The 70,391-nt window shown below is 43.7% G+C and overlaps 4 protein-coding genes and 1 pseudogene across 5 annotated transcripts in view; 4 read left to right on the forward strand and 1 right to left on the reverse strand.

Moving 5' to 3' along the window:
* Positions 1–4,729: 4,729 nt before the first annotated feature.
* Positions 4,730–9,014, reverse strand: LOC148000862 (ribosome biogenesis regulatory protein homolog; annotated as a pseudogene).
* LOC148000863 (disks large homolog 5-like) lies at positions 8,977–16,287 on the forward strand. Its single transcript, XM_087586793.1, has 5 exons — positions 8,977–9,181; positions 9,922–10,084; positions 11,242–11,373; positions 12,019–12,195; positions 15,781–16,287. The coding sequence occupies exons 1-5, from the start codon at positions 9,031–9,033 to the stop codon at positions 15,863–15,865; spliced, it is 708 nt and encodes a 235-aa protein (XP_087442919.1). The 5' UTR covers positions 8,977–9,030; the 3' UTR covers positions 15,866–16,287.
* A 5,640-nt stretch (positions 16,288–21,927) lies between these two features.
* LOC148000864 (uncharacterized) lies at positions 21,928–29,438 on the forward strand. Of its 2 annotated transcripts, XM_087586796.1 has the most exons (5): positions 21,928–22,138; positions 22,881–23,043; positions 24,202–24,333; positions 24,979–25,155; positions 28,836–29,438. In XM_087586796.1, exons 1-5 carry the CDS (start codon positions 21,988–21,990, stop codon positions 28,918–28,920), a joined length of 708 nt encoding a protein of 235 aa, XP_087442922.1. In that variant the 5' UTR covers positions 21,928–21,987; the 3' UTR covers positions 28,921–29,438. The 2 variants fall into 2 exon arrangements, with proteins under 2 accessions (XP_087442922.1, XP_087442923.1); XM_087586797.1 differs by lacking the exon at positions 24,979–25,155 and having other exon boundaries at positions 21,967–22,138; positions 28,836–29,426.
* Positions 29,439–41,308: 11,870 nt separating this feature from the next.
* Positions 41,309–48,801, forward strand: LOC148000865 (uncharacterized). Its single transcript, XM_087586798.1, has 5 exons — positions 41,309–41,536; positions 42,274–42,436; positions 43,595–43,726; positions 44,372–44,548; positions 48,209–48,801. Exons 1-5 carry the CDS (start codon positions 41,386–41,388, stop codon positions 48,291–48,293), a joined length of 708 nt encoding a protein of 235 aa, XP_087442924.1. The 5' UTR covers positions 41,309–41,385; the 3' UTR covers positions 48,294–48,801.
* Positions 48,802–63,088: 14,287 nt separating this feature from the next.
* LOC148000866 (disks large homolog 5-like) overlaps positions 63,089–70,391 on the forward strand; it is an 8,278-nt gene continuing 975 nt past the window's right edge. Inside the window, exons 1-5 of the mRNA XM_087587170.1 lie at positions 63,089–63,413; positions 63,820–64,248; positions 64,991–65,153; positions 66,309–66,440; positions 66,899–67,075. Coding sequence (XP_087443296.1) covers positions 64,098–64,248; positions 64,991–65,153; positions 66,309–66,440; positions 66,899–67,075 — 623 coding nt within the window. The 5' untranslated portion in view covers positions 63,089–63,413; positions 63,820–64,097. The remainder of the gene's footprint in view (positions 63,414–63,819; positions 64,249–64,990; positions 65,154–66,308; positions 66,441–66,898; positions 67,076–70,391) is intronic.

The raw sequence follows: 70,391 nt of genomic DNA on the forward strand, positions 1-70,391 counted from the left end.
AGTCAGATATAGGTCTGGCCCAGAAGACCTGCCTCATAATGGGTTATTTCAATGTCATGCATCCACTTACTGCAGTTCCCCTCAGGAGGTCCATTACAATGATGGAGATGTAAGTTAAAAACAGTTCCTGTCACAAAGTCAATGTATTTATTAGTGTGGTTGTAGCCCCAACTGCTCACAAAAAAGCAGGCCTAACACGATCAAGACTTTTGGGTAGATAGGCCACTAGCCTCCTCCAGGGTCACAGTGCCGGAGACATCCATCATAGCCATCCTACTGCACAAACCTCCTTCTGGGCCTGTGTCCATCACCCACAATACTACTCAGGAGTCCTTACAGCCTGCATCACCATAGCAACAGTAGCACCGACCTGCAGCCACAGTTGATGCCAGAAGAGGGGTACAGCATGAATGGGCCAGCATGATCAGTGAGCCTATGGGAAGTTGTGTATCATCCCAGAGGCAGCAGTAGCTGTTGTCCCAGGAGGGCTCACTTCCCTTCTTTTTTAGATCTTTGACTCGAATCAGTAGAAGTGACAGAAATATACAGAGAGATAAATGCATAGAGAAGATTATCAGGGTCCCAACATACATTCATGCACCTGAAGAGACCATAAGGACCTCAGTCATACATCCTCACCTCCTGCATCACATTGGTCCCCTAAACAGAAGGTGCCTGCACCAGACTTAACTCCAGAGTGACAAACCAGGCAACTTTCAATTTTGTTCCTTTTGTGGAGTGGAGGTGTCAGATTCTTCAGAAGTGTTGGGCAGCAAACCATCAAAGGGAATTCATGAGGCTCTGGAACGTCTCAGGTTGTACAACAATCGGAGTTCTTGACCTTTACATCCTTTCCAGCTCCAGGGGACTCCCAGACCACCAGAGCTTTAAGGTCTGGAGGCAAGATGGAGGTGTGTTAGTGGGAGTGGATTTTGAGGCGTCAAAGGCGCCCACCATTCCCAGGTAGCATTTGTTTCTTCTACTTCTTCATCAACACTGGAACTCTCAGCTGTTCATCCCACATCTTCTTGCTCTAAAACTCTGAAATTGAAAGTCCCCATTTAAATATGTTGTTCTATATGTCACCTGGGTCACCTGTTTAGTCCTTCTCCGTTTTAGCATTCTGGTAATAGAAATAACAACAAAAACCAAGCTTTCTGAATTTTGTAGATTCTTTGCAGGGCATGGTAAGACATGCTACCTGCATAGTACTGATTTTCAAGACTAAAGTGATTTCTAAATCTTGCTTTTCTCAAGACTGGATTGGTCACCTTGTCAATAACAGATGGGGCCCGCTGATTCTTTTTCCTAAGTCAGGTAATTGTGAAGGGCGGAAAAGGACGCCCCAAACACCCAACTGCAATTAGCTGTGAACTTAGCTTTGCTGCACCTGGAGGCCATTCTGGGAAGAGAAAGCATCCATTCCAGGCCGTCCAATGAGAGGAGGTGATTGGTTTCATCCTGAGAATAGGTTGAGTAGAGTTAAAATTTGCATTTCTGATAATTTCCAGGTAATGAAGCTACTAGTACTTGTCCAGGTCACAGTTTCAGAAGTGTTGGTCTAGCATGCCTGACTGGTAAGTGAGGAGGTTATTCAGATTTTGATATTTGTGGAATTTCTACTTTCCTGAACTTCTAGGAATACATGGCAAGAAGGCTTGAGTCTAAATGAAGAACTTGTCTTCATAGTTTGCATGGTGGTTAGTGTTTGTTGATCGTCAACTTGACAGCACCTGGAATCTCCCTGGAGACTCAGCTCTAGGCACCCAAGTGGAAGATCATTTGATTATTAGCTCTATTATATAAGGCATTACTAGATGTAGGTTAGCCTCGGGACATGCCTGTGCAGAACTCTTCTGATTAGACTGATTGAAGTGGGAAGACCCACCCTCTGTGGTTGACTGGGACAGTGGACTGGATAAGAGGGATGAAGTGATCTGAAGACCAGCGTCTTCCTCTGCTCTCTGCCTGCAGTCAGTACAACAGCTCTCAGGCTCCTGCTGTCCTGACTTTCCACTGTGGTGCATCTTGCAACTATAAAACAAAATAAACTTCTCTCCCTTAACTGTTGCTTTTGTACAAATATTTAATCCCAGCAACAGAGAAGTGACAAAGCCAATCAACTGTCACTTAAGCTCCTGAACATCCACAGGAATCTCAGCCAGGAGTCATAACCTATTGTCCAGGAAAACTGGAAATTTAGGGGAAGAGACACTCTTTCACCATGCTTCTCCATTCATAAGCATTTTATGGGAACACAGACACTCAGAGACAGAAAGTGGTCAAATGCAATGGAACTTAAAGTACACAGCCCCCAATGACATGGTGGATCCCATGAGTCACGTGGTAGATGCCATGAGTCACATGGTAGATCCCATGAGTCACATGGTGGTTCCCATGAGTCACATGGTGGTTCCCATGAGTCAGATGGTAGATCCCATGAGTCACGTGGTAGATGCCATGAGTCACATGGTAGATCCCATGAGTCACATGGTGGTTCCCATGAGTCAGATGGTAGATCCCATTAGCTCTGCTTCCTAAGCTATTTTGTACTTACCTCTTTTCCCCTGCTACCTGAATCCAGCTCCATCTTGCCTGAATCTTTCTGCCATGTGTCATGGTATTACCACTTTGATTTCCCATGATTCTGTGCCTTTCCCTTTGTATTCTGATGGCCATGGTGCTTGTTCAAAAACCACCATGCTGTGATGGATTTACTCCTGGTGCTATCCTATAGCCACATAGTTGAATTCAATCATTAACCTTAGTGGTTTCAATTCTGCTGAGTCTAACACTAGTTTTTGTTCACATTTAGAGGACAGAGCCTTTGACTCCTTTTTATCTTTGAGGGGAGTCTTTCAACTAAGCTTCTCTGCCCCTGCACATAGAGTCTCTATGTCCCCTTGCAAGTACATAAATCATTAAATACCCCTCCGTCCGATTCGGTTGGTTTCAAGGCATGAAAAACCAGGGCCAGGCTCTTTACAGATTCATTACTTCCTTACCTTGTCCAGTACAAAGACTGCAGCACTGTATCAGGTGTGACACATGCTCTCATGCTCCCTGTTGCCCCTGCCCTCCCTGGTCAGAGTCCACATCCTAGGGTGAGCCCCCAACTCCATCTATCAAACTGCCCTCATTTCAAAGCCCCCAGTTATAAAAAGGCAGGGCCTGCCAGTACTCTAGCTCCTACTGCTGACCCACCCATTACTCCCCAGTGTGAAAACTGCCACTCTTGCAGCGCCTTCTCTGTGAGGTTTGGGTCATGAATCCACACTTGGGACAAGATGAAGCTCCTAAGCCTGCTGCCCTCCTTCATGCCTGCCTGCCTCTGCACATTCTGATGCCTCAGACCCAACGCTCACCCTGGTTGCCTTTTTCTCCTATTTTCTCAGTTTAGTTCTAGACACTTTTTCAAATGAACTTTCATGTAAAAAGAATACTTATTCTCTCAAATCTTGGAAAACATAAAGAATTATGGACAAGAGCAACTGTGATTCATACTTTTGATTTATTTTTGCAAGGCATTATCTTTGTAGACATATTTATTATTCCCATCTGTAAGTAGTTTGTATATAAATCTGTGTTTGATTTTGTTTGTTTAGTCCTTATCCTGGTAGTATCTTTCATTTCTTTCTTTTCTTCTACTTATCGTAAGGCTACAATTTTTTAAACTGTAATTTTGACAATATCTCTAGTTCTTCTTTTCGGATGGAATTTCAGGTTGGAAATGCTGGCACCCTAGGAATTTTTAGGCTCTTAGTGTATCTGTAGCATGGCTGTTATCAAGGAAGGATGTAGAAATTGACAAACTTCCCAGAGGATCGTGAATATTTACATCTCAATAACCTCCCTGTAGGTCACAGAGTTTTGCTTGGCCGTCCATCATTTAATTCAGCGTCTGTATGTCTGTGATTAGGCTGCATGGTTTTCTACATTTCTCAAGGATATGTGTTCCTTCTTCTGTGCACTGTCTTTGAACGTGCTGTCAGTTTTCAGTTGTCCTGTGTAGCCATTCTCAGTGCTTTAAGGAAACACCTGCTCCCTGAGAAGTTCTTCAGACAGGTTTGCTCTGCTGGGGACATGTTAGCACTGCAGGAGCACATTGCTACTGAGAATCTCCATTTACATTAAACCGTTCAGTCTTGTCTCCCTCTAGTGGACAAGGAGCAAAGTGCACCCAGCCAAGTGCTGTGCATGAGGTCTGTGCCAGGGGTTTAATACTTTACTGATCAACCAGTGAGGATCCCTGCCCAGTGGACTGTAACTGGACATGGCTGTCATCAGAGCAGTTTGTCAGCATTTCATGTAAAACAAACAGGAACATTAAGCTCTTGGATAAGCCTAGGGAATTTTGTTTAGGTAATATTAAGACCTACTTTGGATAATCCACACTTGCATAGCTAGAGATTGAAATATTGATGCCAATTATTTGCTCATAGAAACAATATCAGATGCTTTTCTTTTACATAAAAAACATCATTCTTTGAAAACCTTATAAAATTACATTTATGGATTCATCTGGCGCTTTATTAAATTCTCTAACAAATACCATAGCACACCTTCTAACTGTAGAACACAAAAAATTACACCTACTTGGAAGTCTTCTTCAGCTCTGTCCACAAGTTTAAAGGTTTCATAGTGAGCACGGTACTGTTGGGGAGAAAAATCATCCCACAGATAAAGATAAAGGCTTTGAGAAGGAAGGATTTCCATTATTTTGTTTGTCTTATCCTGAAATTTTCAGCCTGTGGCTGATGGATATGGACAAGGAGCCTGTAAAGAGAAGCCTGAGGAGCATCAGGGAGACGCAGCTTATTGACTCCCTCAAGGCCTGCATTCTCAGATCAAAGATCCCAGGCTTCCCCACACACGTCTTTTGATTTTATATTTTTACTTTTGTATTAGTTACTTTATTTACATTTCTAATGTAATCTCTTATCCTGGTTTCCCCTCCAAAAGCCCCCATCCCACCCTTTAGCCCCATGCCCCTGCTCCCCCACCCACCCACCCTCTTCTACCTCACTCTCTAGCATTCTCCTAGCTTGGCCCCTCAAACCCACACAAAATCTTTAGCTAGTGTCCTCATATGCATACTTTATTCAGTTCTGTTTAGCTTCTATCCACTATTATTTGTTTGCTTAAAAGTAACTAGCAGATACATGGACACACCAGTGAATTGGGATTTTGAGTAGAAGTAAAAAGATAGGAAGCATGATTATTAAAATTTAGGAGGTGATCAGATGAGAGACCTGGCCATCTCATGTGAATTAGTCTTTTGCTTAAGGTAGATTCTATATAAGGTGGGAGTAGGAGGTACCCTAAAGATAGACCCCTACTTTCCTGTGTCAGCCTCCATCTATGCCCTCATGTCACTTGGGTTCCTGTAGTTTCCTCAGAGTTCTGTGAGGTGCCTCAAATCATGACTCTCTCTGCTGCCTTTCAGGTCACATTGCTACCGAGATCAGAACAACCCCAGACCACCATTCTGAGACTAGATACTTTTTCTTACAGCATTAGCCCTCCCATGCCTACTAGATTCTAAATCCACAATGAAACAAATTGACCCTAATGGGACACAAACTTCAGAAATCATTATCAGTAGGAGTAACTGTGGTTAAGAGCACTGAAGGCCACCCAGGAACATCTCTCAGGAAAGACGCACATTCCTAGAAGGAATCTCCTTAGCCTCTGCCTCCAATCTCTACAGCAGTCAGTGTCTTGGTTATTTCAGTCCAGAGCATGAGGAACTTGACTTCCATTAGACTCACCTCTCACCTGTCACTGCTGTGTGGTCACCGTCTCTCTCATTTCTGCTTCACGATGCCAGCAGTAATAGTGGTGACCGTGACCACTTAGACCCTTCACTTCCCTGGCACAGTCCTGTGGCTTTTAACGTTTTCATGTTCTTCTTACAAAAGACTCAGTCATTGTCTTCATTTGACAAACCTAGGAATGGGTTAAACAGCCAAACAGCACTGTCCTTCAAGTCAGCTTAAATATCACCCTTTCTAGGAGTCTCTTTGAGATGGTGTCTAAAGGTCTCAGCATCCAGGTTAGAATCCTCTCTTCAGAGTCGTGGCTTTCAGGGAAGATGGAGACATCTACATCCAGTTTTCCTAGTTTTATGGGAAAGTCACTGCTCCTGCTTTCCATGATTCTCAAGCCGGAATGCGATGGAGTGAAGATGGCTTCAAGAACAGGTTCTGGGATATTATAAACACTTGATAATTAACTCGTGTATCATTTGCTCAGCAGGAGGTGCCCCTTTAATCTGCCAAGCTCTCCATTAGCCTTAATCATTCTTCTCCCTTACAGTCTGTGCAGATGCATAGGATGTTTTTCTCATTGTGTATCTCACTCAGCTACAGTGTGCTGGATGAGGTAGGTAGGATGAGGTCTGATGTCTACTGAATGGATAGGACTCAGACCACAACCTTAAATTGATTTAGAACCAAACATTTCACAGATGTGGGATATATTTCTTGGTTATGTCCTCAGAGAGAGGTGTGGTGAAATGTAATTCCAACCAAAATTCCAACCATGTAAGAATGATTGATAAAGGAATGGTTCTTGTATAACTAAAAGAAACAGTATACTTATAAATTAAAAATATATTTATTTATTTTATATGTTTAGGGTTAGAGGCATCACTGTACACATGTGGAAATCAGAAGTTAACTCATGGGAGTTTGTTCTCTCCTTTCTACATGTGCATTTTCAAATCATTTGTACATGTCTGTGTGTGTGTGTGTGTGTGTGTGTGTGCCCGTAAATTCATGCACACTCATATATATGCATGTAATTAATAATATTCTGAATATAAAAAGAGCATTTGTTTGAGAGAGTGCCCTATGGTGGGTTCAACACTTATTGAGTAAAAGTTTTTGTTGTCAACTTGATGATGCTTTACAAGGATGATGGGGATTCAAACTCTGGTCCTCACATTTGCATGGCAAGCGATTCACTAACTGCGCCTTCTCTCCAGTACCCTACAACTACATTTCATAAGCTTCCTATGTTTACTATATGATTAGTAGATAGAGATTCAGATTCTATCCATTTAGATTAAGTTGTATGTGTCTTAGTGATTTTTGAGAACATGAAGAGGTCCTTAGATGCCTGCAGTTGTGACTCATCTCTTTAATCGCAGCACTTGGGAGGCAGAGGCAAGTGGATCTCTGACTTTCAGGCAGCCTCGACTATGACCTTGTCTTCAAAAACAAAAGCAAAGCAAAGAAAGAAAAAAAGAAAGAGGAAAGAAAAAAGGGGTCCTCAGAAACAAGTCTGCGGACTGCTGCCTTAGGCAAGCATGAAGTCTCCTGAGGAGGTCAGACTCCTGATAATTTGCTATAATCACGAGGTGCTAATAATAAACGAGAGCCACTGTTATTAACCATGCTGATATTAATTAGTGAGGCCAACACTGCGTTCTGTGGTGTACATATACACAAGCACACAGGCATGCACAAACACTCACACGCTCATAGGTGAACAAATACATATTTACTCCAAATTGTTTGGAACTAGAAAACCTTTTATTTTTCCCCAGAATGTGGAATATGTGTATACCCAGGAGACCTGGTAGAACAGAACCCTCCTGGAAGTGTCCCAAGGAAGCTTTGGAGACCTTGGACACTTGCATGGTGCAGCCCAGCTCCCCCTTACTCTGGTGTCAGGAAGGTGCAGGCCAGCCAAGCTGGGCATCTGCATCTTGTGCATGCAGACTAGTTGCACAGATGGTTCAGCTAGTTCTTGGCCATGCATTCTTCTTGGCCTAAATCCTTTTTGGAGAACTGGTCTTCCATGGAGTTTGCACACCCAGGCACCTCAATCAGTCACTCCTCAGTGTCATCCAGGGAGGGCTTGTAGCTACAAGGGCATCACTACTGGCCATTCACCTCGTCCCACATGAGGTTGGTCCTCTTCTTGGAATGGATGCTCTTAAAGCTCACCAACTTCTACCAGCAAGGGAGAGCCCTTGGCCAGGCAGTGGCTTCCTGCGGGGAAGGCCTGTGTCAGGCTCCTGCAAGCACACTACCACTGCCTCCTCCATGCCCTTGGTCAGCAGCTTCCACAGCTGGTTGTTGAGATGTTCTGGGTTTTCCCACTCCGGGGCACACAGCTCGGCCTCCAGCAAGGCCCTGGCCTGGCACAGCACCATTGAGGGGTTGCTGTCAGAAGCCAGCAGGTTGCCCAGGTCGATCTCCAGTTCTAGCTCCCTGTGCACCATGATGTGCTACAGCTTCTCTGCTTCCTCCTGCTCTTCCTTGGCCAGCAGCACCTCTGCATTCTGCCCCTCCTTGGCTCTTGCTTGGGTCTCAGTTCCCTCACTTTTGGGGATTTTAACTTTTAAGAATAGACAGAACGTTTACAACTTGATGTTTGCCCTATACCTGAGCACTTTGTTGCCTGGAAACAGGAGTTTCCATTGTACAAAATGGGATTGTAAAACAGAGATTTCAGGAAAAAACATGGGTGAATATATTGAAACCATGCCCCCTCCCAAGGCACAGTCCATGAAACAATATGCTCCAACTTGCATACATTTAAAGGTGTAGGAAAAAAAACTATTGTCCTCCTGGGAACAGTAAACACTGTGGGAATTGGACTATATGTCACATGCATGGACCCTGGGTTTATACATTTCAGGGAGAAGAATCTCCCTCACCAAGCATATTTAGATTTTTGGCTGTTAACAAAGATGTTCTGTCCATATCAAGGCTTTAACCAACTCTCCCTGTCCTCAGCAACTGAGTTGTAATGAAGCAGTGAGAACTCTGAAGCTCTGGAAGGAGAGTGTGCGAATGGGTGTTCCTCGCTCAAAAGTGAGTCTCTGGGAAAGTCACTGCAGAACCTGGTCAGTCTGGGTGGAGGTAGTTAGCAAGTAAGCTATGGCATTTCCCAGTAACATCACCGGTAGTGTCTTCCCTGGAAATTCTCTTGTATCCAGGAGACACTGGAATGTTCTGTGATGTCAGCAGTGTTGTGGTGACACCAACTGCCTGAGCCATTTCCCTTCATTTCCTAATGGGTTCCCGAGGAGGCATGTTCTCCAGGATCCGCAGTCTCTTTCGGAGGGACAATCATATCCATGCAGAGACCAGACCAAGGCAGAGGGAGGCCAGCCTTCTATCACGTTGGAGAACAAGACGAATGGAAAGGTCCTTGAGGAGGTCAAGTGAGTACTGGGCAGGGCAAGGGGAGCTTCCTGGAGGAGGTTGGCTTGAGCTGGTCCTTCCAGGAGTAGGACGTATGATTTAGAGCCTCAGTCTTCCTAAATGGCTGACCCAGACACAACAATTTCTGATCATTAGTTTGACAGAGAACCAAGACCTGTTATATGTCAAGGGGCTTTCCTTGGATCTCTTTAATGTCATGGGCAGTGTCAAAGAATACCAGGATGTGCCTGTGTAAGAATAACAAAGTGTCTCTCTCAGGATAGGCTGTGGAAGCACTTCCTCTCAGCTGTGTCCTGTAGACTACGTGGGTAATTGATGCCAAGAGGGATACTCTCCTGGTCATATCATGGTCTCAGTTACTTTGTACTTGAACACATGTGACTGGGGATTCAAGATGTTAAACAGTTTGGACTCAAGGACTTACCTGCCTCACATCAGACATTAGCTGAGAAGGTCCTCCAATTCTTCTTGTTTAGGCCAGCTTTAGAATTTCAGTGACAGAAGAATGGCTGTAGGAGGTGTGGTCTATATCTATGATGGCATATATCACCATATGTCTATGATGGTGGGAAACAGGAACTGAGCTGAGTTCAGCTTAAAGATAGCTTTCTTGCTCTGTCAGGGAGTCACTGTATCTGTAGAACTGTTCATCCTCAGACTTCTGTTTTAGAGTAAGCATAGTTTTTCTTGACACTATGTCCACATATATGCCTGTTTACTGGTGTTTATCTACCTACAGAGTCTGATCAGAAGGCATCATCCCAACCCTCCACGACACCTGTTGAGGAGGAGAGAATGAAGCGTTTGGAGAACCTCAAAATTGCCCTCCACAAGATGCAAAAGGAGAGAGATGAACTCAGGAGAATCCTGGCGGATTACCCAGGAAAGAATTTAAATGACAGGTAGTCACAATGCAAGTTCTGTTAAATCCACATTTCCTCACATCACAGTAGGCTACAACTCCAGGGTGGGCTCATGGTCAAAATCACTTTCCTGATTGCATCAGAATGTGAAGATCAGATGGGAATGAGATGGTGGCACAGGCTATTTTGATTCCTACAAACGTAAATCATAGCCTGTGGCCTGAATGACAGTCTGGGAATAAGGGTAGTAGTGTGTGAGCTCTCATTGTGTGGTTTAAGTAGCCTGGACAGTTGTTGGGTTGTGGGAATTTCTAGGTGCTCTGATTATGAGCAATCATTGTTGCAATTGACCTGGAGGTGCTTTGGGTTCAATAGGTCCTGTGAAGAGCTGGAGGGGCCTAATCCCTCTTGCTGCCTCACAGTGTGTGACTGCACTGTCAACAGGGTATCATTGGTGTTCTCTGATTTTATTCATTGTATTTTGAGATAATGCCACATTCTTGTATTTATTTGGCATTCTAATTGTTTGAGAGAGAGAGAGAGAAAGAGAGAGAGAGAGAGAGAGAGAGAGAGAGAGTTTTGTGTGAGTTTGTGTGTGTGTATGCATGTGTGAGTGCGTTTGTGTGTATAACTTAAGATCTGGGTATTCTGTGTTCTGATTTGGCCTGAGAATTATCCTATGTCAATTTCCATGGCATGATAATGATGTGGCTGAGAGCCTCACTTTGAACAGTACAACATTTCACATCTAGTCAGGTGGACACACCTGGGAATCTCCTGGTGTGTGCTATAAATTCTTTTCCCTGTAAATACTGTCCATGTTCCTTTGGGTTTTCATGTAGCAATAGATTCTATGATTGAGAATTGTTACCTAAGAACAGGAGAATAGGCTTCATGGGTTTAAGTTGGAGCCTGGATGGTGGCACAGGACCCTCGAATGTTCTTGGCAAGCTAGTTTATTCCTTCAAACCCTGTCAGGGAGCTCAATCAAATCAGCTCCCTGCTTTTGTTTCCTGGCACTGCTGTCCCCGCGGCCATAATAATAAATTTAATAAATACCAAATGGACCCAGTACCAAGGAGCAAGGGTGTGGCATGTCCTAGCCTGGGGTAGTTCAGGATTCAGTCTAAATTCATATAATTCTTGTATCCTTCATTCATAATGTTATTTGATCCTTGGACCACGCCCTGCCACAGGAACAAGTTTGAGTCCGAGATGCTCATGATGCAGCACGAGGAAGTGATGACCGACATGAAGAAAATGAGCGAGCAGATCAATACCGCTTTGGTCAAATGTAAAAACCTTACACTGGAAAATGACTGGTACTGGTGAGTAACTTACAAGGTTGTGACCCCAGCACTAGGCAAGTATATGTCAGCCCATTCTTATCTTTGAAATAAAGTGAGGATCAGGCTTTATAGTGTTTGAAGCAGACCAGGAAGCCTGTCTCTAAGGAAGGCTCTAGGATATTTACGTCTTGTAGATAGTTTGAACAAATGGAAAGAGACTGTGAGATTCATCAGTCATTGTCCTTCCCAAATAGGGATCCTGTACATAGAAAATGTGTGCACAATGATGGAGTCATCAATCAATCCTGATGCTCTGGGGCTCTGACAGGACACACACACACACACACACACACACACACACACACACACAGGACACATAGAAAGATTGGCCTCCAAGGGACATTCTAATAAAATGGACATATAAGCACACATAGGGATTAAGTCCTCTTCTGGGAAAAACTTGAATCAATGGTGTCAGGATTTTGAGAAATGCCCTGAGTCTTCTGGAATGTTGCTCTTTTCTCCATTTGACCTCTCTCTAGGTTATGCTCCATGGCTACAGTGAACTTGGACTATAATCTGGGGCTCTCTTCAGATCAGGATCCTAGAAGGAGGAATGGACTTGGAGAAGTGGGAGGAAGTTGGAGACTGGCTGGGATTCACCATTTTTTCTTTGTGTCTCAGCCGCAGCTTCTGCCCCCTCCTAACTGAGTGTTTTGAGCTGAAGAACAATGCCCAGAGAGCATGGAATGAGTACAAAGGGCTTCTAAGGGATCAGATTGCACTGGAAGAATCCATTAAGGAAACAACAAGGTTCTGTGGGGAAGCCAGTATGAAAATCCGTGTAACAAGCAGCCTCAGGTAGGATGAATGAAGCATCAAGGGCAGGTTTTCCTGATATCTAAGCATAAACCAAGTCAAACCAATTTAACCTTTCTCCAAATTATCCAGAAACTCTCCTAGGACTCATCCTGTTGTTCATTTCGTTGCCCATTTACAAAACTTTCTGTGATTCTAGCTTCATGCAAGAAACTGGAGGATTGACAACCAAATCCTCCTGCTCAACTAGAAAACGCATTTCCTTAAGGGGGATCTGTTGATCACACATTGCACACTTACATGCCATTATGCTAGAGGGATGCCATGTGGTAGCCGTCTTTGTAGTGCACAGAACTGATTAGAGTTCAGTTCAATTGCCAAAAGAATGGCTCTCACTGTCAATTATGATGGGGCTTGTGGACTTTCTCTCCTTTCCCCGTACATTGAAAATGGTCCCTTCTGCCTTTCCAAATGGTGGTTCATAGTGACGGAGCTTGAGAAGCAGTGTGTCAGTCCTGTTCTATGTCAGTGTTTTAGTGTTCTTTCCTGTGGCTTCTGTCCTGGAGCTGACCGGATGAACAGGGATGTAAGAAAGGCTTCTCTCAGGGTGAGGGTTTGTGTGAGATATGTGAGGGTTAGAGGGAAATTTTTCTCCAACTCTCTCAACCTCCTGTGCCCAGGAAGTGCATTCCCTACACAGGTTTACTCTATAAGGGATGGAGAGCAGTGTCTACGCTCTCACTTGACACATTTCCTTTGCCTAATCTGTATTCAACAACTGTGCTTCCAGAAGGATGGCCTCCTCATTCTTTTCTGCTTCTCACTTATGATTTCTGTCCTCTCTCTCTCTCTCTCTCTCTCTCTCTCTCTCTCTCTCTCTCTCTCTGTCTGTCTCTCCCTCCCTCTCTCCCTCCTTCCCTCCCTCCCCCTCTCCATTTCTCTCTGACTCTGTGTGTGTGTATGTGTGTGTGTGTGTGTGTGTTTGTGTCGTTGGGCACAGATGTGTGAACATGGTTATGGCTATGGTACATATGTTACATTGGGAGTTTCTTGTTTTAAGTGTTTGCGGTATGGGTGCTTACATATAGAAGTGTGTGTATATGTGTGTTTGTGCATATGTGTGTGTGTGTTTGAACTCATCAAGTTTATGAACACAGACACATATATTTATATATATTGTATTAGTCTATATGTACACATATATAAATGTAAAAGAGAGAAGAAGAGGAAACACAATGTTTCCAATTAGTTTCAAACTGTTCTTAATGGGGTTTTGATTACTATTGAAATTATTACAGTGGGAAAACTATTCATCAACATTGACATTACTTGGAGAAATCTCAGGAATAGGGTACAGGGATGTGAGGAGAGGCTGCTGTGTGAAATCCATGTACCTGAGTGTGGAAACTGATGACTCAGGGCTCTTCTGCCTCCTTTGCTCTCGGTGTGCAGTAACACTGGAAGGTCACGTGCTTGTTGTGTCTTCTCAACATCCTGGTTATGTTAATCGTTACCTGCCACCACTTTCTCTCCAGAATCGCCTAAACTTTGTTGAATATACCTTGGCTTTGGAGTTTGCTCTGGAATTTGTTAATTGAAAGATTAATTTGCTTAGAGTTGAATCTGCAAGCAGAAGATGTCCAGGAGTTATGCTGAGGTGGAATCACATTTTTGCCTCAGACAGAAACTTAGGCTCAACATAGTCCACAGCACTCACCCTGTGTTGGGTTGTGGCACTCTTAACTATTGTTATTCAAAATCATTTGATCTGAGTGAAAATCTTCTGTAAGGAGGGTTTAGAAAGTGATGACCCTCAGACATTGCTGGAGGTGTCAAATGGGTAGCCCTGTGAGAAGCCATGTACAACTCTTGTGAAAGTTCAACCTTTGACACAGCGATTCCAGAAGAAGAAGTAGGTGTCAGCAGAGAAACTGTGGCACATTAGTGTTGTAGTGGTTCACCTCAGAGCAGCCATGAAGCAAAATTATCCAGAAGTCCACCAGTCAGAAAGTGGAAAGGTACAATGTTGTCCAGCGTTTCCATGGACTGTGGCTGAGTTTGATTATACCTGCCAGCATTTGACTTTGAATCAGTCAGTCTTATCTCACTTGAATTATATCTGATAGCATCCCAGTCCAAGTTTTACCTTGGATTGTGGTTATGGAGATTTCCTAGCTGTTTGTGCTGGTAGTTTGGCTGCCCTGTCAGGTACTGTATCCTAAAGGGACCTCATATTGAAAAAATGCAGCTCACTTTGCATGCACTGGGAAACAGTGAGCAGAGGATAGAAGAGGCTCACCTGCCCCCACCCAGTGCTCTGTTGCCTGAAATCAGCCTCCTGTGCACAGCCTTGTGAACTTGCTAAACAGGCTTGGCTAACAGGCCTAGATGTCACATTTCTAATTTCTGATTTTCAGGGGAATACACTTTATTGGCTGAGCTGTCTTTAGCCTATGCTCACTGTGTACTTACCCCATTCCGGTTTTTTTTTCTTATGCCACAATAGTAGACTGGGTGATCTCTTCTATTATCATTAACTGGGAAACTAACCACATTCTGCAAAATACTCTGCTTGTATGTGTGAACAAATATATTTGGGTGAGTTCAAAGGTGTGTATGTCTGAGTGTCTGTCTTTCTGTCTCTGTGTACATGCATGTCTCCATGGGCAATATAATCTTCTAATGACCAGGATGAGGAGAGAATGGAGGAAAGTCTGCAGGATGCCCTGAATCAGAAAAAACTGGTCACTGAGCAAAAGGCCTTGGCTGGGAAGATGCGGCATCATTTCGGTGTCACTGAGATGATTTGAAAGTACAGGATGAGAGGACCCAAGTAGATTCCCTGTGCTTATGAACTGTCTTATTGGGTGTGTGACTTTCTCCATAGTTCTCAGCATCTGTCAGCTAGGAGCAGCTCAGAATACTATTCCTGTCCATTTTAAAAGAAATTTCATCCATGAAGTGTATATGATCCATAGAGTTTCTGGCTAGTGTGTACTGATCCCTCCAGTCTGAGCTCTCTTGTATTATCTGAGCCCAGTGCCTTTAAGTCTCCCCACAAATAGTTTACGATATCCATAAACAAAGGAGTGGTATAGTTTATTTTCTGCATGAGTATCTCCTTTAGAGTTCAATGCCTACCCTTGGCAAGATTTCCATGCAGCATATTCTTGCCAAATATAATATCACTTCAGTGTGCATGTAGTTCTTGAGATATTGTTTCTCTGGGTCTTTGCAGATATTGAGGTTGTCAAGTGGACCCCAGGCATATTCCTGCACTGGAGGAATAATGATAGTCTTCATTTCAGTGATGGCCAGGCTTCCAAGGCCTTCCTATTGTTTTCTAGGTTGTTCACATCTGTTATCCTCTGACATTGAGACATTGCTACATGATTTTAAAATATAATATGTATGGACGATTGGAATTATCTGCTGTTCACTGTTCAATTTTTAGTAGTTTTAAAAACTGGGAAAATATGCAGGCCTGTGGGATCTCTTACCCTTCTGTCTTGGGCATGAGAAAATGACCTCAGATGAAAGATCATCCTGGATTGTCCTGCTGAATTGTGCTGCTGTGTATGGGAGAAGTGACATGGCAGGTCCTCACCAGGCCTTTTCCACCCCTAGGTCTGAACACTCCAGCAGACGCTTGCCCATGGCCCAGACCAGGACTACAGCTCTCAGAGACAGACCTGTCCACCAGGAGCACTGAGGGAGCAAAGATTGACAACACCTCCCGCATCTCAGTCCTCGTAACCATACAACAACCAACCAACCCGAATGAGGCGTCTACATTCCTCTTGAAGAGATTTTTACCATCTTACCTGCCGTTCTGCTGTGTTTGCAAGGCCAGCAAGAGGCTGGGGTTATATGTTGAAAAATCAGCAGCAATTGAATGCTGAGTAATTTACTTGTTATATTTGGTTTTTACTTTGAAGTTTGGTTGTTTTATGCATTTGGTTTTATTTGTTTAAGTTTGAAGTTTTGTTATTCATTTGTTAACTTTAGTTTTTCTTAATTAATATGCCATATTCCTAAGGTTATATATATTGAACTCATTGACTCCCCAATTTAAAATGTTCTTGAATAAATTAATGTTAGCCTATAAATAAAAACATGACCTTTAACCCTTCACTCACAAGACCGTCCTGAGTCGTGTGTGGTTCTTCCTCCTGTAACAGCACAAGTGTAAGGCAACAGTGGTTTTCTGCAAGTCTCATGCAGTGTAGGCTTCACCATCAGTTCACAGCAGCCAGAGCTGCACAGGAAACTGTGCTCTTGATGTAAAGAGTGTGTCATGCTCTGTGGATCCCCCTTCATGATGAAAAATGTTCTCGCTTCATCCCTGTGGTCACAAATTTAGCTTCCTTTATAATGACAAACACAGAAGTATTTCTCTAATACATTAGAGGACATACAAACATTGATTATGGGAATATAAAATGTTCAGGACACACAGAGTTTGATGCCTGTGGATTCCTTGAAATACAGCATCAGCTATGACTGCACATTTAATGAATTCCACCAATTTTAGAGGAATGAACATTTTTACTATTTTTGTTGTTGGTTTGTTTCTTGTTATTGATAATGATGTTTTGCTGAGTTCATTTTGATATATATCATAGCTTCTTTTGGGCGGAGGTCTTACACAGTTTTGAAATATTTCCTTTTTGTAATTTGTAGTGATATTTTTATCTATATTTCAAACATTATGCCACTTTCCAGTTTCATCCCAGAAAACCCCTATTCTCTCCCCAGAACGCCCACCTCCATGTGGGTACTACCCCACCTGCCTGTCCTCTCCCTCCCACCTCCCCATATTCGTTTTCATGCAATTCTGCCAGCGGCCAGCAGAGGGCAGTGGATTTCACTCAGACCTGAGGTGACAGAGAATTGTTAATTGCCCCTTAGGTCCTCTGAGATTCAAATTCTCAAACTGATGGGCCATGTCTCCAGTCCCTGTCCTGGACTTTTGCAATGAATTCTATTATTTACAACTTGTCTGCCAATTCTGTGAGTTCATTGAGAGAGCATTATCTAATTTGTCATTAATAATTTTTTAAATGACCATTTACAGAAATGGGAAACATTATTTCCTTGTGCACATTCACTAATGGGCTTATATAAAACATATTTTAAAAACTAAAACACTATATTTAAAAAAACGTAATTCAAATGGGCTATATATATATAAGCATAATACTCAAAGATGAAGAAACTTAAATGACTTAGAAACTCATATTAAATATTTATCATCCTTGGACACTACAGAAATGCCAATCAAAATTATTCTGAGATATTTTTTCATACCTTTCATAACTTAGTTTAGTAACACATAAGAGAATTCACTCCTACTGGCTTATGGAGCAAGGGGAACATTGAGATTCTCCTGTAGATTTGCAATGCAAATTTCTGTAGCAACTTTGGAAATCAGTATGCTGTTTCTTCAGGAAGGTGGTAATGGGTAAACCTCAAGATACAACACCAAGGCCTATATCCTAATGTTGACTCATCCTAGTATAGACACCCTTTCTCCACCATGTTCAGTGAAGCTCTCTTATAATATTCAGAATTTGAAAATATTCAAGTGGTCCCTTACGAGATGAGTGCATAAAGAAAGCATGGTGCATTTCCAGACAGGATTGCTGATCAATAACTACAAAAGGAAAAAGGAAAGCATGTAATTTTCAGGACAATGAATGGGTCTTGTAAAATCATCCTGGATGAGGTGATCCAGATCAATGAGGACAAATGGGATACATATTCACTGTAATCTGAATGTTAATTGTTGGACCTGTGTAACTGTATGATCAGTTTAGTGTAAGGGTCAAGGGACGTGGGCCAGACTGTCCCCATTTCGGTGTTGTTTGCCTTGATCATACATTTGTATGCCTTTCTGAAAGAGAAATGTATTCATTTTTATTTATATTGGTTAATTGTTCTTTGGCTGACTTTTGTCTGTGGTCCCTCTGCATGCAGTTCTCTCAGTGGCCAGAGGAGGGCACGAGATATCCTGTTATAGATGATTGTTAAGAGCCCTATAGGTCCTCTGAGTGAGCAGCAGACTTTGCATTGGGTTCTGTTGTTTATGGTCCTGAGTTTGCCTCTCCCCAACTGGTTATCTCTGGTGTTAATTGTCATGAGTGTCTCTGACTGGATCCAGCCTCATTGCAGGAATGTAGAGCTGTGTGAGCTGGGTGATAGCTGGTCTCCTGGGAGTCAGGTAGTACTGTCTCTGTTTAGGGTGGGCCTCCTGGGTCTCTCATTAGATCAGGTCTCCTGGGTCCCTGGAAGTACAAACCCACAGGCCTCAGAGAATTTTGAGAGAGTCTGTACTGTTATTTTCTAGCTTCCCTTCCCATTTCCTACATCTTCAATAGAGCACAGAGTTGACAACTATGAATTATATTTCCTAGGTGTCTCTCAAATCAAGTTTTGTCCAGAAACATATGAACGGAGTCCATAGGCAAAATGTCTGCCGTTTTCTTCGTGATGTTTACCCTCCGTAGTACTGAGGATCAAATTCCCATATTCTTAAAGATAGTTGATTTATTCAATATCAAGGATGTATGTGTAAAGTATCAATATCCGGTGTTCATAATGGTCTTATTTTGGCTCCCAAAAAGCTGCACTTCCAGACCTGAGGGTCCCTGAGGGCTTCGAGTTGCCATTGCCAATGTTTGGACAGAAAGACAGAAGGACAGGGCAAGGGATTGGGAGGGAGTGGAGGATGAAGGGAACCACCATAATCCAGACTTAGAAGGATCAGAGTAAGAGCTACAGGAGAGAAAGCAGCCTACAATGTAGGTGGAAGGGATTAGGACCCTATTGGGGGTTGGGGTGTTTCCCAGAAGGTAACAGGCAGCAAAGATAAAACATAGATTTAAAAGTTGTTAATCCTGGGATGCTGGGTGGAAGGGAGGTGTATGGTAGCTGTCAGGAGGATTAGAAATGTCCAGACATTGACCGTGTGTGTGCCTGTGTGTGTGTGTGTTTCATTCTCAAAATTAGAGAACTCTTTGGCAGGTGCCTTGACTGCACTAAGGAGCCATGGCTGTTTAATTAATTCACTGCTACAGTCTGGTATATTAAGGTACCAGGTGAAGGACATATTAACCTGGACACGGGGTACACAGCCCAGTCAGCCAATGCACAGTTTATTCAGTTTCAACTTCTTTTAAAGACAAAGCAGGATATAAGTTTCCCACTGTTTCTAGTTCTCTCCAGAAGCTGTTTCCCTAGTCATAGCATATCTTGAATCTTAGTGACCCAAACCTCCTTGCAGACTGAGAAACATGTCAGCCGTCCAACTCTTAGACGTGTTAGAGGTGCTGCTGTCTAATTAAGCTATAAAGAAACTTACTTTCTCATGAGAAAATGACCATGAAGTTCATGTCCTCAGGTTTGCAGCTTCCTTGGCAGACAGAGCACCAGGATCCTCTGCTTGAGGACGTTTTCCTCCTCTGTGAGCGAACCATCCTAGGGTGCCCTGCTGCTGGCAAGCTAGGAGCAGTCGCCTCATGACATTTCTCTACAGTACAGTAAAATAGTGTCATCCCTAATCCCTAGAGGATGGCTCAGCAGACAGAGGGACCTGTGGCCCTGAATAGCCGGAGAAACGCTGCCCTCTGTGGATTGGCTGCCTACCTCTGGGCTATCACAGGCAAGGGAAAAGTCTCAATATTTGCACCAGATCCAGCCTTTTCCAATAGTTTGGCCCTAATTAACTTAAGAACACAATCATTTTAGTATTAGTAATTTATTCATCATTTCATCTACCTAATCCAGACTGTACCTAACATGGGGAAAATGAAAGGAAGTAAATTCTTAGTAATCTCAGATGTCAGAGTCAGGGACTTTAGAGAATTCTACAACCTTTGTTGTGTGACTAAACCTTCAAGAAGTTCCTCTTAAACCTCGAGTGTGACCCAGCAAGACTAAGACAGAAAGCAACATTCTGGGTCACTTTTATACTAGACTCAAGGACAATCATATACAACACACAGTCAGTCAGACATTTTATGTCCTCTCCTGCTCACATGGGAAGCCATGGAGCCAGAAACTGAGACGATAAACTTCAGTGCAAACAAAAGAAGCCAATTAAAACAACAACAACGATAAATAAACCCGGTTTGGTGGCACACACCTTTGCTGGGGAGACAGAGACTCCATGTCCTCCCTAGCCAGCCAGCCCAGCTGAGCTGTCCTATTCCAAGTCAATGAAAACTCCCGTTTTATAAAAATGGTGGACAGCACCTGTAGAGTAAACCCCAAGGTTGTCCTCTGGCCTGCACACATGCAAGCTCACACATGCAGAGCCACGGGACCACACTAGCCTGTAAAAGGCTTTTCATGAGCCAGGAAGATAGCTCCAGAGCATGAGCAACTTGACTTCCATTAGACTCACCTCTCACCTGTCACTGCTGTGTGGACACCGTCTCTCATTCCTGCTTCACGATGCCAACAGTAACAGTGGTGACCGTGACCACTTAGACCCTTCACTTCCCTGGCACAGTCCTGTGGCTTTTAAGGTTTTCATGTTCTTCTTCCAAAAGACTTGTGGGGAAACAGTCATTGTCTTCATTTTACAAACCTAGAAATGCGTTAAACAGCCAAACAGCACTGTCCTTCAAGTCAGCTTAAATAGAACCCTTTCTAGGAGTCTCTTTGAGATGGTGCCTAAAGGTCTAAGCATCCAGGTTAGAATCCTCTCTTCAGAGTCGTGGCTTTCAGGGAAGATGGAGACATCTACATCTAGTTTTCCTAGTTTTATGGAAAGTCACTGCACCTGCTTTCCATGATTCTCAAGCCAGAATGAGATGGAGTGAAGATGGCTTCAAGAACAGGTTCTGGGATATTATAAACACTTGATAATTAACTCGTGTATCATTTGCTCAGCACGAGGTGCCCCTTTAATCTGCCAAGCTCTCCATTAGCCTTAATCATTCTTCTCCCTTACAGTCTGTGCAGATGCATAGGATGTTTTTCTCATTGTGTATCTCACTCAGCTACAGGGTGCTGGATGAGGTAGGTAGGATGAGGTCCCATATCTACAAAATGGCCATGACTCAGACCACAACCTTAAATTGATTTAGAATCAAACCCCTCCATGGCTCTCACTTGGGTCTCAGTTCCCTCACTTTTGGGGATTTTAACTTTTAAGAATGGACAGAAAGTTTACAATCTGATGTATGCCCTATACCTGAACACCTATGTGCCAGCAAACAGCAGTTTTCATTGTACAAAATGGGATTGTAAGACAGAGATTTCAGGAACAAACATGGGTGAATACATTGAAACCATGCCCCCTCTCAAGGCACAGTCCGTGAAACAATGTACTCCAACTTGCATACATTTAAAGGTGTAGGAAAAAATATTGGCCTCTGGGGAACAGTAAAAACTGTGGGAATTGGAGTATATGTCACATGCATGGACCCTGGGTTCATACATTTCAGGGAGAAGAATCTCCCTCACTGAGGGTCTCTAGATATTTGGCTGTTAACAAAGATGTTCTATCCATATCAAGGCTTTAACCAACTCTCCCTGTCCTCAGCAACTGAGTTGTAATGAAGCAGTGAGAACTCTGAAGCTCTGGAAGGAGAGTGTGCGAATGGGTGTTCCCTCGCTCAAAAGTGAGTCTCTGGAAAAGCCACTGCAGAACCTGGTCAGTCTGGGTGGAGGTAGTTAGCAAGTAAGCTATGGCATTTCCAAGTGACATCACCGATGGTGTCTTCCCTAGAAATTCTCTTGTATCCAGGAGATACTAGAATCTTCTGTGATGTCAGCAGTGTTGAGCTGACACCAACTGCCTGAGCGATTTCCGTTCATTTCCTAATGGGTTCCCAAGGAGGCATGTTCTCCAGGATCCTCAGTCTCTTTCGGAGGGACAATCATATCCATGCAGAGACCAGACCAAGGCAGAGGGAGGCGAGCCTTCTATCACGTTGGAGAACAAGACGAATGGAAAGGTCCTGGAGGAGGTCAAGTGAGTACTGGGCAGGGCAAGGGGAGCTTCCTGGAGGAGGTTGGCTTGAGCTGGTCCTTCCAGGAGTAGGACGTATGATTTAGAGCCTCAGTCTTCCTAAATGGCTGACCCAGACTCAACAATTTCTGATCATTAGTTTGACAGAGAACCAAGACCTGTTATATGTCAAGGGGCTTTCCTTGGATCTCTTTAATGTCATGGGCAGTGTCAAAGAATACCAGGATGAGCCTCTGTAAGAATAACAAAGTGTCTCTCTCAGGATAGGCTGTGGAAGCACTTCCTCTCAGCAGTGTCCTGTAGATTACGTGGGTAATTGATGCCAAGAGGGATACTCTCCTGGTCATATATCAAGGTCTCAGTTACTTTGTCCTTGAACACACGTGACTAGGGATTCAAGATGTTAAGCAGTTTGGACTCAAGGACTTACCTGCCTCACATCAGACATTAGCTGAGAAGGTCCTCCAATTCTTCTTGTTTAGGCCAGCTTTAGAATTTCAGTGACAGAAGAATGGCTGTAGGAGGTGTGGTCTATATCTTTGATGGCATATGTCATCATATGGCTATGATGGTGGGGAACAGGGACCTAGCTGAGTTCAGCTTAAAGATAGCTTTCTTGCTCTGTCAGGGATTCACTGTATCTGTAGAACTGTTCATCCTCAGACTTGCGTTTTAGACTAAGCATAGTTTTCCTTGACACTGTGTCCACATATATGCCTGTTCACTGGGGTTTATCTACCTACAGAGTCTGATCAGAAGGCATCATCCCAACCCTCCAAAACAGCTGTTGAAGAGGAGAGAATGAGGCGTTTGGAGAACCTCAAAATTGCTCTCCACAAGATGCAAAAGGAGAGAGATGAACTCAGGAGTATCCTGGCGGATTACCCGGGAAAGAATTTAAATGACAGGTAGTCACAATGCAAGTTCTGTTAAATCCACATTTCCTCACATCACAGTAGGCTACAACTCCAGGGTGGGCTCATGGTCAAAATCACTTTCCTGATTGCATCAGAATGTGAAGATCAGATGGGAATGAGATGGTGGTGGCACAGGCTATTTTGATTCCTACAAACGTAAATCATAGCCTGTGGCCTGAATTACAGTCTGGGAATGAGGGTAGTAGTGTGTGAGCTCTCATTGTGTGGTTTAAGTAGCCTGGACAGGTGTTGGGTTGTGGGAATTTCTAGGTGCTCTGATTATGAGCAATCATTGTTGCAATTGACGTGGAGGTGCTTTGGGTTCAATAGGTCCTGTGAAGAGCTGGAGGGGCCTAATCCCTCTTGCTGCCTCACAGTGTGTGACTGGACTGTCAACAGGGTATCATTGTTGTTCTCTGATTTTATTCATTGTATTTTGAGATAATGCCACATTCTTGTATTTATTTGGCATTCTAATTGTATGAAAGAGAGAGAGAGAGAGAGAGAGAGAGAGAGAGAGAGAGAGAGTGTTTTGTGTGAGTTTGTGTGTGTGTATGCATGTGTGAGTGCGTTTGTGTGTATAACTTAAGATCTGGGTATTCTGTGTTCTGATTTGGCCTGAGAATTATCCTGTGTCAATTTCCATGGCATGATAATGATGTGGGTGAGAGCCTCACTTTGAACAGTACAACATTTCACATCTGCTCAGGTGGACACACATGGGAATCTCCTGGTGTGTGCTATAAATTCTTTTCCCTGTAAATACTGTCCATGTTCCTTTGGGTTTTCATGTAGCAATAGATTCTATGGTTGAGAATTGTTACCTAAGAACAGGAGAATAGTCTTCATGGGTTTAAGTTGGAGCCTGGATGGTGGCACAGGACGCTCGAAAGTTCTTGGCAAGCTAGTCTATTCCTTCAAACCCTCTCAGGGAGCTCAAGCAAATCAGCTCCCTGCTTTTGTTTCCTGGCACTGCTGTCCCTGTGTTCATAATAATAAACTGAATAAATACCAAATGCACCCAGTACCAAGGAGTAAGGGCGTGGCATGTCCTAGGCTGGGGTAGTTCAGGATTCAGTCTGAATTCATGTAATTCTTGAATCCTTCATTCATAATGTTATTTGATCCTTGGACCACGCCCTGCCACAGGAACAAGTTTGAGTCCGAGATGCTCATGATGCAGCACGAGGAAGTGATGACCGACATGAAGAAAATGAGCGAGCAGATCAATACCGCTTTGGTCAAATGTAAAAACCTTACACTGGAAAATGACTGGTACTGGTGAGTAACTTACAAGGTTGTGACCCCAGCACTAGGCACAGCATGTGTCAGCCCATTCTTATCTTTGAAGTAAAGTGAGGATCAGGCTTTATAGTGTTTGAAGCAGACCAGGAAGCCTGTCTCTAAGGAAGGCTCTAGGATTTTTACCGCTTGTAGATAGTTTGAACAAATGGAAAGAGACTGTGAGATTCATCAGTCATTGTCCTTCCCAAATAGGGATCCTGTACATAGAAAATGTGTGCACAATGATGGAGTCATCAATCAATCCTGATGCTCTGGGGCTCTGACAGGACACACACACACACACACACACACACACACACACACACACAGGACACATAGAAAGATTGGCCTCCAAGGGACATTCTAATAAAATGGACATATAAGCACACATAACGATTAAGTCCACTTCTAGGAAAAACTTGAATCAATGGTGTCAGGTTTTTGAGAAGTGCCCTGAGTCTTCTGGAATGTTGCTCTTTTCTCCATTTGACCTGTCTCTAGGTTATGCTCCATGGCTACTGTGGACGTGGACTATAATCTGGGGCTCTCTTCTGATCAGGACCCTAGAAGGAGGAATGGACTTGGAGAAGTGGAGGAAGTTGGAGCCTGGCTGGGATTCACCATTTTTTCTTTGTGTCTCAGCCGCAGCTTCTGCCCCCTCCTAACTGAGTGTTTTGAGCTGAAGAACAATGCCCAGAGAGCATGGAATGAGTACAAAGGGCTTCTAAGGGATCAGATTGCACTGGAAGAATCCATTAAGGAAACAATAAGGTTCTGTGGGGAAGCCAGTATGAAAATCCGTGTAACAAGCAGCCTCAGGTAGGATGAATGAAGCATCAAGGGCAGGTTTTCCTGATATCTAAGCAGAAACCAAGTCAAACCAATTTAACCTTCTCCAACTTATCCAGACACTCTCCTAGGTCTCATCCAGTTGTTCATTTCTTTGCCCATTTACAAAACTTTCTGTGATTCTAGCTTCATGCAAGAAACTGGAGGATTGACAACCAAATCCTCCTGCTCAACTAGAAAATGCATTTCCTTAAGTGGGATCTGTTGATCACACATTGCACACTTACATGCTAGAGGGATGCCATGTGGTAGCCGTCTTTGTAGTGCCCAGAACTGATTAGAGTTCAGTTCACTTGCTGAAAGAATGGTTATCATTGTCAATTATGATGGGGCTTGTGGACTTTCTCTCCTTTTCCCTGTACATTGAAAATGGTCCCTTCTGCCTTTCCAAATGGTGGTTCATAGTGACGGAGCTTGAGAAGCGGTTTGTCAGTCCTGTTCTAGTGTTTTAGTGTTCTTTCCTGTGGCTTCTGTCCTGGAGCTGACTGGATGAACAGGGATGTAAGAAAGACTTCTCTCAGGGTGAGGGTTTGTGTGAGATATGTGAGGGTTAGAGGGAAATTTTTCTCCAACTCTCTCAACCTCGTGTGCCCAAGAAGTGCATTCCCTACACAGGTTTACTCTATAAGGGATGGAGAGCAGTGTCTACGCTCTCACTGACACATTTCCTTTGCCTAATCTGTATTCAACAACTGTGCTTCCAGAAGGATGGCCTCCTCATTCTTTTCTGCTTCTCACTTATGATTTCTGTCCTCTCTCTCTCTCTCTCTCTCTCTCTCTCTCTCTCTCTCTCTCTCTCTCTCTCTCTCTCTCCCTCCCTCCCTCCCTCCTTCCCTCCCTCCCCCTCTCCATTTCTCTCTGACTCTGTGTGTGTGTGTGTATGTGTGTGTGTGTGTTTGTGTCATTGGGCACAGATGTGCGAACATGGTTATGGCTATGGTACATATGTTACATTGGGAGTTGCTTGTTTTAAGTGTTTGAGGTATGGGTGCTTACATATAGAAGTGTGTGTATATGTGTGTTCGTGCATATGTGTGTGTGTGTGTGAACTCATCAAGTTTCTGAACACAGACACATATTTATATATATTGTATTAGTCTATATGTACACACATAGAAGCATGTAAAAGTATATATATATACATATATATACATATATATATATAAAGAGAGAGAGAAAGAGAGAGAGAGAGAGAGAGAGAGAGAGAGAGAGAGAGAGAGAGGAAGAGGAAACACAATTTTTCCAATTAGTTTTTTTAAACTGTTCTTAATGGGGTTTTGATTACTATTGAAATTATTACAGTGGGAAAACTATTCATCAACATTGACATTACTTGGAGAAATCTCAGGAATAGGGTACAGGGATTTGAGGAGAGGCTGCTGTGTGAAATCCATGTACCTGAGTGTGGAAAGTGCTGACTCAGGGCTCTTCTGCCTCCTTTGCTCTCGGTGTGCAGTAACACTGGAAGGTCACGTGCTTGTTGTGTCTTCTCAACATCCTGGTTATGTTAATCGTTACCTGCCACCACTTTCTTTCTAGATCGGCCTAAACTTGATTGAATATACATTGGCTTTGGAGTTTGCTCTGGAAATTGTTAATTGAAAGATTAATTTGCTTAGAGTTGAATCTGCAGGCAGAAGATGTCCAGGAGTTATGCTGAGGTGGAATCACATCTTTGCCTCAGACAGAACCTTAGACTCAAAATAGTCCACAGCACTCACCCTGTGTTGGGTCTGTGGCACTCTTAACCATTGTTATTCAAAATCATTTGATCTGAGTGAAAATCATCTGTAAGGTGGGTTTAGAAAGTGATGACCCTCAGACATTGCTAGAGGTGTCAAATGGGTAGCCCTGTGAGAAGCCATGCACAACTCTTGTAAAAGTTCAACCTTTGACACAGCGATTCCAGAACAAGAAGTAGGTGTCAGCAGAGAAACTGTGGCACATTAGTGTTGTAGTGGTTCACCTCAGAGCAGCCATGAAGCAAAATTATCCAGAAGTCCACCAGTCAGAAAGTGAAAAGGTACAATGTTGTCCAGCCCTTCCATGGACTGTGGCTGAGTTTGATTATACCTGCCAGCATTTGACTTTGAATCAGTCAGCCTTATCTCACTCGAATTATATCTGATAGCATCCCATTACAAGTTTTACCTTGGATTGTGGTTGTGGAGATTTCCTAGCTGTTTGTGCTGGTAGTTTGTTTCCCCTGTCAGGTACTGTATCCTAAAGGGACCTCATATTGAAAAATGCAGCTCACTTTGCATGCACTGGGAAACAGTGAGCAGAGGACAGAAGAGCCTCACCTGCCCCCACCCAGTGCTCTGTTGCCTGAAATCAGCCTCCTGTGCACAGCCTTGTGCCCTTGCTAAGCAGTCTTGGCTAACAGGCCTAGATGTCACATTTCTAATTTCTGATTTTCAGGGGAATACACTTTATTGGCTGAGCTGTCTTTAGCCTATGCTCACTGTGTACTTACCCCATTCCAGGTTTTTTTTTTTATGCCACAATAGTAGACTGGGTGATCTCTTCTATTACCATTAACTGGGAAACTAAGCACATTCTGCAAAATACTCTGCTTGTATGTGTGAACAAATATATTTGGGTGAGTTCAAAGGTGTGTATGTCTGTCTGTCTGTCTGTCTGTCTGTCTGTCTGTCTGTCTGTCTCTGTATACATGCCTGTCTCCATGGACAATATAATCTTCTAATGACCAGGATGAGGAGAGAATGTAGGAAAGTCTGTAGGACGCCCTGAATCAGAACAAACTGTTCACTGAGCAAAAGGCCTTGGCTGGGAAGATGCGGCATCATTTCGGTGTCACTGAGATGATTTGAAAGCACAGGATGAGAGGACCCAAGTAGATTCCCTGTACTTATGAACTGTCTTATTGGGTGTGTGACTTTCATCATAGTTATCAGCATCTGTCAGCTAGGAGCAGCTCAGAATATTATTCCTGTCCATTTTAAAAGAAATTCCATCCATGAAGGGTATGTGATCCATAGAGATTCTGGCTATGGTGTACTGATCCCTCCAGTCTGAGCTCTCTTGTATTATCTGAGCCCAGTGCCTTTAAGTCTCCCCACAAAGAGTTTTTTGATACCCATAAACAAAGGAGTGGTATAGTTTATTTTCTGCATGAGTATCTCCTTTAGAGTTCAATGCCTACCCTTGGCAAGATTTCCATGCAGCATATTCTTGCCAAATATAATATCACTTCAGTGTGCATGTACTTCTTGAGATATTGTTTCTCTGGGTCTTTGCAGATATTGAGGTTGTAAGTGGACCCCAGGCATATTCCTGCACTGGAGGAATAATGATAGTCTTCATTTCAGTGATGGCCAGGCCTCCAAGGCCTTCCTATTGTTTTCTAGGTTGTTCACATGTCTCCTCATCTGACATTGAGACGCTGCTACATGATTTTAAAATATAATATATATGGACGATTGGAATTATCTGCTGTTCACTGTTCAATTTTTAGCAGTTTTAAAAGCTGGGAAAATATGCAGGCCTGTGGGGTCTCTTACCCTTCTCTCTTGGGCATGAGAAAATGACCTCAGATGAAAGATCATCCTGGATTATCCTGCTGAATTGTGCGCTATGTATGGGAGAAGTGACATGGCAGGTCCTCACCAGGCCTTTTCCACCCCTAGGTCTGAACACTCCAGCAGACGCTTGCCCATGGCCCAGACCAGGACTACAGCTCTCAGAGACAGACCTGTCCACCAGGAGCACTGAGGGTGCAAAGATTGATAACACCTCCCGCATCTCAGTCCTTGTAACCGTTCCAATCTTGGGCTGAATTTGAAAGACCTTGAGATGTGGCATGGAACACGCCTCACGTTTAACCCTTTGACGACTTGTCCATCAACAACCAACCACCCTGAATGAGGCGTCTACATTCCTCTTGAAGAGATTTTACCATCTTACCTGCCGTTCTGCTGTGTTTGCAAGGCCAGCAACAGGCTGGAGTTATATGTTGAAAAATCAGCAGGAATTGAATGCTGACTAATTTACTTGTTCTATTTGGTTTTTAGTTTGAAGTTTGGTTGTTTTATGCATTTGGTTTTATTTGTTTAAGTTTGAAGTTTTGTTATTCATTTGTTAACTTTAGTGTACTTAATTAATATTAATTAATTAATATTCCTAAGGCTATATACATTGAACTCATTGACTCCCCAATTTAAAATGTTCTTGAATAAATTAATGTTTGTCTATAAATAAAAATGTGACCTTTAACCCTTCACTCACAAGACCGTCCTGAGTCGTGTGTGGTTCTTCCTCCTGTAACAGCACAAGTGTAAGGCAACAGTGGTTTTCTGCAAGTCTCATGCAGCGTAGGCTTCATCATCAGTTCACAGCCAGCCAGAGCTGCACAGGAAATTGTGCTCTTGATGTAGACGGTGTGTCATGCTCTGTGGAACCCACCTTCATGATGAAAAATATCCTTGCTTTATCCCTGTACTCACAAATTTAGCTTCCTTTATAATGACAAACAAAGGAGAAACACAGAAGTATTTCTCTAATACATTAGAGGAAATAAAACAATTCAGTATGGGAATGTAAAATGTTCAGGACACACAGAGTTTGATGCCTATGGATTCCTTGAAATATAGCATCAACTATGACTGCACATTTAATGAATTCCACCAATTGTAGAGGAATGAACATTTTTAATATTTTTGTTGTTAGTTTGTTTGTTGTTATTGATAATGATGTTTTGCTGAGTTCATTTTGATATATATCATAGCTTCTTTTGGGTGGAGGTCTTACAGTTTTGAATTATTTCTTTTTTTGCAATTTGTAGTGGATATTTTTATCTATATTTCAAATATTCTGTCCCTTTCCAGTTTCATCCCATAAAATCCCTATTCTCTCCCCAGAATGCCAACCTCTATGTGGGTGCTACCCCACATGCCTGTTGTCTCCCTCCCACCTCCCCATATTCGTTTTCATGCAATTCTGCCAGCGGCCAGCAGAGGGCAGTGGATTTCACTGGGATGTGATGTGACAGAGAATTGTTAATTGCCCCTTAGGTCCTCTGGGATTCAAATTCTCAAACAGATGAGCCATGTCTCCAGTCCCTGTCCTGGACTTTTGTAATGAATTCTATTATTTACAACTTGTCTGCCAATTCTGTGAGTTCATTGAGAGAGCATTTTCTAATTTGTCATTAATGATTTTTTTAAATGGCCATTTACAGAAATTGTTAAACATTATTTCCCTGTGCACATTCACTAATGGGCTTATATTTGAAACAGATTTGAAAAACTAAAACACTATATTTTAAAAAACGTAATTCAAATGGGCTATATACATAAGCATAATACAGTTGAAGAAACTTAAATGACTTAGAAACTCATATTAAATATTTATCATCCTTGGACACTACAGAAATGCCAATCAAAATTATTCTGAGATATTTTTTCATACCTTTCATAACTTAGTTCAGTAACACATAAGAGAATTCCCTCCTACTGGGTATGGAGCAAGGGGAACATTGAGAGTCTCCTGTAGATTTGCAATGCAAATTTCTGTAGCAACTTTGGAAACCAGAATGCAGTTTCTTCAGGAAGGTGGTAATGGGTAAACCTCAAGATACAACACCAAGACCTATATCCTAATGTTGACTCATCCTAGTATAGACACCCTTTCTCCACCATGTTCAGTGAAGCTCTCTTATAATATTCAGAATTTGAAAATATTCAAGTGGTCCCTTACGAGATGAGTGCATAAAGAAAGCATGGTGCATTTCCAGACAGGATTGCTGATCAATAACTACAAAAGGAAAAAGGAAAGCATGTAATTTTCAGGACAATGAATGGGTCTTGTAAAATCATCCTGGATGAGGTGATCCAGATCAATGAGGACAAATGGGATACATATTCACTGTAATCTGAATGTTAATTGTTCGACCTGTGTAACTGTATGATCAGTTTAGTGTAAGGGTCAAGGGACGTGGGCCAGACTGTCCCCATTTCGGTGTTGTTTGCCTTAATCATACAGTCGTATGCCTTTCTGAAAGAGAAATGTATTCATTTTTATTTATATTGGTTAATTGTTCTTTGGCTGACTTTTGTCTGTGGTCCCTCTGCATGCAGTTCTCTCAGTGGCCAGGAGAGGGCAGGAGATATCCTGTTATAGATGATGGGTAAGAGCCCTATAGGTCCTCTGAGTGAGCAGCATATTTTGCATTGGATTCTGTTGTTTATGGTCCTGAGTTTGCCTCTCCCCAACTGGTTGTCTCTGGTGTTAATTGTCATGAGTGTCTCTGACTGGATCCAGCCTCATTGGAGGAATATAGAGCTCTGTGAGCTGGGTGACAGCTGATCTCCTGGGAGTCGGGTAATACTGTCTCTGTTTAGGGTGGGCCTCCTGGGTCTCTGGTTTGAGCAGGCCTCCAGGGTCCCTGGAAGTACAAACCCACAGGCCTCATAGAATTTTGAGAGAGTCTGTACTGTTATTTTCTAGCTTCCCTTCCCATTTCCTACATCTTCAATAGAGCACAGAGTTGACAACTATGAATTATATTTCCTAGGTGCCTCTCAAACCAAGAGTTTGCATGTGACTAAGTTTTGTTCAGAAACATATGAACGGAGTCTATAGGCAAAATGTCTGCCGTTTTCTTCATGATGTTTACCCTCCGTAGTACTGAGGATCAAATTCCCATATTCTTAAAGTTAGTTGATTTATTCAATATCAAGAATGTATGTGTAAAGTATCAATATCCGGTGTTCATAATTGTCTTATTTTGGCTCCCAAAAAGCTGCACTTCCAGACCTGAGCGTCCCTGAGGGCTCCGAGTTGCCATTGCCAATGTTTGGACAGAAAGACAGAAGGACAGGGCAAGGGATTGGGAGGGAGTGGAGGATGAAGGGAATCACCATGATCCAGACTTAGAAGGGTCAGAGTAAGAGCTACAGGAGAGAAAGCAGCCTACAATGTAGGTGGAAGGGAATAGGACCCTATTGGGGAGTGGGGTGTTTCCCAGAAGGTAACAGGCAGCAAGATAAAACATAGATATAAAAGGTGTTAAACCTGGGATGCTGGGTGGAAGGGAGATGTATGGTAGCTGTCAGGAGGATTAGAAATGTCCAGACATTGATTGTGTGTGTGCCTGTGTGTGTGTGTTTCATTCTCAAAATCAGAGAACTCTTGGGCAGGTGCCATGACTGCACTAAGGAGCCAAAGCTGTTTAATTAATTCACTGCCACAGTCTGGTACATTGAGGTCCCATGTTAGGGAGGTATTAACCTGGACACGGGGTACACAGCCCAGTCAGCCAATGCACAGTTTATTCAGTTTCAACTTCTTTTAAAGACAAAGCAGGATAAAAGTTGCCCACTGTTTCTAGTTCTCTCCAGAAGCTGTTTCCCTAGCCATAGCATATCTTGAATCTTAGTGACCCCAACCTCCTTGCAGACTGAGAAACATGTCAGCCGTCCAACTCTTAGACGTGTTAGAGGTGCTGCTGTCTAATTAAGCTATAAAGAAAGTTACTTTCTCGTGAGAAAATGACCATGAAGTCCACATCCTCAGGTTTGCAGCTTCCTTGGCAGACAGAGCACCAGGATCCTCTGCTTGAGGAAGTTGCCTCCTCTGTATCTCAGTGTGGTGAGAGTGAGCGAACCATCCTAGGGTGTCCTGCTGCTGGCAAGCTAGGAGCAGTCGCCTCATGACACTTCTCTACAGTACAGTAAAATAGTGTCAACCCCAAACCCTAGAGAATGGCTCAGCAGACAGAGGGACCTGTGGCCCCGAATAGCCAGAGAAATGCTGCCCTCTGTGGATTGGCTGCCTAATTTTGGGCTATCACAGGCAAGGGAAAAGTCTCAATATTTGCAGCCAATCCAGTCTTTTCCAATAGCTTTGCCTGTGCCGTAATTAACTTAAGAACACTTAACAATTTTAGTATTTGTAATTTATTCCACATTTCAGGTACATAATTCAGACTGTGCCTAAAACAGGAAAAGTGAAAGGAGGTAAATTCTTAGTAATCTCAGATGTAAGAATCAGGGACTTAGAGAATTATACAACCCTTGTTGTGTAGCTAAACCTTCAAGAAGTTCCTCTTCAACCTTGAGTGTGACCAAGCAAGACTAAGCCAAAAAGCCACATTCTGGTTCATTTTATACTAGACTCAAGGACAGTCATATGCAATACACACATCATTCACAGACATTTTATGTCCTATCCTGCTCAAATGGAAAGCCATGGAGCCAAAAAACTCAGATGATAAACTTCAGTCCAAACAAAAGAAACCAATTAAAATAACAACAAAAATAAACCTGGTTTGGTGGCACAAACCTTTGCTGGGGAGACAGAGACTCCATGTCCTCCCTAGCCAGCCAGCCCAGCTGACCTGTCCTATTCCAAGTCAATGAAAACTCCCGTTTTATAAAAATGGTGGACAGCACCTGAAGAGTAACAACCAAGGTTGTCCTCTGGCCTGCACACACGCAAGCTCACACATGCAGAGCCACAGGACCACACGAGCCTGTAAAAGGTTTTTCATGAGCCAGGAAGATAGCTCAATGGGGAAAGGCTCTTGTGTGGCCTAGCCTGACGTAATCAGTTCAATACCTGGGACCTACACAGAAACCTGACTCCTATCAGATGGCCCTGACCTTCATGCTTTGAGGTTTGGTCTGTTGCTCTGTAATGGAATGATAACTGCAGGCCTCCACGGCCTGATTGTCCCAGAGACAAGAGAGTCTACATGTTTACCCAAGTGATACTATGTAAACTTGTGTCACCAAATCTTTTCTGGTAGGTGAATAAAGATGCCAACAGTCAACAGCTGGGCACAGGCAGGGTTTAGCCTCCCAGGACTTCCCGCATCAGAAAAGAACCACAAGTGGGAAAGAAGGTGAAGGGAGGAGGAAGCCACCATGGGTCAGGTGGGTTGGCTAATTGGAGTTAAGAGAAGCCCAGACGAAACACAGCAAATTATACAGTGGGATTATTAGCTGGGAAACAGACATAACAGCCAGAGGATCCATATCTGCCCAGGTCTTTTGCTGATTAAGGCTTAATGTAAGCATAAAGCTTTTGGGTGTCTTTTACCTGGGAACTAAGTGGTCAGAGGCAGGGGAGAAACCCCAGGTTGGGATTAAATAATTTCTACAACATGTATACACACAATTACTGCCCCCCCCCCACAAATAATAAATGTAACTTTTGAAATGGGGATAAGGAATTTGTCATCAACCATGAGGATCCAAGTTCTATCACTAAAACCCATGTGGTAGGAGGAGGACCCCCTCACTCATTGTCCTCTGACCTCCATATATGCACAATAACACATATAGACATATGCACACAGAATACGACAATGGATTAATTAATGGATTACTTAATTAAAGGTTTTTCAAATCATCTGTTCTTGGCCACTGCTCACTTCTGTCTTTTGTTTACCATAACAGGATTTTTTGAGAACTTGATGCAGACATATGCACTTGGACCAGAATTATTGTTAATGTTGTCATTCATTCTACCCTCCACTGAGCCAAGCTTCCTGGGTAAGCCATCCCCAAACAGGACTTGCCAGCACCATTTCCACATCTAGATACCAGGATAAAGAGTCCCACTTTTAAATCCCCTGCCTGTGAGTTCAGAGCATTCCAGGGGTATCTGAAAAGATCTTCCCAGTACAGGCCCAACACCTCTGAGACTTTCTCATGCTCTCCCCACCCCAGCTTTAGTCCCCTGATGGTGGCCTGGGCCCTTGAAAATGAAAGAAGTAAAAAGTTCTTGAGAAGCTGTGGCTCTTTGTTTAGCTTCTGGTACTTGCTGTCTTTGATGGAAAGCTAGATTATAGGAAAAGGATTTTGCACATGAATTTGGGATCATAGAATTCACATCCAACAAACTGGGAGACTGGGCTCAGAGCTGGAGAGGGGAGACTCAGGTGGAACTGAGAACTGTGCAAAGCTGCATCCCATTTCCCTTTGCCACTGCAAGAGCGGGAGAGACCCATTTCACAGTTGTGCTGTGTTGTGCTGTACTAGGCTTGGTAATGAGAAAGCACAGGGCCTCCCTTTGTAGCTTCAGACTCCAGCCTCTGCTGTCTCAGTTCCCCAAGCATCAGGAGGGCAGGTGTGGACTGCCACAGCGCTAGCAGGAACAGGAAGATTTCTGTGTTCTGTTCTCTTCTTCATGGGCTGAGGCTGAGCCTGGAGTCTCCATGTCAGTAAGCATCCTTCAAGGCTGTTCCTCTGCAGCTCTGAAACCTTTTGTTGTTTTTGTTTTTGTTTTTTATGTAAACCAAGCTTATTTTTCCTTTTATGTAGTGTTTATGTAGCACTATAGCTAGGTAAACAATGTGAATTAGTATAACTCATCTCAAAAGCCAGAGTTTTGTTTTCGTTGTTTTAATTTTTTAATGAGTCGTTAAAAAGATGCATCCTATTCTAACAGGATAAATATTTTTAACCATTTCACTTTGAGTTAATGATGGCTCACAAATGAGCAACTCTCCTCATTGAGGAAAACAAAAAGCTGTTGTGGACAAGGGACAGCTCACACACACAAACAAAAAGAGCTGTGTAAAAATCACTAACTGTTCCCATATTAAACCTTGACCCCTGGGGAGATGCCCTGGGAGGTTCACTGTCAGAATATTCAAGTCCTGGGGGTCCCTCTAGAGGAACGACTTAAAAACCTCAAAACTTCATTTGAAAATAACAAGAAAAATCTGACTTTACCTAAGCTATAAAATTTTAAGGCTCAGAGGTAGCATTTGAACTTTTTTAGTTGGAAACCTCTCTGGAAGGTGTCTTGCTCTAAAGCACCCATGAAATGGGCGCAGCCACTGTCTTTGCTACTGTTCCAGTCCTTTCTGCACAGCAACACAGGGACTATCCTCTCCAGTTTCTGAACTGCAGTCAGCTGTGAGCATTGCTCCAGTGTGGGACAGCTAGCTCTCCTCCAGTCCTTAGGGAGAGCATTCTTAACATTTGAATGCCTGTAGCATAGCTCACCTTTTGCCCTTCTTTGTTCCTTTTGTGGAGTGGAGGTGTCAGATTCTTCAGAAGTGTTGGGCAGCAAACCATCAAAGGAATTCATGAGGCTGTGGAACCTCTCAGGTTGTAAGACAATCAGAGTTCTTGACCTTTACATCCTTTCCAGCTCCAGGGGACTCCCAGACCACCAGAGCTTTAAGGTCTGGAGGCAAGATGGAGGTGTGTTAGTGGGAGTGGATTTTGAGGCGTCAAAGGCGCCCACCAATCCCAGGTAGCATTTGTTTCTTCTACTTCTTCATCAACACTGGAACTCTCAGCTGTTCATCCCACATCTTCTTGCTCTAAAACTCTGAAATTGAAAGTCCCCAATTAAATATGTTGTTCTATATGTCACCTGGGTCACCTGTTTAGTCCTTCTCAGTTTTAGCATTCTGTTAATAGGAATAACAACAGAAACCAAGCTTTTTGAATTTTGTAGATTCTTTGTCAGGGCATGGTAAGACATGCTACCTTCTATGTGATGATTTTCTAGACTAAAGTGATTTCTAAATCTTGCTTTTCTCAAGACTGGATTGGTCACCTTGTCAATAACAGATGGCGCCTACTGATTCTTTTTACTAAGTCAGGTAATTGTGAAGGGCAAGAAAAGGACGCCCCAAACACCCAACTGCAATTAGCTGTGAACTTAGCTTTGCTGCACCTGGAGGCCATTCTGGGAAGAGAAAGCATCCATTCCAGGCCGTCCAATGAGAGGAGGTGATTGGTTTCATCCAGAGAATAGGTTGAGTAGAGTTAAAATTTGCATTTCTGAGAATTCCCAGGTAATGAAGCTACAGGTGCTTGTCCAGGTCACAGTTTCAGAAGTGTTGGTCTAGCATGCCTGACTGGTAAGTTAGGAGGTTGTTCAGGTTTTGATATTTATGGAATTTCTACTTTCCTGAACTTCTAGGAGTACATGGCAAGAAGGCTTGAGTCTAAATGAAGAACTCATCTTCATAGTTTGCATGGTGGTCAACTTGACAGCACCTGGAATCTCCCTGGAGACTCAGCTCTAGGCACCCAAGTGGAAGATCATTTGATTATTAGCTCTATTATATAAGGCATTACTAGATGTAGGTTAGCCTCGGGACATGCTGTGCTGAACTCTTCTGATTAGACTAATTGAAGTGGGAAGACCCACCCTCTGTGGTTGACTGGGACAGTGGACTGGATAAGAGGGATGAAGTGATCTGAAGACCAGCGTCTTCCTCTGCTCGCTGCCTGCAGTCAGTACAACAGCTCTCAGGCTCCTGCTGGCTTGACTTTCCACTGTGGTGCATCTTGCAACTATAAAACAAAGTAAACTTCTCTCCCTTAACTTTTGCTTTTGTACACATATTTAATCACAGCAACAGAGAAATGACAAAGCCAATCAACTGTCACTTAAGCTCCTGAATATCCACAGGAATCTCAGCCAGGAGTCATAAGCTATTGTCCAGGAAAACTGGAAATTTAGGGGAAGAGACACTCTTTCACCATGCTTCTCCATTCATAAGCATTTTATGGGAACACAGACACTCAGAGACAAAAAGTGGTCAAATGCAATGGAACTTAAAGTACACAGCCCCCAATGACATGGTGGATCCCATGAGTCACGTGGTAGATGCCATGAGTCACATGGTAGATCCCATGAGTCACATGGTGGTTCCCATAAGTCAGATGGTAGATCCCATTAGGTCTGCTTCCTAAGCCACTGTGTACTTACCTCCTTTTCCCCTGCTACCTGAATCCAGCTCTATCTTGCCTGAATCTTTCTGCCATGTGTCATGGTATTACCACTTTGATTTCCCATGATTCTGTGCTCTTCCCTTTGTATTCTGATGGCCATGGTGCTTGTTCAAAAACCACCATGCTGTGATGGATTTACTCCTGGTACTATCCTATAGCCACATAGTTGAATTCAATCATTACCCTTAGTGGTTTGAATTCTGCTGTGCCTAACACTAGTTTTTGTTCACATTTAGAGGACAGAGCCTTTGACTCCTTTTTATCTTTGAGGGGAGTCTTTCAACTAAGCTTCTCTGCCCCTGCACATAGAGTCTCTATGTCCCCTTGCAAGTACATAAATCATAAAATAACCCTCCCTCCGATTCGGTTGGTTTCAAGGCATGAAAAACCAGGGCCAGGCTGTTTACAGATTCATTACTTCCTGACCTTGTCCAGTACAAAGACTGCAGCACTGTATCAGGTGTGACACATGCTCTCATGCTCCCTGTTTCCCCTGCCCTCCCTGGTCAGAGTCCACATCCCAGTGTGAGCCCCCAACTCCATCTATCAAACCGCCCTCATTTAAAAGCCCCCAGTTATAAAAAGGCAGGGCCTGCCAGTACTCTAGCTCCTATTGCTGACCCACCCATTACTCCCCAGTGTGAAAACTGCCACTCTTGCAGCACCTTCTCTGTGAGGTTTGGGTCATGAATCCACACTTGGGACAAGATGAAGCTCCTAAGCCTGCTGTCCTCATTCATGTCTGCCTGCCTCTGCACATTCTGATGCCTCAGACCCAAAGCTCACCCTGGTTGCCTTTTCTTCCTATTTTCTCAGTTTACTTCTAGACACTTTTTCAAATGAACTTTCTTGTAAAAGGAATACTTATTCTCTCAAATCTTGGAAAACATAAAGAATTATGGACAAGAGCAACTGTGATTCATGCTTTTGATTTATTTTTGCAAGACATTATCTTTGTAGACATATTTATTATTCCCATCTGTAAGTAGTTTGTATATAAATGTGTGTTTGAATTTGTTTGTTTAGTCCTTATCCTGGTACTATCTTTCATTTCTTTCTTTTCTTCTACTTAATGTAAGGCTACCATTATTTAAAATGTAATTTTGACAACATCGCTAGTTCTTCTTTTGGGATGGAATTTCAGGTTGGAAATGCTGGCACCCTAGGACTTTTTAGGCTCTTAGTGTATCTGTAGCAAGGCTGTTATCCAGGAAGGATGTAGAAATTGACAAACTTCCCAGAGGATCGTGAATATTTACATCTCAATAACCTCCCTGTAAGTCACAGAGTTTTGCTTGGCCGTCCATCATTTAATTCAGCGTCTGTATGTCTGTGATTAGGCTGCATGGTTTTCTACATTTCTCAAGGATATGTGTTCCTTCTTCTGTGCACTGTCTTTGAACGTGCTGTCAGTTTTCAGGTGTCCTGTGCACCCCCTTTCAGTGCTTTAAGGAAACACCTGCTCCCTGAGAAGTTCTTCAGACAGGTTTGCTCTGCTGGGGACATCTTAGCACTGCAGGAGCCCATTGCTACTGAGAATCTCCATTTACATTAAACCATTCAGGCTTGTCTCCCTCTAGTGGACAAGGAGCAAAGTGCACCCAGCCAACTGCTGTGCATGAGGTCTGTGACAGGGATTTAATACTTTACTGATCAACCAGTGAGGATCCCTGCCCAGTGGACTGTAACTGGACATGGCTATCGTCAGAGCAGTTTATCAGCATTTCATGTAAAACAAACAGGAACTCTAAGCTCTTGGATAAGCCTAGGAAATTTTGTTTAGGTAATATTAAGACCTACTTTGGAAAATCTACACTTGCATAGCTAGAGATTGAAATATTGATGCCAATTCTTTGCTCATAGAAACAATATCAGATGCTTTTCTTTTACATAAAAAACATCATTCTTTGAAAACCTTATAAAATTACATTTATGGATTCATCTGGCGCTTTATTAAATTCTCTAGCAAATACCATAGCACACCTTCTGACAGTAGGACACAAAAGGTACACCTACTCAGACAAGAAGAAAGATTCTTCTTTACATTAAACATAGAAACACAAGTTAAACCAAAACCAAGAACTTTTTTCAACTGTGTCATACTCTCAATTTATTTTTCCTTCATTCCTAGTTTGGCTTTTTGAGTTTTGCCATATTTACGTACATACATACATACATACATACATACATACATACATACACACATACATGAATACATACACACACCCACATACATACATACATACATACGTTAAGTTAATACTATCTCTGAGGCTTCAGGCAAACCAGAGTCAGTGTCATCCAGGGAGGGCTTGTAGCCACAAGGGACCACTACTGACCATTACCTCATCCCAAAAGAGGTTGGTCCTCTTTTTGGGATGGATGCCCTTAAAGCTCTGCTCACCACTGCTACCAGCAAGGGAGAGCTCTTGGCCAGGCAGTGGCTTCCTGCGGGGAAGGCCTGTGACAGGCTCCTGCAAGCACACTACCACCGCCTCCTCCATGCCTTGGTCAGCAGCTTCCACAGCTGGTTGATGAGATGTTCTGGGTTTTCCCACTCCAGGGCACACAGCTCGGCCTCCAGCAAGGCCCTGGTCTGGCACAGCACCATCGAGGGGTTGCTGTCAGAAGCCAGCAGGTTGCCCAGGTAGAACTCCAGTTCTAGCTCCCTGTACACCATGATGTGCTACAGCTTCTCTGCTTCTTCCTGCTCATTCTTGGCCAGCAGCACCTCTGCATTCTGCCCCTCCATGGCTCTCGCTTGCGTTTCAGTTCCCTCATTTTTGGGGATTTTAACTTTTAAGAATGGACAGAAAGTTTACAGTTCTTGTTTGCCCTATACCTGAGCACCTATGTTTTCAGGAAACAGGAGTTTTCATTGCACAAAATGGGATTGTAAGACAGGGATTTCAGGAAAAAACATGGGTGAATACATTGAAACCATGCCCCCTCCCAAGGCACAGTCCATGAAACAATGTACTCCAACTTGCATACATTAAAGGTGTAGGAACAAATATTGGCCTCCTGGGAACAGTAAAAACTGTGGAAATTGGACTATATGTGACATCCATGGACCCTGGGGTATACATTTCAGGGAGAAGAATCTCCCTCACCCAGGGTCTTTAGATTTTTGGCTGTTAACAAAGATGTTCTATCCAAATCAAGGCTTTAACCAACTCTCCCTGTCCTCAGAACTGAGCTGTAATGAAGCAGTGAGAACTTTGAAGTTGTGGAAGGAGAGTGTGCGAATGGGTGTTCCCTAGCTCAAAAGTGAGTCCTTGGAAAAGCCACTGCAGAACCTGGTCAGTCTGGGTAGAGGTAGTTAGCAAGTAAGCTATGGCATTTCCCAGTGATATCACCGGTGGTGTCTTCCCTCGAAATTCTCTTGTATCCAGGAGACACTAGAATGTTCTGTGATGTCACCAGTGTTGTGGTGACACCAACTGCCTGAGCCATTTCCCTTCATTTCCTAATGGGTTCCCGAGGAGGCATGTTCTCCAGGATCCTCAGTCTCTTTCGGAGGGACAATCATATCTATGCAGAGACAAGACCAAGGCAGAGGGAGGCCAGCCTTCTATCACGTTGGAGAACAAGACGAATGGAAAGGTCCTTGAGGAGGTCAAGTGAGTACTGGGCAGGGCAAGGGGAGCTTCCTGGAGGAGGTTGGCTTGAGCTGGTCCTTCCAGGAGTATGACGTATGATTTAGAGCCTCAGTCTTCCTAAATGGCTGACCCAGACTCAACAATTTCTGATCATTAGTTTGACAGAGAACCAAGACCTGTTATATGTCAAGGGCTTTCCTTGGATCTCTTTAGTGTCATAGGCAGTGTCAAAGAATACCAGGATGAGCCTCTGTAAGAATAACAAAGTGTCTCTCAGGATAGGCTGTGGAAGCACTTCCTCTCAGCAGTGTCCTGTAGATTATGTGGGTCATTGATGCCAAGAGGGATACTCTCCTGGTCATATATCAAGGTCTCAGTTACTTTGTCCTTGAACACACGTGACTAGGGATTCAAGATGTTAAGCAGTTTGGACTCAAGGACTTACCGGCCTCACATCAGACATTAGCTGAGAAGGTCCTCCAATTCTTCTTGTTTAGGCCAGCTTTAGAATTTGAGTGCAGAAGAATGGCTGTAGGAGGTGTGGTCTATATCTATGATGGCATATGTCACCATATGTCTATGATGGTGGGGAACAGGGACTGAGCTGAGTTCAGCTTAAAGATAGCTTTCTTGCTCCATCAGGGAGTCACTGTATCTGTAGACTGTTCATCCTCAGACTTCTGTTTTAGAGTAAGCATAGTTTTTCTTGACACTATGTCCACATATATGCCTGTTTACTGGTGTTTATCTACCTACAGAGTCTGATCAGAAAGCATCATCCCAACCCTCCACGACACCTGTTGAAGAGGAGAGAATGAAGCGTTTGGAGAACCTCAAAATTGCTCTCCACAAGGTGCAGAAGGAGAGAGATGAACTCAGGAGAATCCTGGCCGATTACCCTGGAAAGAATTTAAATGACAGGTAGTCACAGTGCAAGTTCTGTTAAATCCACATTTCCTCACATCACAGTAGGCTACAACTCCAGGGTGTCCTCATGGTCAAAATCACTTTCCTGATTGCATCAGAATGTGAAGATCAGATGGGAATGAGATGGTGGTGGCACAGGCTATTTTGATTCCTACAAACGTAAATCATAGCCTGTGGCCTGAATTACAGTCTGGGAATGAGGGTAGTAGTGTGTGAGCTCTCATTGTGTGGTTTAAGTAGCCTGGACAGGTGTTGGGTTGTGGGAATTTCTAGGTGCTCTGATTATGAGCAATCATTGTTGCAATTGACGTGGAGGTGCTTTGGGTTCAATAGGTCCTGTGAAGAGCTGGAGGGGCCTAATCCCTCTTGCTGCCTCACAGTGTGTGACTGGACTGTCAACAGGGTATCATTGTTGTTCTCTGATTTTATTCATTGTATTTTGAGATAATGCCACATTCTTGTATTTATTTGGCATTCTAATTGTATGAAAGAGAGAGAGAGAGAGAGAGAGAGAGAGAGAGAGAGAGAGAGTGTTTTGTGTGAGTTTGTGTGTGTGTATGCATGTGTGAGTGCGTTTGTGTGTATAACTTAAGATCTGGGTATTCTGTGTTCTGATTTGGCCTGAGAATTATCCTGTGTCAATTTCCATGGCATGATAATGATGTGGGTGAGAGCCTCACTTTGAACAGTACAACATTTCACATCTGCTCAGGTGGACACACATGGGAATCTCCTGGTGTGTGCTATAAATTCTTTTCCCTGTAAATACTGTCCATGTTCCTTTGGGTTTTCATGTAGCAATAGATTCTATGATTGAGAATTGTTACCTAAGAACAGGAGAATAGTCTTCATGGGTTTAAGTTGGAGCCTGGATGGTGGCACAGGACGCTCGAAAGTTCTTGGCAAGCTAGTCTATTCCTTCAAACCCTCTCAGGGAGCTCAAGCAAATCAGCTCCCTGCTTTTGTTTCCTGGCACTGCTGTCCCTGTGTTCATAATAATAAACTGAATAAATACCAAATGCACCCAGTACCAAGGAGTAAGGGCGTGGCATGTCCTAGGCTGGGGTAGTTCAGGATTCAGTCTGAATTCATGTAATTCTTGAATCCTTCATTCATAATGTTATTTGATCCTTGGACCACGCCCTGCCACAGGAACAAGTTTGAGTCCGAGATGCTCATGATGCAGCACGAGGAAGTGATGACCGACATGAAGAAAATGAGCGAGCAGATCAATACCGCTTTGGTCAAATGTAAAAACCTTACACTGGAAAATGACTGGTACTGGTGAGTAACTTACAAGGTTGTGACCCCAGCACTAGGCACAGCATGTGTCAGCCCATTCTTATCTTTGAAGTAAAGTGAGGATCAGGCTTTATAGTGTTTGAAGCAGACCAGGAAGCCTGTCTCTAAGGAAGGCTCTAGGATTTTTACCGCTTGTAGATAGTTTGAACAAATGGAAAGAGACTGTGAGATTCATCAGTCATTGTCCTTCCCAAATAGGGATCCTGTACATAGAAAATGTGTGCACAATGATGGAGTCATCAATCAATCCTGATGCTCTGGGGCTCTGACAGGACACACACACACACACACACACACACACACACACACACACAGGACACATAGAAAGATTGGCCTCCAAGGGACATTCTAATAAAATGGACATATAAGCACACATAACGATTAAGTCCACTTCTAGGAAAAACTTGAATCAATGGTGTCAGGTTTTTGAGAAGTGCCCTGAGTCTTCTGGAATGTTGCTCTTTTCTCCATTTGACCTGTCTCTAGGTTATGCTCCATGGCTACTGTGGACGTGGACTATAATCTGGGGCTCTCTTCTGATCAGGACCCTAGAAGGAGGAATGGACTTGGAGAAGTGGAGGAAGTTGGAGCCTGGCTGGGATTCACCATTTTTTCTTTGTGTCTCAGCCGCAGCTTCTGCCCCCTCCTAACTGAGTGTTTTGAGCTGAAGAACAATGCCCAGAGAGCATGGAATGAGTACAAAGGGCTTCTAAGGGATCAGATTGCACTGGAAGAATCCATTAAGGAAACAACAAGGTTCTGTGGGGAAGCCAGTATGAAAATCCGTGTAACAAGCAGCCTCAGGTAGGATGAATGAAGCATCAAGGGCAGGTTTTCCTGATATCTAAGCAGAAACCAAGTCAAACCAATTTAACCTTCTCCAACTTATCCAGACACTCTCCTAGGTCTCATCCAGTTGTTCATTTCTTTGCCCATTTACAAAACTTTCTGTGATTCTAGCTTCATGCAAGAAACTGGAGGATTGACAACCAAATCCTCCTGCTCAACTAGAAAATGCATTTCCTTAAGTGGGATCTGTTGATCACACATTGCACACTTACATGCTAGAGGGATGCCATGTGGTAGCCGTCTTTGTAGTGCCCAGAACTGATTAGAGTTCAGTTCACTTGCTGAAAGAATGGTTATCATTGTCAATTATGATGGGGCTTGTGGACTTTCTCTCCTTTTCCCTGTACATTGAAAATGGTCCCTTCTGCCTTTCCAAATGGTGGTTCATAGTGACGGAGCTTGAGAAGCGGTTTGTCAGTCCTGTTCTAGTGTTTTAGTGTTCTTTCCTGTGGCTTCTGTCCTGGAGCTGACTGGATGAACAGGGATGTAAGAAAGACTTCTCTCAGGGTGAGGGTTTGTGTGAGATATGTGAGGGTTAGAGGGAAATTTTTCTCCAACTCTCTCAACCTCGTGTGCCCAAGAAGTGCATTCCCTACACAGGTTTACTCTATAAGGGATGGAGAGCAGTGTCTACGCTCTCACTGACACATTTCCTTTGCCTAATCTGTATTCAACAACTGTGCTTCCAGAAGGATGGCCTCCTCATTCTTTTCTGCTTCTCACTTATGATTTCTGTCCTCTCTCTCTCTCTCTCTCTCTCTCTCTCTCTCTCTCTCTCTGTCTTTCTCTCTCTCTCCCCTCCCTCCTTCCCTACCTCCCCCTCTCCATTTCTCTCTGACTCTGTGTGTGTGTGTATGTGTGTGTGTGTGTTTGTGTCATTGGGCACAGATGTGTGAACATGGTTATGGCTATGGTACATATGTTACATTGGGAGTTGCTTGTTTTAAGTGTTTGCGCTATGGGTGCTTACATATAGAAGTGTGTGTATATGTGTGTTCGTGCATATGTGTGTGTGTGTGAACTCATCAAGTTTCTGAACACAGACACATATTTATATATATTGTATTAGTCTATATGTACACACATAGAAGCATGTAAAAGTATATATATATACATATATATACATATATATATAAAGAGAGAGAGAAAGAGAGAGAGAGAGAGAGAGAGAGAGAGAGAGAGAGAGAGAGAGAGAGAGAAAGAGGAAACACAATTTTTCCAATTAGTTTTTTTAAACTGTTCTTAATGGGGTTTTGATTACTATTGAAATTATTACAGTGGGAAAACTATTCATCAACATTGACATTACTTGGAGAAATCTCAGGAATAGGGTACAGGGATTTGAGGAGAGGCTGCTGTGTGAAATCCATGTACCTGAGTGTGGAAAGTGCTGACTCAGGGCTCTTCTGCCTCCTTTGCTCTCGGTGTGCAGTAACACTGGAAGGTCACGTGCTTGTTGTGTCTTCTCAACATCCTGGTTATGTTAATCGTTACCTGCCACCACTTTCTTTCTAGATCGGCCTAAACTTGATTGAATATACATTGGCTTTGGAGTTTGCTCTGGAAATTGTTAATTGAAAGATTAATTTGCTTAGAGTTGAATCTGCAGGCAGAAGATGTCCAGGAGTTATGCTGAGGTGGAATCACATCTTTGCCTCAGACAGAACCTTAGACTCAAAATAGTCCACAGCACCCACCCTGTGTTGGGTCTGTAGCACTCTTAACCATTGTTATTCAAAATCATTTGATCTGAGTGAAAACCATCTGTAAGGAGGGTTTAGAAAGTGATGACCCTCAGACATTGCTAGAGGTGTCAAATGGGTACCCCTGTGAGAAGCCATGTACAACTCTTGTGAAAGTTCAACCTTTGACACAGCGATTCCAGAACAAGAAGTAGGTGTCAGCAGAGAAACTGTGGCACATTAGTGTTGTAGTGGTTCACCTCAGAGCAGCCATGAAGCAAAATTATCCAGAAGTCCACCAGTCAGAAAGTGAAAAGGTACAATGTTGTCCAGCCCTTCCATGGACTGTGGCTGAGTTTGATTATACCTGCCAGCATTTGACTTTGAATCAGTCAGCCTTATCTCACTCGAATTATATCTGATAGCATCCCATTACAAGTTTTACCTTGGATTGTGGTTGTGGAGATTTCCTAGCTGTTTGTGCTGGTAGTTTGTTTCCCCTGTCAGGTACTGTATCCTAAAGGGACCTCATATTGAAAAATGCAGCTCACTTTGCATGCACTGGGAAACAGTGAGCAGAGGACAGAAGAGGCTCACCTGCCCCCACCCAGTGCTCTGTTGCCTGAAATCAGCCTCCTGTGCACAGCTTTGTGCCCTTGCTAAGCAGTCTTGGCTAACAGGCCTAGATGTCACATTTCTAATTTCTGATTTTCAGGGGAATACACTTTATTGGCTGAGCTGTCTTTAGGCTATGCTCACTTACCCCATTCCAGGTTTTTTTTTTTATGCCACAATAGTAGACTGGGTGATCTCTTCTATTACCATTAACTGGGAAACTAAGCACATTCTGCAAAATACTCTGCTTGTATGTGTGAACAAATATATTTGGGTGAGTTCAAAGGTGTGTATGTCTGTCTGTCTGTCTGTCTGTCTGTCTGTCTGTCTGTCTCTGTATACATGCCTGTCTCCATGGACAATATAATCTTCTAATGACCAGGATGAGGAGAGAATGTAGGAAAGTCTGTAGGACGCCCTGAATCAGAACAAACTGTTCACTGAGCAAAAGGCCTTGGCTGGGAAGATGCGGCATCATTTCGGTGTCACTGAGATGATTTGAAAGCACAGGATGAGAGGACCCAAGTAGATTCCCTGTACTTATGAACTGTCTTATTGGGTGTGTGACTTTCATCATAGTTATCAGCATCTGTCAGCTAGGAGCAGCTCAGAATATTATTCCTGTCCATTTTAAAAGAAATTCCATCCATGAAGGGTATGTGATCCATAGAGATTCTGGCTATGGTGTACTGATCCCTCCAGTCTGAGCTCTCTTGTATTATCTGAGCCCAGTGCCTTTAAGTCTCCCCACAAAGAGTTTTTTGATACCCATAAACAAAGGAGTGGTATAGTTTATTTTCTGCATGAGTATCTCCTTTAGAGTTCAATGCCTACCCTTGGCAAGATTTCCATGCAGCATATTCTTGCCAAATATAATATCACTTCAGTGTGCATGTACTTCTTGAGATATTGTTTCTGTGGGTCTTTGCAGATATTGAGGTTGTAAGTGGACCCCAGGCATATTCCTGCACTGGAGGAATAATGATAGTCTTCATTTCAGTGATGGCCAGGCCTCCAAGGCCTTCCTATTGTTTTCTAGGTTGTTCACATGTCTCCTCATCTGACATTGAGACGCTGCTACATGATTTTAAAATATAATATATATGGACGATTGGAATTATCTGCTGTTCACTGTTCAAGTTTTAGCAGTTTTAAAAGCTGGGAAAATATGCAGGCCTGTGGGGTCTCTTACCCTTCTCTCTTGGGCATGAGAAAATGACCTCAGATGAAAGATCATCCTGGATTATCCTGCTGAATTGTGCGCTATGTATGGGAGAAGTGACATGGCAGGTCCTCACCAGGCCTTTTCCACCCCTAGGTCTGAACACTCCAGCAGACGCTTGCCCATGGCCCAGACCAGGACTACAGCTCTCAGAGACAGACCTGTCCACCAGGAGCACTGAGGGTGCAAAGATTGATAACACCTCCCGCATCTCAGTCCTTGTAACCGTTCCAATCTTGGGCTGAATTTGAAAGACCTTGAGATGTGGCATGGAACACGCCTCACGTTTAACCCTTTGACGACTTGTCCATCAACAACCAACCACCCTGAATGAGGCGTCTACATTCCTCTTGAAGAGATTTTACCATCTTACCTGCCGTTCTGCTGTGTTTGCAAGGCCAGCAACAGGCTGGAGTTATATGTTGAAAAATCAGCAGGAATTGAATGCTGACTAATTTACTTGTTCTATTTGGTTTTTAGTTTGAAGTTTGGTTGTTTTATGCATTTGGTTTTATTTGTTTAAGTTTGAAGTTTTGTTATTCATTTGTTAACTTTAGTGTACTTAATTAATATTAATTAATTAATATTCCTAAGGCTATATACATTGAACTCATTGACTCCCCAATTTAAAATGTTCTTGAATAAATTAATGTTTGTCTATAAATAAAAATGTGACCTTTAACCCTTCACTCACAAGACCGTCCTGAGTCGTGTGTGGTTCTTCCTCCTGTAACAGCCCAAGTGTAAGGCAACAGTGGTTTTCTGCAAGTCTCATGAAGCGTAGGCTTCACCATCAGTTCACAGCAGCCAGAGCTGCACAGGAAACTGTGCTCTTGATGTAGACAGTGTGTCATACTCTGTGGAACCCCCTTCATGATTAAAATATCCTTGCTTCATCCCTGTGCTCACAAATTTAGCTTCCTTTATAATGACAAACAAAGGAGAAACACAGAAGTATTTCTCTAATACATTAGAGGAGATAAAAACATTCATTATGGGAATATAAAATGTTCAGGGCACACAGAGTTTGATGCCTGTGGATTCCTTGAAATACAGCATCAGCTATGACTGCACATTTAATGAATTCCACCAATTGTAGAGGAATGAAAATTTTTACTATTTTTGTTGTTGGTTTGTTTGTTATTGATAATGATGCTTTGCTGAGTTCATTTTGATATATATCATAGCTTCTTTTGGGCAGAGGTCTTACAGTTTTGAATTATTTCTTTTTGCAATTTGTAGTGATATTTTTATCTACATTTCAAATATTATCCCCTTTCCAGTTTCATCCCAGAAAACCCCTATTCTCTCCCCAGAACGCCCACCTCCATGTGTGTGCTACCCCAAGTGCCTGTCCTCTCCCTCCCACCTCCCCATATTCGTTTGCATGCAATTCTGCCAGCGGCCAGCAGAGGGCAGTGGATTTCACTCGGACTGGATGTGACAGAGAATTGTTAATTGCCCCTTAGGTCCTCTGGGATTCAAATTCTCAAATAGATGAGCCATGTCTCCAGTCCCTGTCCTGGACTTTTGTAATGAATTCTATTATTTACAACTTGTCTGCCAATTCTGTGAGTTTACTGAGAGAGCATTATCTAACTTGTCATTAATGAGTTTTTAAATGGCCATTTACAGAAATTTTAAACATTATTTCCTTGTGCACATTCACTAATGGGCTTATATAAAACATATTTGAAAAACTAAAACACTCTATAAAAACATAATTCAAATGCGGTATATATAAGCATAATACTCACAGTTGAAGAAACTTAAATGACATAGAAACTCATGTTAAATATTTATCATCCTTGGACACTACAGAAATGCCAATCAAAATTATTCTGAGATATTTTTTCATACCTTTCATAACTTAGTTCAGTAACACATAAGAGAATTCACTCCTACTGGGTTATGGAGCAAGGGGAACATTGAGAGTCTTCTGGTGGCAATGGAAATTTCTGTAGCAACTTTGGAAATCGGTATGCTGTTTCTTCAGGAAGGTGGTAATGGGTAAACCTCAAGATACAACATCAAGGCATATATCCTAATGTTGTCTCATCCTAGTATAGACACCCTTTCTCCACCATGTTCAGTGAAGCTCTCTTATAATATTCAGAATTTGGAAATATCCAAGTGGTCCCTTACGAGATGAGTGCATAAAGAAAGCATGGTGCATTTCCAGACAGGATTGCTGATCAATAACTACAAAAGGACAAGGGAAAGCATGTAATTTTCAGGACAATGAATGGATCTTGTAAAATCATCCTGGATGAGGGGATCCAGATCAATGAGCACAAATGGGATACATATTCACTGTAATCTGAATGTTAATTTTTGGACCTGTGTAACTGTGTGATCAGTTTAGTGTAAGGGTCTAGGGACATGGGCCAGACTGTCCCCATTTTGGGTGTTGTTTGCCTTGATAATGTATTTGTATGACTTTCTGAAAGAGAAATGTATTCATTTTTATTTATTTTGGTGAATTGTTCTTTGGCTGACTTTTCTGTGGTCCCTCTGCATGCAGTTCTCTCAGTGGCCAGAAGAGGGCAGGAGATATCCTGTTATACATGATGGTTAAGCATCCTATAGGTCCTCTGAGTGAGCAGCAGATTTTGCATTGGGTTCTGTTGTTTATGGTCCTGAGTTTGCCTCTCCACAACTGGTTATCTCTGATGTTAACTGTCGTGAGTGTCTCTGACTGGATCCAGCCTCATTGGAGGAATGTAGAGCTCTGTGAGCTGGGTGACAGCTGGTCTCCTGGGAGTCAGGTAGTACTGTCTCTGTTTAGGGTGGGCCTCCTGGGTCTCTCATTAGATCAGGTCTCCAGGGTCCCTGGAAGTACAAACCCCCAGGCCCAAGAGAATTTTGAGAGAGTCTGTACTGTTATTTTCTAGCTTCCCTTCCCATTTCCTACATCTTCAATAGAGCACAGAGTTGACAACTATGAATTATATTTCCTAGGTGCCTCTCAAACCAAGAGTTTGCATGTGACTAAGTTTTGGCCAGAAACATGAACAGAGTCCATAGGCAAAATGTCTGCCATTTTCTTCATGATGTTTACCCTCCGTAGTACTGAGGATCAAATTCCCATATTCTTAAAGTTAGTTGATTTATTCAATATCAAAAATGTATGTGTAAAGTATCAATATCTGGTGTTCATAATTGTCTTATTTTGACTCCCAAAAAGCTGCACTTTTTGCAACTCAACTGGGATTGAGTTGAGTTGGCAATGTTTGGACAGAAAGACAGAAGGACAGGGCAAGGGATTGGGAGGGAGTGGAGGATGAAGGGAATCACCATGATCCAGAGTTAGAAGGGTCAGAGTTTAGAGCTACAGGAGAGAAAGCAGCCTACAATGTAGGTGGAAGGGAATAGGACCCTATTGGGGAGTGGAGTGTTTCCCAGAAGGTAACAGGCAGCAAAGATAAAACATAGATTTAAAAGGTGTTAATCCTGGGATGCTGGGTGGAAGGGAGATGTATGGTAGCTCTCAGGAGGATTAGAAATGTCCAGACATTGATTGTGTGTGTGCCTGTGTGTGTTTGTGTGTTTCATTCTCAAAATCAGAGAACTCTTGGGCAGGTGTCATGACTGCACTAAGGAGCCAAAGCTGTTTAATTAATTCAGTGCTACAGTCTGGTACATTGAGGTCCCATGTTAGGGAGGTATTAACCTGGACACAGGGTACACAGCCCAGTCAGCAAATGCACAGTTTATTCAGTTACAACTTCTTTTTAAAGACAAAGCAGGATAAAAGTTTCCCACTGTTTCTAGTTCTCTCCAGAAGCTGTTTCCCTAGCCATAGCATATCTTGGATCTTAGTGACCCAAACCTCCTTGCAGACTGAGAAACATGTCAGCCGTCCAACTCTTAGACGTGTTAGAGGTGCTGCTGTCAAATTAAGCTATAAAGAAAGTTACTTTCTCGTGAGAAAATGACCATGAAGTTCACGTCCTCAGGTTTGTAGCTTCCTTGGCAGACAGAGCACCAGGATCCTCTGCTTGAGGATGTTGCCTCCTCTGTATCTCAGTGTGGTGAGAGTGAGCGAACCAACCTAGTGTGCCCTGCCTCTGGCAAGCTGGGAGCAGTCGCCTCATGACATTTCTCTGCAGTACAGTAATTTAGTGTCAAATCAAAATTATTCTGAGATATTTTTCATACCTTTCAGGATAACTTAGTTTAGTACCACATAAGAGAATTTACTTTGACTGGATTATGGAGCAAGGGGAACATTGAGATTCTCCTGGTGGCAATGCAAATTTCTGTAGCAACTTTGGAAATCAGTATGTAGTTTCTTCAGGAAGGTGGTAATCGGTAAACCTCAAGATACAACACCAAGGCATATATCCTAATGTTGGTTCATCCTAGTATAGACACCCATTCTCCACCATGTTCAGTGAAGCTCTCTTATAATATTCAGAATTTGGAAATATTCAAGGGGTCCCTTACGAGATGAGTGCATAAAGAAAGCATGGTGCATTTCCAGACTGGATCGCTGATCACTAACTACAAAAGGAAAAAGGAAAGCGACTGGATCGCTGATCACTAACTACAAAAGGAAAAAGGAAAGCATGTAATTTTCAGGACAATGAATGGATCTTGTAAAATCATCCTGGATGAGGTGATCCAGATCAATGAGGACAAATGGGATCCATATTCACTTTAATCTGAATGTTAACTCTTCAATCTGTGTGACTGTGTGATCAGTTTAGTGTGAGGGTCTAGGGACGTGGGCCAGACTGTCCCCATTTAGGGAAGTACAAGTTCACTCGTGGATTGCTGAGGGACAGTGTCAGGACAGGAATGTTGAATGTGAAGGGACAGGGAGAGGGCGGCAGTGGAGGGAACATAGAGAGGGACAGCTGATATTGAGGGTCATTTGAGGCAGTGAATTGAAGCCTTATGGAGTAGAAATACAAATTATTTTTCAATATTTTTATCAAGGTAACTAAAGATTTATTGTGTGTGCAAGGACAGAAGATAAAATATCGATTGGGTTCATCTATGTGAAATTTCAATAAAAGTAAGTCACAAAAATTATGGAGTTCAATCTTCAGTTAATCTATGAAACAGATAATGTATATCTGGTCCTTATTGAGACATATGTCAAGATTTCTATTGAAAACATAAATATATTATCAATGTGCAAATGTGTTCTGGGCACTGTCCAACACTTTCCCTTCTATTAGATTCTGCAGATCTGGGTTTATGTTAATGTCCTTGATCCATTTGGATTTGAAATTTGTAGAAAGAAATAGAAATGCACCAATTTGCACTCTGCTACATGCAGACCACCACTGAAGGTAGCGTCATTTCTTAAAATGCTTTCTGTTTTCCATTCAGTTGTTTTGGAATCATCGTCAAAGATCAAGTGATCATAGGTGTGTGGGGTTTATTTAAGGGCCTTCAATTCTAGTTCACTCCTCCACCTGTCTGTGTTACCATCACCACTAAGGTTTTTCTCACTGTTTCTCTACAGTACATCTTCCTGCCGGAATGGCGATCGCGCCGAAGTTCTTATATTGTTGAGAATTGTTTGGGCCATTCTTTCTTTCTTTTTCTTTTTCTTTTTTGTGAAGAATTGAGTTGCATTTTGATGGAGATTTTTTAATCTGGAGACTGCTTTTGTTTAGATGACCTTTTTTTAACCATGCTCCTTCACGATGATCCATGAACACAGGAAACCTCCCATCCTCTGAGGTCCTCTTTCACTTCATTCCTAAGAGACTTCTATTTCTTGCCATATTCTTTTTCACTTGTTCGGTTCGAGTTATGCCAAGATTTTTTTTTTTTGGAGAAATGCAGGGATGCTTTTAATCAATCTCACTTGTGTTTTTGCAATTGACCGGGACAAAAATAAGGTCCACAATCTACCTTCTGACTGATGTTGTCCTGAGACAGGGTCTCATGTAGCACAGCCTAACCTCAAACTCTCTGTGTGGCCAGTGATAACCCTAACCTTCTGATTCTCCTGCCTCCACTTCCCAAGTGCAGGGATTAGGGGTGTGCAGACAAGCTGATTTCTGTAAATGGGGTTCTGGGAACTTAACCCAGGGGTCCATACGTGGTAGGCAGGCACTCTAGCCAGAGACCCACACCCTCAGGTCACTGTAGCTGATCTAGAGCCACTGAGACATCAGGATTATCCAGCATGGCCACAGTAGCTGCTTCATGACAAACTCTCAATAATCAGATACTATTTTAATAATTATATCTATTACCAAATACTTTATAGATAATATATTAAACAATCAAATAGTATTTAGGGAAAAACTTTAAAGTTGAGTTTCATGTAGAACATTACATTTCTCCCTGGAACTGTCCTTTGATTAAAAACTAGAAGTGATATGAATGCTTTTTCCAGTCACAGTAGTTAAGTCCTCCTAAGTCACTAGACATCCTCCCACTAGACATTGCTGGAAATGTACACTCGCAAGTTTGTAGGACCTTGGCAAACCATATTCTTTCTTTGAGCTTTCAGAGATGGTGAGCCTGTTTGGGTCAGTCTGAGCGTTATGATGGAGGTTTGACTGTGGCATCAGCACATAAGCAAAAAGCATTCTTTCTTGTATAAATCTAGACTGTCCCACCCACTCACACCAAACGAAATCAAGACAGTATTTCTAGTGTCCATCTCATCCCCCTGAGAGAACTCTAACTTGATGACATTGAGGTATTACCAGTCCACATTTGAGGTATTACCAGTTTGTGTCAAGTATACTAAACACCCGGGAAGCTTCGTAAGTAACAAAGTAAAATATTTCCCCTTTCTGCTAATGAGAATAAAAGGCACCGTGGGTAAAATGCACATCGTGCATTAAGCTTCCCAAATACCAAAGGCAGCATCTTAGGACGGCCCTTAGAAAACGGGATACTGGAAGACATTTTTAAAGTTTTCCAAATCTGTACAAATATAATTCACATTGTTGTGGAGTCCAACACATTCACAGATGACAACCACGTACTTTATCCCTCTCACTGGGCACACAGCCCACAGCTGCGGTGGGCTCCTTCCCTGACAAGGCCGTGCACTATGACATGTGCTCCTTGGAGGACCACCTCTGGCTGTCTGAGTTGCTACAGTCTCGCAAGTTCGGAGCAAAGGCAGAGTTGAACTCCTCCTCTGTGGCCTCCACACATTTCCCGCTCTGCTTGTAGACTAACGTGCGGTCCGTCCTCCTGTAGGATGAACTCTTGATTCTCTGGAACGGTATCTTTCCAGAGATCCGGGATAAGGATCCTTCCCTTCCTCCACTGCTATGCTTTGGGACTCTGGGGCTCTCCGGAGTTGCCCAGGTACTCAGAGGTGTTCCAGTCAATGACATCGATAACCGGGCACACCACGGCCGACTCCTTCTCGTGGATCCTCTGCAGCAGACTCCAGCCACCCCTCATGACAGTCACAGTGACAGTCCAGAAATGTTAGCACTTAGCCCCTGGCCGCAGAGGATCCCAGTAGCCGGCCTGCACTAGGCCCTCTCTTGCTAGCACGGATCAGGCGCACCTTGGGCAGCTGTGACAGCTCTTGGCCAGGGGCTCCTTCAGGTGATCTCTGTCGCTGTAGTCATCTACCAGAATGACCTCCTACAGCAGGATGTCAGGGGAAGTCTCGAGAACACTGTAAACTGTCCGAAGGAGTGTGGAACAGGCTTCATTATAAAATGCTATGACAACGGATGTCTTGGGCAGGTTATCATAATCATACCCGCAGGCCACGGAAGCGGGAACCTGGCATCCTGGAAAGGTGCTCAGACAAGCACAGGGCTCAGGGCTGCACTCCTACCTCCAGTGGCGCCAACCAGCTATGGGCCCTCAGCACCACTCTACAACTAACTACCTGGTGGCTGGCTATGCTGCTTAGCCTGGCTAAGAGGCGCTCCCACCACCCGCCTTGCCGCTCGCGCCCTACTTACCCTCTGGGCAAGGCCCAGGCCCCTGCCTGTGCCCATGCCACCCCAGTCCACGCCCTATGGCTTCCAGCCCATGGAGTGTTGCTGAAGCACAAGGGGGTGGACGAGGGCGCGGAGACCCGCTACCACAAGTACGGGTACTAGCCCACCTCAGAAGAAGTTGGGAGAAAGCGAAGCCACGCGGGGCGACAGAGGATGGCAGCTGCGGTGCTCTCAAGGTCCCTGGCTCCCCCACCTACAACCCGCAGCTGGAGCCCTTTGACAAGTTTGCAGAGCATGTTCCTGCCAGGCACAGAGGCTCCCAGGAGCCATCAGGAGAGCCCGCCAAAGGAGTGGACCCGGGGCCCTGGAGCTGGTGATTGGCAGGATGGTGGACTGTGGGCGCCTGGTGCATTGGTTAGACATGGCGGGTCAGGGCGCCCTCCGCGGATGGTGCTGTTCTTCAGGTCCGGCGGCTGATGCAAGGCGCTGCTGGGGCACTGCCTTGCCACCCAGCTTGGTGCCACGCTGCTGAGCCTACAGGGCAAGGGCCTGGCGGCCTCCTGCCCTGTCATGGGCGGGCGCCTCCTGCAGGCAGCCTTTGCTGTGCTCTGAGGGAGCTGGAGCTGGCTGCTTAGTGCAGGGCTCCCAGGGCTTCTTTGGGGTGAGCTGGGGAAGTTGTGTCAGCAGGCAGCAGCCCAGGCCAGCCTCTCCAGAGTGCACAGGTCCCTCTCCTACAAAGACATGGAGGCTGCTCTAGCCAAGGTGGGCCCTCGGGCTCCTCCCAAGGAGCTGTATTCATTATTTGAGTGGGACAAACTGTATGGGTCCTGACACTGAGGGTGGCAGAGGAAGTCAACTCTGCCTGGGGCGTGAGGGGACTGAGGTGGAGATGTCCTTGGCCAAAGGAGTGATGAATGTGGGGTGGGAGAAGAAAGGCTCTCCTGGTGGATTTGTTTTTTAATGGGAAGGAAAATGCCTGCAGATTGATGCCGTAAGCGCCGGTGGACTCAGGTTTTTCGTATTTATTGTGGACGGGAGGTTCGCCATCTCTGCTCAGCAGACCAGACACACCTGACATGAGTTGGCATCGGGGCCTAAGGAACTCCTGCTCTCTCTCCTTAACCTCTGTCTCTTGTCCTCTGGACCACACCCTCCTTTCCCATTCTACTTTCTCAGTACTGGCCTAGTTTCCTCCTCAGGGTTTTGACACTTACCCCTTCCTTTTCAGCTCCTCCTTCCCACCCCCATCTATCACCCTCTGCTTCTGTCTCTGCCTCACCCTGTGTCTCCCTGACGCTGTGCTTTAACCAACCCTCCCTCATTGTTCTGACTAACACTGCAGAGACTCTTGACAGAAGTTCTTTTGGCCTGGAGGCTGAGAAAGGTGGACCAGGTAGCCCCAGGCCTCCTCTGTACCCTACCCACCTGAAATCTTGGGGTCTTAGGGGTGGGACAAGGATAAAAACTACCCAAAGAAGGCTTTTGTTTTGCTCTTTGGTTTGTTCATTTTTTTTTTTTTGAGGGGAAGTCCCAGAAATGCATGTTGCTTAATAATTTAGGTCTCTTATTTTTGTAACATGTATTTTGTATTTGATGTGTTTTGTTTTATTTTGACAATTCAGGAAGAAACTGACCTCAGAAAGAGTGTTTGAGTTTGGCTGCTCTCCTATTACCCCAAGCCCCGTCCCTGGGGAGTAGATTCTCCCAGACCAGAGAGGTTTGGGCTAATGAGGAAGACCAGACATGAGCCCGATACTGCTGTTCCAGGGATAGAAACAATGTATCTAAGAGATTCCTCCCCAGGACTAGCTTGCAAGCAAGAGGTGAGGATGGGTCAGAGGACCCAGAGGATGGGGCTTGCTGCTTTCTTGCCATTCTCCACCTTGGGCCCCAGTCCTCAGCTTCCAGTGGTCTGCAAACCTTCCAGAGAGTTGGGGTACTCTTGTCCATTTCCTGCCTTAGAGGTGACCCAGGCAGAAGGTTCTCAGGCGATGTGACTGAAAGTAGGTTCTGTCAGAGATGCTCAATAAAAAGCTAGGAGGATTGCCTCAGGCATGAATGTGGTCTGGCCACAAGTCTGGCTGGGCAAACTATTGATTACTAGGACCCAGGCCACCTGTGACAAGGCAGAGCAGTGCCCTGGAAAGGTTTCTGTGTGTCTGTGTGGGGCTGTCTACTTGTCCCTGTGGAGTGCTGGGTCTGGCTAGACCTGGAGGGCCTGGAGGGAACTGAGTGTTTTCCTATGATTCTGGTCCAGAGCCCTTCTCTGCAAACCACATCCCTCCTGCTCCTTCTCTTGACAAGGCTTCACCTCCTTGGCCCCTCAGGCCATTTCACAATCTTTGGTGCAAGAAAGGACCCCCTCCCCCCATCTTTGTCCCACCTTAACCTCCCTGCTTTGCCCCTACAGCTCCTAGGTCCCTTCCTTTTCTGGATGCTGAGGCTGCCATGAGAGACATGGCAGGGGCCGAGTGCTGAGGGCAGATGTGAGCAGAGGAGGGTGAACAGGGGAGTTGCTGTGTCCCCTTCATGTTTGTTCTCTGCAAGCCGCTCTCTGGAGCCAGCCAACCTAGTGCAGGACTGGGTACCTCAAAGTAGCCTCGAGTGATGCTGCAGATGACCCTCCATGGGGCACAGAATAGGGGAATCTCTAAGATCTCAGGGTGGGGTGGGGATACCAAGCAGGGAAGTGAGGTTGGGAACCCAGCTGTCCTTTCAGGCAGCAGCATCACAAGGGGCTAGGTAAGAGATAATGGACCAGTACCTAAGGTCCCCACACTTCCTTTGCTGGGCTCTTTCTGTTTCCAGGTTTGGAAGCTTTTCACAAGAAGATAGTCCCCAGCGGCAGCACCTACCCCACGATCATGGGGCAGGATGGCAGGGCAGAATGGCAGGGCAGGTTGAGCCCTAGCAATGTTGGAGTCATAGCAAAGAATCCAGGGATAGAGCACAGGGGAGGGCACACTGGCCCTCCATCCCCTCTGCTAACATTGCTTTGGGATCCTCTCTCAGTTGTAACACATTTCTACCTCAATTTGCTGTATCTTGTACATCCTGTTTATCTCCTGTCTGATGATGCTCTGTAGTTATGGTCTGTCTGCCTCAGAAGAGACTGTATTTTAAAAGAAAATGTTATGCAGTATTAAAGATTAAGAAAAAGAAATAGAAACACAGAGAAAGATACAAAGAATCAAGAAAACCAAGAACCGGTTCTTTGAAAAGCTCAATAAGATAGAGAAACCTTTAGACAAACTAATTCAAAGTCACAGCGATTGTATCCAAAGTAACACAATCTGTAATGAAAGGGGAAAAATACCAACAGAAAATGAGGAAACTAAAAAACCATGACTCACCAGAACTGGGAAATCTAGAAAAAAATGTGAAATTATACACAGATACCATGTGCAAAGTTAAGTCAAGTTCAGTTAAACTATGTAACCAGTTCCATAACATAAACTGTCGTCCTTTTAACCCTCCCAACAAAGTAGCCCTGCCCATAGGAGGCCTCTAAGTCTCTAATCTGGAGGGAGAGTGTACAAAACATTTTTGAGGCTTTACAGACAGAGGAATTGGTTCCAATCATAGAACTTCTATATGTCTCCAAACATTTTCATCCATAGGATCATGAAAGAAATGTTACTGCAAAGTGTGTGTAACCACTCACCGTAGTCATGCAATCCCGGTCCAAGTTAATGAACCCTGCAGCATCTGGCTGGCCCACAAGTCACCTCAGAGAAAAGAGGCTCACACATCTGCTGCATTGCAGGCTCACTGCTGGCTCTGTGAGTTATGAAAACAGAGTTAAGCAAAGGATAAAAGGCTAGAACTTATATGCGCAGACATAATTTGAAAATAATCTGGATATGATAAAAGAAGAAAAACGGCTTGTAAGTGGACATGCCAGTTGGTACGCAACTTTAATCCCGGCACTCAGGAGACAAAAGCAGGTGGATCTCTGTGGGTCTGAGGATAGCCCAGTCTACACTGCAGGTTCCAAGAAAGCTAGGGCTACACATTGAGACCCCGTCTCAAAAATAGATAAATAAATAAGTAAATAAATAAAGAAATAATCTATAGGACTGAGGAAATGGGTCAACCTGTAAAGAACGTGCTCTGCTAGCACTAGGACCAGAGGTGGATTCGCAGAACTCATGTTGAAAACAACAAAAAACAAAATCAAAAACAAAAAGACAAAACCAAGAGAGGCAGTGAGTTCCCGAGGACTTTCTGGCCAGCAGTCTAGACTATGTGGCAAGTAAATTCTAAGCCAGCAGGAGACCATGTAGATGGCATCCCTAACGTGACACTCAAGGTTGTCCTCTCTCCTGCACACAAGTGTACCTGTGTGCGCACACACACACACACACACACACACACACACACACACACACACACACACACTAATGAAAACAATACTAAAAAGAAGAGAAATTTTCTGAGCCTTTAACAAATGTTTCATCTCCTGCAGCAGGCAAGAGAGACTGTACCAATGGGGAACAGGACACAGGACTGCAGCCAGCATCAGCAGGATGAAAAGGAGGCCAACACTGGGAGCTCAGCCCATGCAGCATGAGAGATGGAGGGGGAGGGGAGGGCCAGAGCAGCTTTACCAGTGAGGGGGTGAGGGGTGTGAACCAGCAGAAGACCAACCCAGGGGAGTTTAGGGAGACATCAACTGGAGCTCCCACTCCCCACCAGGACACTCATGGAGGTTTATCTCTCCTCCCAGGCACCCACCTTGGCTCCTTGGCAGACTCCACAAACTTCCTCCCAGAGAACAACAGGGTTTGATGAGCGATGTTAGGGTTACTCCCTACATCATTATTTTACCATATCATCACTACTACATTTCAGAGAGTGCAGTATAATTTGTTATTGCTCAAATTAATGTAACATAGATGCTAGAGAAAATACAATGAACTGAGCAAGCCTGTGTGGCCCTCTCTGTGCCAGTAACCAGGAGAGCGTTCCTCATCTTATTCCCCTTTTCAGGTAACTTTACATATCTCAGACTGAGGCCATTTCTATATAGGAAAAAACACAATGTTTTGTGCAGAAACCATCAACTGCAGAAGTCATAGTGTAAGTTCTGCTTACTATTTAGAAGAAACCGTGAAGAAGAATTTCGATCACATGGGCAATGGGTACAATTTCCTGAACGAAACACCAATGGATTATGCTCTACGATCAAGAATCAACAAACGGGATCTCATAAAACTGCAGAGTTCCTGTAAGGTAAAGGACACTGTGATTAGGACAAAATGGCAACCAACACATTAGGAAAAGATTCTTTACCAATTTATTTGATACAGGGCTCATATCCAAAATCTATAAAGAACTCAACTAGTTAGACTCCAGAGAGCCAAAGAACCCTATTAAAAATGGGGTACAAAGCTAAACAAAGAATTCCCAGCTGAGGAATATCGAATTCCTGAGAAGCACCTAAAGAAATGCTCAACATCTTTAGTCATCAGGGAAATGCAAATCAAAACAACCCTGAGTTCTACCTCACATCAGTCAGAATGGCTAAGACCAAAAACTCAGATGGCAACAGATGCTGGTGAGGATGTGGAGAAAGAGGACCACCCCTCCATTGTTGGTGGGATTCCAAACTGGTACAAGCATTCTGAAAATCAGTTTGGAGGTTCCTCAGAAAATTGGACATTGCAGTACCTGAGGACCCAGCTATATCACTCCTGGGCACATTCCCAAAAGATGCTCCAACATGCAAGAAGGACACATGCTCCACTATGTTCACAGAGCCTTATTTATAATAGCCAGAAGCTGGAAAGAACCCAGATCCCCTTCAACAGAGGAATAGATAAGGGAAATGTGGTACATCTACACAATGGACTACTACTCAGCTATCAAAAACGATGACTTCATGAAACTCATAGGCAAATGGATTGAACTAGAAAATATCATCCTGAGTCAGGTAACCCAATCACAGGAAAACAAACATGGTATTCACTCACTGATAAGTGGATATTAGCCCAAAAGCTTAAATTATACAAGCTACAATCCACAGACAACATGAATCTCAAGAAGAACAACCAAAGTGCACATGCTTCACTCTTTCTTAAACGGGGGAACAAAAGCATTCATAGGAGGGGGTATGGAAGCAAAGTTTGGAGCAGAGACTGCCTCACATTGGTATACAGCCCATATATATGACCACCAAAACTAGATAAGATTGATAAAGCTAAGAAGTACATGCTGACAGGAGTCAGATGTAGCTGTCTCCTGAGAGGCACAGCCAGAGCATGTCAAATACAGAGGCCAACGCTAGCAGCAAACCACTGAGCTGAAAGCAGGATCCCTGTTGGGGAATTAGAGAAAAGATTCAAAGAGCTGAAAGGGCTTGCAACCCCATAAGAACAACAATGCCAACCAAGAGCTTTCAGGGATTAAGCCACTACCCAAAGACTGTACATGGACTGACCCAGGGCTCCAGCTGCATATGTAGCAGAGGATGGCCTTGTTGGGCACCGATGGAAGGAGAAGCCCTTGGTCCTGCTAAGGCTGGACCTTCCAGTGTAGGGGAATATGGGGGGGAGGAAGGTGGGCAGACGGGTAGGGAAAACCCTTAGAGAAGAATGGAAGGGGGATTCAATAGGGGACTTCTGTTTGGGGATCCAGGAAAGGGAATAACATTTGAAATGCACATAAAAAATATCCAATAAAAGACAAAAGGGAACATGGCCTGCCTAGTGTACTGTGATTGGTGTAGCACTCTGTGAACCTACCTTTCTTTCAGCATTAAAACATTTATCGTGTAAGGTGTGACACTTCAGTGAACATATGAGAAAATAATGACACCCAGCGTCCCACTACTAAAATAAACCAAATACTAACCCTAACTTACTGAATACGATTTGCGGTTGATGTTTTCTGTAAAAAACTCTCTTTTTATCTTGCTATAAACACAAGTGTTGGGCCCTACCTTGGGGTGTTTCCCTTCCCCCTGGCTGAGCCTTTCAGCCTGCTGTGGCAAGAGGTTGTTGATGACCTTGGCAGCTGCTCTTGCCCCTGTTTTGGGGTGGGGACTTTCCAGGACGTTATTTCCTGGTTCCTGGTTGGGGTCTTCCAACTGCTACTTTGAGACGTGTCTAGTACTTTTCCACTGCTTTTGCCTCTTGTATGTAAGGAAATCTCAGTAAAGCCTGGACAGCTTTCTCGCAGGCCCACGACCGGTTCTAGTGTGGTAATGATGCAGGAGTCCCAAATGTAGGTTCCACTGGGATTGGAGAGGACAACTCAATGAGATCATGCCAGGAATCCGGCCGGTGAAAAAGGAGGGATATAGTGGGGAAAATGGGCCACAAAAGGCCTCCAGTAATCAAGATCCAGAAGGACCACCAGAATTGAAATCACGTGCAACGAAAAATAAAGATTTGGGCTAGTGTTGAGTAAACCTTGTAAAAAGCGACAAGGTAATGATGATAAGATGTTTTTTGTGTATGTGTTCTTTTAGAGTTATGCTAAAAACTAAAGAAGTGATGTCAATGCTCATACATTCGTTTAGTCTTTGGACCCTGACTAGAGACCGGTTATACCCTAGACAAGAGAGAAAATGGGTTTAAGAGAAAAACAGTCCTTCTGGACTCTCCACAGATGCTTTGGTTTTAAGTCCTTTCAAGAAAGAAACAAATAAATAAAAACAGTTTCAATTGACCTTTGGAGCCCTGCATCCTAGATAACTGTTTATACATTTCAGGAAGAAGAATATTCATCATCCAAGGTCTTTAGATCTTTGGCTGTTAACAAATATGTTCTATCCGTTTCAAGGCCTGATACAACTCTCCCTCTCCTCAGCAACTGAGCTGTAATGAAGCAGTGAGAACTCTGAAGCTCTGGAAGGAGAGTGTGCAAATGGGTGTTCCCTCGCTCAAAAGTGAGTCTCTGGAAAAGCCACTGCAGAACCTGGTCAGTCTGGGTGGAGGTAGTTAGCAAGTAAGCTATGGCATTTCCCAGTAACATTACCGGTAGTGTCTTCCCTGGAAATTCTCTTGTATCCAGGAGACACTAGAATCTTCTGTGATGTCAGCAGTGTTGAGGTGACACCAACTGCCTGAGCGATTTTTCATTTCCTAATGGGTTCCCGAGGAGGCATGTTCTCCAGGATCCTCAGTCTCTTTCGGAGGGACAATCATATCCGTGCAGAGACCAGACCAAGGCAGAGGGAGGCCAGCCTTCTATCACGTTGGAGAACAAGACGAATGGAAAGGTCCTTGAGGAGGTCACGTGAGTACTGGGCAGGGCAAGGGGAGCTTCCTGGAGGAGGTTGGCTTGAGCTGGTCCTTCCAGGAGTAGGACGTATGATTTAGAGCCTCAGTCTTCCTAAATGTCTGACCCAGACTCATCAATTTCTGATCATTAGTTTGACAGAGAACCAAGAACTGTTATATGTCAAGGGGCTTTCCTTGGATCCCTTTAATGTCATGGGCAGTGTCAAAGAATACCAGGATGTGCCTGTGTAAGAATAACAAAGTGTCTCTCTCAGGATAGGCTGTTGAAGCACTTCATTCTCAGCTGTGTCCTGTAGACTACGTGGGTAATTGATGCCAAGAGGGATACTCTCCTGGTCATATATCATGGTCTCAGTTACTTTGTACTTGAACACACGTGACTAGGGATTCAAGATGTTAAACAGTTTGCACTCAAGGACTTACCTGCCTCACATCATACATTAGCTTAGAAGGTCCTCGAATTCTTCTTGTTTAGGCCAGCTTTAGAATTTCAGTGCAGAAGAATGGCTGTAGGAGGTGTGGTCTATATCTATGATGGCATATGTCACCATATGGCTATGATGGTGGGGAACAGGGACTGAGCTGAGTTCAGCTTAAAGATAGCTTTCTTGCTCCATCAGGGATTCACTCTATCTGTAGAACTCTTCATCCTCAGACTTCTGTTTTAGAGTAAGCATAGTTTTTCTTGACACTATGTCCACATATATGCCTGTTTACTGGTGTTTATCTACCTACAGAGTCTGATCAGAAGGCATCATCCCAACCCTCCACGACACCTGTTGAGGAGGAGAGAATGAAGCGTTTGGAGAACCTCAAAATTGCCCTCCACAAGATGCAAAAGGAGAGAGATGAACTCAGGAGAATCCTGGCGGATTACCCAGGAAAGAATTTAAATGACACGTAGTCACAGTGCAAGTTCTGTTAAATCCACATTTCCTCACATCACAGTAGGCTACAACTCCAGGGTGGGCTCATGGTCAAAATCACTTTCCTGATTGCATCAGAATGTGAAGATCAGATGGGAATGAGATGGTGGCACAGGCTATTTTAATTCCTACAAACGTAAATCATAGCCTGTGGCCTCAATTACATACTGGGAATGAGGGTAGTAGTGTGTGAGCTCTCAGTGTGTGGTTTAAGTAGCCTGGACAGTTGTTGGGTTGTGGGAATTTCTAGGTGCTCTGATTATGAGCAATCATTGTTGTAATTGACGTGGAGGTGCTTTGGGTTCAATAGGTCCTGTGAAGAGCTGGAGGGGCCTAATCCCTCTTGCTGCCTCACATGTCTGACTGCACTGTCAACAGGGGATCATTGCTTTTCTCAGATTTTATTGATTGTATTTTGAGATAATGCCACATTCTTGTATTTATTTGGCATTCTAATTGTATGAGAGAGAGAGAGAGAGAGAGAGAGAGAGAGAGAGAGAGAGAGAGAGAGTTTTGTGTGAGTTTGTGTGTGTGTATGCATGTGTCAGTGCGTTTGTGTGTATAACTTAAGATCTGGGTATTCTGTGTTCTGATTTGGCCTGAGAATTATCCTATGTCAATTTCCATGACATGATAATGATGTGGCTGGGAGCCTCACTTTGAACAGTACAACATTTCACATCTGGTCAGGTGGACACACATGGGAATCTTCTGGTGTGTGTTATAAATTCTTTTCCCTGTAAATACTGTCCATGTTCCTTTGGGTTTTCATGTAGCAATAGATTCTATGATTGAGAATTGTTACCTAAGAACAGGAGAATAGGCTTCATGGGTTTAAGTTGGAGCCTGGATGGTGGCACAGGACCCTCGAATGTTCTTGGCAAGCTAGTCTATTCCTTCAAACCCCGTCAGGGAGCTCAAGCAAATCAGCTCCCTCCTTTTGTTTGCTGGCACTGCTGTCCCCGCGGCCATAATAGTAAACTTAATAAATACCAAATGCACCCAGTACCAAGGAGCAAGGGCGTGGCATGTCCTAGGCTGGGGTAGTTCAGGATTCAGTCTAAATTCATGTAATTCTTGAATCCTTCATTCATAATGTTATTTGATCCTTGGACCACGCCTGCCACAGGAACAAGTTTGAGTCCGAGATGCTCATGATGCAGCACGAGGAAGTGATGACCGACATGAAGAAAATGAGCGAGCAGATCAATACCGCTTTGGTCAAATGTAAAAACCTTACACTGGAAAATGACTGGTACTGGTGAGTAACTTACAAGGTTGTGACCCCAGCACTAGGCACAGCATGTGTCAGCCCATTCTTATCTTTGAAATAAAGTGAGGATCAGGCTTTATAGTGTTTGAAGCAGACCAGGAAGCCTGTCTCTAAGGAAGGCTCTAGGACACACAGGACACAGAAATATTGGCCTCCAAGGGACATTCTAATAAAAAGGACATATAAGCACACATAATGATTAAGTCCTCTTCTGGGAAAAACTTGAATCAATGGTGTCAGGTTTTTGAGAATTGCCCTGAGTCTTCTGGAATGTTGCTCTTTTCTCCATTTGACCTCTCTCTAGGTTATGCTCCATGGCTACTGTGGACTTGGACTATAATCTGGGACTCTCTTCTGATCAGGACCCTAGAAGGAGGAATGGACTTGGAGAAGTGGGAGGAAGTTGGAGACTGGCTGGGATTCACCATTTTTTCTTTGTGTCTCAGCCGCAGCTTCTGCCCCCTCCTAACTGAGTGTTTTGAGCTGAAGAACAATGCCCAGAGAGCATGGAATGAGTACAAAGGGCTTCTAAGGGATCAGATTGCACTGGAAGAATCCTTTAAGGAAACAACAAGGTTCTGTGGGGAAGCCAGTATGAAAATACATGTAACAAGCAGCCTAAGGTAGGATGAATGAAACATCAAGGGCAGGTTTTCCTGATATCTCAGCATAAACCAAGTCAAACCAATTTAACCTTTCTCCAAATTATCCAGACACTCTCCTAGGTCTCATCCAGTTGTTCATTTCTTTGCCCATTTACAAAACTTTCTGTGATGCTAGCTTCATGCAAGAAACTGGAGGATTGACAACCAAATCCTCCTGCTCAACTAGAAAATGCATTTCCTTAAGGGGGATCTGTTGATCACACATTGCACACTTACATGCCATTATGCTAGAGGGATGCCATGTTGTAGCCGTCTTTGTAGTGCACAGAACTGAGTAGAGTTCAGTTCAATTGCCAAAAGAATGGCTCTCACTTTCAATTATGATGGGGCTTGAGGACTTTCTCTCCTTTTCCCCGTACATTAAAAATGGTCCCTTCTGCCTTTCCAAATGGTGGTTCATAGTGACGGAGCTTGAGAAGGAGTGTGTCAGTCCTGTTCTATGTCAGTGTTTTAGTGTTCTTTCCTGGGGCTTCTGTCCTGGAGCTGACTGGATGAACAGGGATGTAACAAAGGCTTCTCTCAGGGTGAGGGTTTGTGTGAGATATGTGAGGGTTAGAGGAAATTTTCTCCAACTCCCTCAACCTCGTGTGCCCAAGAAGTGCATTCCCCATACAGGTTTATTCTATGAGGGATGGATAGCAGTGTCTACGCTCTCACTTGACACATTTCCTTTGCCTAATCTGTATTCAACAACTGTGCTTCCAGAAGGATGGCCTCCTCATTCTTTTCTGCTTCTCACTTATGATTTCTGTCCTCTCTCTCTCTCTCTCTCTCTCTCTCTCTCTCTCTCTCTCTCTCTCCCTCCCTCCTTCCCTCCCTCCCCCTCTCCATTTCTCTCTGACTCTGTGTGTGTGTGTATGTGTGTGTGTGTGTGTTTGTGTCGTTTGGCACAGATTGCGAACATGGTTATGGCTATGGTACATATGTTACATTGGGAGTTGCTTGTTTTAAGTGTTTGAGGTATGGGTGCTTACATATAGAAGTGTGTGTATATGTGTGTTTGTGCATATGTGTGTATGTGTGTCTGTGTAAACACAACAAGTTTCTGAACACAGACACATATTTATATATATTGTATTAGTCTATATGTACACATATAGAAATGTAAAAGAGAGAAGAAGAGGAAACACAATGTTTCCAATTAGGTTTAAACTGTTCTTAATGGGGTTTTGATTACTATTGAAATTATTACAGTGCGAAAACTATTCATCAACATTGACATTACTTGGAGAAATCTCAGGAATGGGGTACAGGGATGTGAGGAGAGGCTGCTGTGTGATGTCCATGTACCTGAGTGTGGAAACTGCTGACTCAGGGCTCTTCTGCCTCCTTTGCTCTCGGTGTACAGTAACACTGGAAGGTCATGTGCTTGTTGTGTCTTCTCAACATCCTGGTTATGTTAATCGTTACCTGCCACCACGTTCTGTCCAGAATCGCCTAAACTTGGCTGAATATACCTTGGCTTGGAGTTTGGTCTGGAATTTGTTAATTGAAAGATTAATTTGCTTAGACTTGAATCTGCAAGCAGAAGATGTCCAGGAGTTATGCTGAGGTGGAATCACATCTTTGCCTCAGACAGAAACTTAGGCTCAAAATCGTCCAAAGCACTCACCCTGTGTTGTGTTGTGTCACTCTTAACCATTGTTATTCAAAATCATTTGATCTGAGTGAAAATCATCTGCAAGGAGGGTTTAGAAAGTGATGACCCTCAGACATTGCTGGAGGTGTCAAATGGGTAGCCCTGTGAGAAGCCATGTACAACTCTTGTGAAAGTTCAACCTTTGACACAGCGATTCCAGAACAAGAAGTAGGTGTCAGCAGAGAAACTGTGGCACATTAGTGTGGTAGTGGTTCACCTCAGAGCAGCCATGAAGCAAAATTATCCAGAAGTCCACCAGTCAGAAAGTGGAAAGGTACAATGTTGTCCAGCATTTCCATGGACTGTGGCTGAGTTTGATTATACCTGCCAGCATTTGACTTTGAATCAGTCAGCCTTATCTCACTCGAATTATATCTGATAGCATCCCATTACAAGTTTTACCTTGGATTGTGGTTATGGAGATTTCCTAGCTGTTTGTGCTGGTAGTTTGGCTGCCCTGTCAGGTACTGTATCCTAAAGGGACCTCATATTGAAAAATGCAGCTCACTTTGCATGCACTGGGAAACAGTAAGCCAGAGGACAGAAGAGGCTCACCTGCCCCCACCCAGTGCTCTGTTGCCTGAAATCAGCCTCCTGTGCACAGCCTTGTGACCTTGCTAAGCAGTCTTGGCTAACAGGCCTAGATGTCACATTTCTAATTTATGATTTTAAGGGGAATACACTTTATTGGCTGAGCGGTCTTTAGCCTATGCTCACTGTGTACTTACCCCATTCCAGGTTTTTTTTGTTTCTTTTTTTTTTTTTTGGTTCTTTTTTTCGGAGCTGGGGATTGAACCCAGGGCCTTGCGCTTCCTAGGTAAGCGCTCTACCACTGAGCTAAATCCCCAGCCCCCAGGTTTTTTTTTTTCTTATGCCACAATAGTAGACTGGGTGATCTCTTCTATTATCATTAACTGGGAAACTAACCACATTCTGCAAAATACTCTGCTTGTGTGTGTGAACAAATATATTTGGGTGAGTTCAAAGGTCTGTCTGTCTGTCTGTCTGTCTGTCTGTCTGTCTCTGTATACATGCCTGTCTCCATGGACAATATAATCTTCTAATGACCAGGATGAGGAGAGAATGTAGGAAAGTCTGTAGGATGCCCTGAATCAGAACAAACTGTTCACTGAGCAAAAGGCCTTGGCTGAGAAGATGCGGCATCATTTCGGTGTCATTGAGATGATTTGAAAGCACAGGATGAGAGGACCCAAGTAGATTACCTGTACTTATAAACTGTCTTATTGGGTGTGTGACTTTCATCATAGTTATCAGCATCTGTCAGCTAGGAGCAGCTCAGAATATTATTCCTGTCCATTTTAAAAGAAATTCCATCCATGAAGTGTATGTGATCCATAGAAATTCTGGCTATTGTGTACTGATCCCTCCAGTCTGAGCTCTCTTGTATTATCTGAGCCCAGTGCCTTAAAGTCTCCCCACAAATAGTTTTATGATAACCATAAACAAAGGAGTGGTATAGTTTATTTTCTGCATGAGTATCTCCTTTAGAGTTCAATGCCTACCCTTGGCAAGATTTCCATGCAGTATATTCTTGCCAAATATAATATCACTTCAGTGTGCATGTACTTCTTGAGATATTGTTTCTGTGGGTCTTTGCAGATATTCAGGTTGTAA

Source organism: Rattus norvegicus, chromosome 15, assembly GCF_021556685.1.
Source record: "Rattus norvegicus strain SHRSP/BbbUtx chromosome 15, alternate assembly SHRSP_T2T, whole genome shotgun sequence".
NCBI lineage: Eukaryota > Metazoa > Chordata > Mammalia > Rodentia > Muridae > Rattus > Rattus norvegicus.

What these genes read in the sequence shown, in the direction of transcription:
- LOC148000863 (XM_087586793.1), top strand. Translation starts at nt 9,031, where the DNA reads ATGGGTTCCCGAGGAGGCATGTTCTCCAGGATCCGCAGTCTCTTTCGG. An exon ending in CTGGAAAATGACTGGTACTG is followed by an intron (nt 11,374 to 12,018) that starts GTGAGTAACTTA and finishes TTTGTGTCTCAG; the next exon opens with CCGCAGCTTCTGCCCCCTCC. An exon ending in CGTGTAACAAGCAGCCTCAG is followed by an intron (nt 12,196 to 15,780) that starts GTAGGATGAATG and finishes TTCCACCCCTAG; the next exon opens with GTCTGAACACTCCAGCAGAC.
- LOC148000865 (XM_087586798.1), top strand. Translation starts at nt 41,386, where the DNA reads ATGGGTTCCCGAGGAGGCATGTTCTCCAGGATCCTCAGTCTCTTTCGG. An exon ending in AAGGTCCTTGAGGAGGTCAA is followed by an intron (nt 41,537 to 42,273) that starts GTGAGTACTGGG and finishes ATCTACCTACAG; the next exon opens with AGTCTGATCAGAAAGCATCA. An exon ending in CTGGAAAATGACTGGTACTG is followed by an intron (nt 43,727 to 44,371) that starts GTGAGTAACTTA and finishes TTTGTGTCTCAG; the next exon opens with CCGCAGCTTCTGCCCCCTCC.
- LOC148000864 (XM_087586796.1), top strand. Translation starts at nt 21,988, where the DNA reads ATGGGTTCCCAAGGAGGCATGTTCTCCAGGATCCTCAGTCTCTTTCGG. An exon ending in GGAAAGAATTTAAATGACAG is followed by an intron (nt 23,044 to 24,201) that starts GTAGTCACAATG and finishes GCCCTGCCACAG; the next exon opens with GAACAAGTTTGAGTCCGAGA. An exon ending in CTGGAAAATGACTGGTACTG is followed by an intron (nt 24,334 to 24,978) that starts GTGAGTAACTTA and finishes TTTGTGTCTCAG; the next exon opens with CCGCAGCTTCTGCCCCCTCC.